General features: G+C 45.8%; 1 protein-coding gene across 3 annotated transcripts; it reads left to right on the top strand.

Annotated features, from left to right (window-relative positions):
* The first annotated feature begins 51,870 nt into the window (after positions 1-51,870).
* Positions 51,871-60,357, top strand: LOC136491168 (protein indeterminate-domain 5, chloroplastic-like). 3 transcript variants are annotated; one of them, XM_066487402.1, is made up of 4 exons: positions 51,871-52,136; positions 52,689-53,033; positions 54,769-55,168; positions 58,650-60,357. In XM_066487402.1, the coding sequence occupies exons 2-4, from the start codon at positions 52,829-52,831 to the stop codon at positions 59,827-59,829; spliced, it is 1,785 nt and encodes a 594-aa protein (XP_066343499.1). In that variant the 5' UTR covers positions 51,871-52,136; positions 52,689-52,828; the 3' UTR covers positions 59,830-60,357. The 3 variants fall into 3 exon arrangements, with proteins under 3 accessions (XP_066343499.1, XP_066343501.1, XP_066343500.1); XM_066487404.1 differs by lacking the exon at positions 51,871-52,136 and adding an exon at positions 52,225-52,562; XM_066487403.1 differs by lacking the exon at positions 51,871-52,136 and adding an exon at positions 52,225-52,585.
* Positions 60,358-63,023: the final 2,666 nt, after the last annotated feature.

Below are 63,023 nucleotides of genomic sequence, written 5' to 3'. Positions count from 1 at the left end.
GGCCTTGATTTCTATCTTGTCGAGCGCCTCTTTCCTGGTCCTTGTTGGATCTGTGCTTCCCTGGTACTCGAAGCCAGGATGTACCCTCTTCTGGCAGGGCTGGATCCTTCGGCTGATGAAGTTCCCGACCACACTTGGGCCGTCTAGCCTTCCCCATGGGATCATCCTGAGCAGTTCTGCGATCTGCTCCAAGTTCTCGAGCTTCTCCGACCAGTTGTTCTTCTTCTCCGAAATCAGCCCCACGTCGCACAGGGTGATTGTGTTCGGCTCTTCACGGATGTAGAACCACTTCTTGTACCACTCGTCTAGTGAGGTGTTCCAGGGGCAGTGCAAGTATTGGGCTTTCATACCGTTGCGCAGATTGAGGTAGACGCCTCTGGCTATCTTCGAGCCTCCGCTCCCTTTCTTCCACAGATAGAACAGGTGGCAAAAGAGGTCGAAATGGGGCTGGAAGCCACCATAGGCCTCGCAGAGATGGATGAAGGTGGAGACAAGAAGAATTGAGTTGGGATGCAGATTGCAAATCCCAATCTCGTAATACAAGCAGAGACCCTGAAGGAAAGGGTGCACTGGAACCCCAAAACCCCGCTTGAAGAAATCCTCGAAAACCACAATCTCACCTGGTTGTGGATCGGGGAAGCTTTCTCCTTCCGGCGCACGCCATCCCGCGAGTGCCTTGTTGTGGAGCACTCCCATGGCGACAAGGTCTTCGATGGTCTGCTCATTGCTCCGTGACTTCCACCACTCCTTCGCCATGACTCCGCCTTTCTTCTGGGCGTCTCTCTTCGCCATTAGTCTGTCCTTACTAAGGGGGTGGATGCGGTGGCGAGGGGATTGGTGATGATTTTCGGAGGAATATGGTTCGGCAAGAGGAAGAAGAAGGTTGCGGCGGCGAAGGACAATGGGGATCGGTAAAAGTAACTTACCAGATCTATATTATAAATAACAAAGGGCTCCGTCGTTTCATCTGCCCGAGATTCTTGGGAGACGTGCGCACGCACCGCAGATGGTTGTTCACAGAACCTTGAGATCTACGCCAATAAACGCGCCCCATCGTTACCAGTGTACGCGCCTCTTCGTTGATAGTGTAAGAGGGCCCACATTGACGCATCTCCATATAGGTGCCAAGAGACTGTTTGCCAGAAAAGAGCAAGAAGACAGAGTGACGTACTATACCCGTCTGCTTTTTTGACCAGACAAGTCAGACTGGACTTGGCAGAGGAAGGAGATAAATAAATACACCAAATAATATACGCATGGTGTTCGTATTTTCGCTGCATGTCTTGTGATCAAGGATGGATCAGGCTACTACAATGCTCGGGGACTGCCCAGACCACTGCTGTGCTCGTGGACTGCCAAGACCACTACCGTGCTCGGGGATTGCTCCGACCACTGCCGTGCTCGGGGACAGCTCCGACCACTGCCGTGCTCGGGGACTGCTTCGACAACTGATGTGCTCAGAGACTGTCCCGACCATTGCTCGTAGAATGGTTCTCCTCAGCTACATGTGATTTGTACTCACATATAGTTGAGAGACATTTATTTAGACCTTGCTACAAGGCTCATACTTCGTCTTCTAGCAAGCTCGGGGACTACATCGGTACGATGCACATGCCAGTGCATCTCGTATCGCCTGTACAACGATTGGATTCTTAACTTCGGTGGAAATTCTTTTTTTAGACCCTGGCACCACGTGCCTGCGTCACCTACTACCAGGCTCGGGGACTAAGTGGGCACACTTCACCTTGCGGTGAATGTGTTTTAATCGACCCCTGTGCTTTGAATGATTGTAAAGATTATCAATGTGCTCGGGGACTGTCCCGACCACTGCTCGGAGAATGGTTCTCCTAGGCTACATGTGGGTTGTACTCACATACAGTTGAGAGACATTTATTTAGACCTTGCTACAAGGTTCATACCTCGCCTTCCAGCAAGCTCGGGGACTACGTCGGTACGATGCACCTGCCGGTGCATCTCGTTTTTGTTTGTACGACAATTGGGTTCTCAACTAAACTGGGAATTCTTTTTAGACCCTGGCACCACGTGCCTACGTCACCTACTACCAGGCTCGGGGACTAAGTGGGCACACTTCACCTTGCGGTGAATATGTTGGTTTTTTCGACCCCTACGCCTCTGACGTTCAAGGACGCTATGCTTCAAGACCACATACATTTCTTTCCAGAAATACAAGTGGGCACACTTCTCAGGACAGAAATCTTTTTCTTTTTTCTTAAGAGCACCATACATTCTTTGGACAACTTACTTCTCCGACGATGACGGTGGTCAGAAATGTCAAGAACTCAAGCCTTACTTGTCAGAGAAGGTTAAAATGGCGTGTCGCAGCATAATACATGGTGCTCGGGGACTAGCTATGGAGATATTAACCCCTATACCCTTACGGCTAAGCTTGGGCCAGCCCGGATCGATGGGTTCGGTCCACCCGAAAGACGACGTGCGGCCCAGCCAACCTGATCGGAGTCCCGCACAAGGAGTCAAGGCAGATTTGGCGATCAAGCAGGATCCTGGTTGGTTAGAATAGGAATCCTTATCCGACCACATATGGCAATTGTAACTGACTAGGATTAGTTTCCAGATCTATAACCCTGCCCCTCGGACTATATAAGGCGGGTAGGGGATCCCTCTAAAAAACATCTCTCATTGACATACAGCAATACAAATCAGACACATGACGTAGGTATTATGCCTTCTTGGCGTCCGAACCTGGATAAAACCTCGTGTCTGTCTTGCGTCACCGTCTTGTTTGTGGCTTGCGCATCTGTCTGCCGACAATCTACTACCTTGGGCATACCCCTAGGTAGACTGCCGACCATATTTCGTCGACAGCATCCAGTTGAGACACCGTTGACCGATCATGAAGGGGTTTCTGTGCTGAGTCCATCATGTCGTAGAACGCCTGTGCAGCTACCTCCATCTCCTCCTTCTCACGTCTCTCATAGAACTGTCCTTGGTCAAAGTCATCTAACATGTCTGCTACCCCGGCATCAGCATCAAAAGCCTCCACCTGTGGTCTCACCACCTCCTCTCTCATACGATGGGCTTCACCATGGTGGACCCACTGGGTGTAGTCCAGCGTAAATCCATTCTTCACAAGATGTTTACCTATTTCCACCTTGTTTACCTTCTCCTGTTTCCACATTTGCTGCAGGGACACAAAACTAGGCAATGTCCTTTAGCAGCCTTGCCAAATGCACTATTCAAGAAAGCATCGGTCTTGTTCATCCATTCCATGGTGTAATCACTCTGACTTCTCCAGCTCGTGTACATCCACTGATGGTCATCCATCCTCTAACATATGTATCAGCGAGTAATGTAACCATCAATTGCATCTACATGGTGTTCTTACTGTCTAATAGGTGAGGATAGGTCCGAATCCCACCCGCGGATGCGTAGATGAGGTTAGTTTCCATGCTCTACTCCTATCCGAGACAGAATTTCGGCAGCACCTCCCCGCCGTTCTCTAGATACACGTCCTGCCAAAGAAGAGTGCGTATCCAGAGAACAACAGGGAGGTGATGCCGAAACTCTGTCTTGGACTAGAGCAGACCATGAAAACTAACCCATCTACGCATCCGCGGGCTGTCCAAAAAATGTGGACAATCCGAAACAGATACGGTCATAGATATGCAAAGATCTGCATACCTCCAAACGTATCTCTTTCGAACGGGAGACGCCTAACTGGGTTACGCGATCTACGACCATGATACGGAAAGAGGGGTTATACCTAGGGTGGCGGCGAAGTCAGGCTAGCGGGGCCGTGGCGGGTCGTGCAGTGGCGAGGCGACGCGGTGCAGGCAGACCGACACGGTGACAGGAAATCCGACTCGGCTCCGACGGGCTCTTCTCTACAAAAATGGAACAAAATACTGTCTTTTAAAAAAATTCGGAAGAACCTCCCGTACATGGTGAGGTTTCCAAAACCTGCAAAAAAACAACGACACGATGGCCGACAAGCATATATGTCTCAAGAGAAGCCATGTAGTTTGGATATCAATCCATGCAGAAGAATATATCCAAGTAGTACCACTACTTCTACTACTACTTCCACTATTGCTACTACTACTACCACTAGTTCTACTACTACTACTACTACTACCACTATTGCTACTACTACTACCACCACTAGTTCTACTACTACTACTACCACTAGTTCTACTACTACTACCACTACTTCTAATACTACTACCACTAGCACTACTACTACAACTATCACTACCACGACAACAACAAGAGAGAGGGCATACCTGACGGGCGTCGGGGGTAGGGGCGGGCGACGTCGGGGTCGCCGGAGTCGGGAACCGGAACGAGGTCGGGCACGGGCGGAGTCGGGGCAGGCGGTCCATGGGGTGCGGCCGGGGGTAGGGCCGGCTCCTCTTCCTTCTCCTCCTCCTCCTCTCCTCCCCCTCCTCCTCCCCTCCTCCACCCGCCGGTGTTGGCGGGCCAGCGTGGGCGAGCTGGCCACGCTCGGCCACACGCGGGCGCGGGGGCAGGCGCCGCGCGCGCGGCGCGGGGAGGAGCGGCGGCGCGCGGCATCGGCGGCCGCGGCGCACGGGGAGGAGAGGGCGACGCGTGGCGCGGGGGGTGGGGATGGCCGAGAGCGGCGGCGCGGGGCGGCGTTGGCCGGTCTGTCTGTGGCTTGGACTGCCCGGCCGAATTCGGCTAAGTGCCCCCACCCGCCCCTTTGCCGAGTGCCGGATGAGGGAGGTACTCGGCAAAGGAGGCAACTTTGCCGAATGCCCCGATCCGGCCGTCGGCATAGATTTTGTTTTGAAATACCTTTGCCGAGTGCCCCTGTGAAGGCACTCGGCAAAGTGGAAATTTCTAAAAAAAATTCAAAAAACCTCTTTGCCGAGCGCCTTATTCTTGGCACTCGGCAAAGACCCCCTTTGTCGAGTGCCATGCCCCGGCGCTCGGCAAAGTTTTTTTTTGTTTTTGGCCTCCAAATTTTTTGTGCAGCTCTTTTAAAGTACTAGAAACTTCTCGTTAGAATTTGGGGATTTTTTGTGGCTTTTTGATATATTTAGTTACTTTATTTCGTTTACTTGAATTTTTTTGAAAAATATAAATTTGAACTGCACGTGGTACGAATAATGGAATTTAATGATTCAAAAAATGATAGTCATGTTGCTGAGTGTAGTGTGAGGCTGTATCCAGGAACGGATCCAAAATTTCGGACATCTTGTTCACGAAACATGACCGCGAACTTGTGTGCGAAGTGTTTTTAAATTCTATAAAAAGCAAACGAAGTCCGAAAATCATAAAACTTGTTGAGATGTCGTGATATCGTATGTGGAGGCTATGATAAAAATTTCAGAAGATTTCGTGCACGTTGTCACGTACGATGCTTATAAACCAGGACATCTCTACATACGACCCTCGGCAAAGGTATTTAAAAAAATATAATTTTTTTAATTTCTCCCTTTGCGGAGAACCGAAGCTGTTAGGCACTCGGCAAAGACATTTAAAAAAATATTGAATCTTTGCCGAGCGCCGTGTCTGGGGCACTCGGCAAAGTATTTAAAAAAAAATCTTTGCCGAGTGCCTAACAGCAGACACTCGATAAGGAATGATGTGGCCGAACACCGTTACGCTGGGCAGCCTATGCCGAGTGCCGCGCTTTTGCCGAAAGCCTGACACTCGGCAAAAAAGTCATTTGCCGAGTGTCCTTTTTTGCCGAGTGCAATTCTTTGCCGAGTGCGGCACTCAGCAAAGAAGGTCTTTGCCGAGTGCCTGATTTTTGACATTCGGCAAAGTAGTTTGCACTCGGTAAAGACCCTGTTTCCAGTAGTGCGTGCAGTACTCTCGTCTCATCTCACAAGTCACCAGCTAGACAGCTACACGTACGTAGTACTCTCTGCCATACAGCAGCGCAATGCTTCAAAAAAGGAACAAAAGAAGGAATCATATAGTGGCCTGACCAATTTTAATATAGGAGTATTCCGGTATCATTGTCGCGTCTGGACGTCATGAGCTGAGCACGGTGACGTGCGTCCATGGAGAAGCTTTATTTGCAAGCTTTGCTACGCATCCATCTGCAGATCTGCCTGCCTGCATCTGCATGAGCTCTCTCTCTAAAAGAGGAAACAAAGGTTCCTATTCCCTGATTATTCCTTCCTTCCGTTTCCTCGTCCTGCTCATATGGTCATGGATACGAACCCTAAGGAGAATGCCCGAGAATAACTCCGGGATAAGCTGCTGGCCATGAGGCTGACATCTCACACACACGGCGAGAAATTCAAGGAGAAGACAGAGACGGGACCATGGCGTGTACAGTACTGAGGTCACAAGTCTACAAGACTACAATAGGGTCTCTCTCTCTCTCTCTCTCTCTCTCTCTCTCTCTCTCTCTCAGTGTATCATCCGGAGTGGTTAGCCAACCCGGTTCTTGTACGCAAAAAGAATAATGAATGGAGAATGTGCGTTGATTACACTGATCTCAACAAACACTGCCCTAAGGACCCCTTCGGCTTACCTCGCATAGACGAGGTCGTAGATTCAACCGCCGGTTGCGAGCTCCTTTCCTTTCTCGATTGCTACTCTGGTTATCACCAGATCGCTCTCAAAAAGGATGATCAAATCAAGACGTCTTTCATCACGCCTTTCGACGCCTACTGCTACAAGACTATGTTGTTTGGGCTCAAGAACGCCAAGGCTACATACCAACGCGCCATTCAGGCCTGCCTCACAGACGAGATAAAAGACGACCTTGTAGAGGCCTATGTGGACGATGTAGTTATCAAAACCAAGGAAGCACATACCCTTATTGACAACCTAAAACGCACCTTCGCAGCCCTCAATACATTCCAATGGAAGTTAAACCCAAAGAAGTGCATCTTTGGTGTTCCTTCTGGTATATTGCTAGGCAACGTCGTCAGTTACGACGGCATACGCCATAATCCGGAGAAAGTCAAAGCTATCTTAGACATGAAGCCCCCCAAAAAGGTGAAGGATGTCTAGAAGCTTACCGGATGCATGGCTGCTCTCAGCCGTTTCATATCAAGATTAGGAGAAAAAGGACTACCATTTTTCAAACTGCTCAAAGCATCCGAGAAGTTTGAGTGGTCGGAGGAAGCAGACGCTGCCTTCACGCAGCTAAAACAATACCTTACATCACCTCTGGTCCTCACTGCTCCCAGAGAAGACTGAAACTCTCCTACTTTACATTGCGGCAACCAATCGGGTGGTCTCCACTACCATGGTGGTCAAGCGCGACGAGCCGAGCCACGCCTATAAGGTACAGCGGCCAATTTATTTCATCAGTGAAGTACTCAACGAATCCAAGACCTAGGTACCCATAGATTCAGAAACTGCTCTACGCCATACTGATAACATCCCGAAAGTTGAGACATTACTTCGACGGATATCGTGTGGTGGTCATGACCGAGTACCCTTTGGGGGACATCATTCGCAATAAGGATGCGAACTGGGCGCATCATCAAATGGGCAATGGAGCTATGCCCCTTCTCCTTAGAATTTGCAAGCCGTACTACAATCAAGTCTCAGGCACTTGTCGATTTCATCGTCGAGTGGACAGACTTAAGCATGCCTACCTCTCCGGGATCCGACTGAATATTGGATGATGTACTTCGACGGCTCTCTCAACATTGACGGTGCGGGAGCGGGAGTTCTTTTCGTGTCACCATCCAAGGAGCAGCTTCGGTATTCCTCAGGATTTATTTCCCGGCATCTAATAACGCCAGCCGAATATGAAGCATGCCTGCATGGTTTAGGCATTGCGGTTGAGCTTGGTGTTAAACGTCTCTATGTCTATGGAGACTCGGCTCTGGTCATCAACCAACTCAACAAGGACTGGGACACAACCAGCGAGAAGATGGATGCATACTACAAATTGATCAGAAAGCTAGAAGGCAGGTTCTATGGCATCGAGTACATACACGTGGTCCAGGACAAGAATCAAGCAGCGGATGCAATGTCAAAGTTAGGATCATCCCGAAGCCAAAATCCCACATGGCGTATTCGTCCAAGACCTGCTCACGCCTTCCATCGAAGAGGAAGTTTCCACGGCAGGCAAGCCTCCAGACCAGCAATTGGTGGCTATGGTTCCAGCGTCGAGCACCATCGGGCCGCCTCCGACCACTCATGAGCCCTGACTGGAGAATACCTTTCATCAAGTACTTAACAGATGGCAGCGGTTATACTGATCGGACAGAAAACGAGCGCCTAATGCGTCGCAGTAAGCAGTATCTGCTCGTCGATGGCAAGTTATGGCGCAAAAACGCAAAGGAGGAAATCTTGATGAAGTGTATAACCCAGGAGAAAGGCGAACATCTCCTAGACCAAATCCACTCTAGCTCCTGCGGCAACCACACGACCTCAAGAACACTGGTCGGTAAGGCTTTCCGAGTAGGGTTCTATTGGCCGTCAGCAGTAGCCGACGCAGAGAAGCTAGTCCGCCACTGTGAGGGTTGTCAGTTCTTCGCCAAGAGAATCCACGTACCAGCACATGAGATCCAGATGATACCAGCCTCTTGGCCCTTCGCATGCTGGGGACTGGATATGATCGGGCCTTTCAAACCGGCTCCTAGGAAATTTACATGCGTCTTTGTACTGATTGACAAATTTTCTAAGTGGATAGAATACATGCCTTTGGTACAGGCATCCTCAGAGAAGGCTGTCACGTTCCTCGACCAGGTCATCCACCAGTTTCGGCGTACCCAACAGCATCATCACCGATCTGGGTACTCAGTTCACCGGGAACGCTTTTTGGGACTTCTGCGATGAAAGGAGCATAGTAGTAAAATACGTCTCGGTGGCGCACCCTAGAGCTAATGGACAAGTCGAGCGGGCAAATGGCATGATCTTGGATGCATTGAAGAAGAGGATGTACAGAGAAAACGACAAAGCTCCTAGAAGATGGCTCAAAGAGTTACCAGCCATGGTCTTGGGCCTCAGAACTCAGCCCAGTCGTAACACCGGCGTCTCACCATACTTTATGGTTTACGGCGCTGAGGCAGTCCTTCTAGAAGATATAGCTTTCAAATCAATACGGGTAGAGAACTTCAATGAAGGAAGGGTCAATGAAGTACAGGAACTAGAAATGAACAGCGCAGAAGAGAAGCGGCTCGATTCTTGTGTACGTACGGCCAAATACCTTACTGTTTTGCGCAGGTATTACAACAAGAACGTTAAAGAGCGGTTCTTCATGGTCGGGGACCTAGTCCTGAAGTGGAAGATGAACCAGGCTGGCGTCCATAAACTCGCAACCCCATGGGAGGGTCCTTTCATGATCAAGGAGGTCACACGACCAACGTCTTATAGGTTATCTCACCTGGATGGTACTGACGTACCAAACTCGTGGCACATCGACAAGCTTAGACGTTTCTATGCTTAACTACTGAGATATGTACTCCTCTTGTACTTTCAATTTACTTCAATAAAGCAATTATGATTTCTCCGACCACTCTAATGTGTCACTTTCGAATTTTATGGTTATTCTAACTTAGCCAGTAAAAGCCGACCACCACTCCTTCTATGGTTTTCGGAGCAGGCCCTGTCTCCGGTTCCTCCCAACACAGTGCATGGGATCCACTCTCTACGTTACGGGTGATCGGCAGGTCCCCCTTGGTTTGACTTGTCCGCGTCTACGTGTGCATAGGTCACCGTACCTCACACTCTGACCACATGGCAAACTAGGGCCGCACAAACTTTTAGGGATGATGTGTCGAGCAAAATGGTACAACTAAACAGAACATTAACATGTTCTCACTTAGTTACACCAAGATAAAGTTTCAAGCTTAAATACGTTTTATACAAAGCAAACAAGCTTATAATGATATACAGTTACGTTATTACAAGCTTGCCTGAAGAGGCTCAAGTTTACAATAACACAACTATGTCCTCCTTCTACAGCTCTAAGCCTATTACATTGGCTGGTCGGGGCACGTGGCACTTACTGCTCGCCGCTTCCGATATCCTACTCGAGTCTCGGGGACTCTTGTGCTAGTCGAGCTGAAGGGGATGGCCCCGCCGGTGCCTGGCTGGTCGAGACCGCAGGCTTCGTTGGTTGGCTTGCAACTGATGGCGTTTCCAGCTGACTTGTCGATGGCGTACCCTGTACAGGTGCTGTCCCACCTCCACACAGGTTAATGTCGCCAATTATCTTTGACGACAAGTCCAGCTAGGGCCGTCCGAAGCTCCTCCACCTTGTCTGGGTCTACCTCCTTTGGGTACCCAGCCTCCAGGCGCTTGAGATCGATCAGGGGGTAGTGGGCACGCACCATGCTTAGTACATGGGCACCCGTGTACTCACCCGCCTCCTTCACGAACTCTTGGAACCATCCCCACGCTTGTCTGCATCTCTCGACCAGTCCGAGCTGGGGCAGTCCTTGGCTCTTCCTCTGTGAGCGCCGGGTCGATAAGGTCGAGGACAGGGCACAATGCCAGTTGCCACTTCTTGGCACCGGTTCTTCCATGTGTCCCGCTCCTCGGTGGCCTCGAGGCATCGTGCTTTCCAGCCGTCACGCTCTTTGATCACGGCCTCTAGGTGCCTCTTGGCATTGACTTTTAAAACTAAACACCATACAAGACATCAAATGTAATGACACGACAAGACAAGGTGGGCAACAGAATGAGAAAGGTGGTCTGGAATACTTACTTTTCAGTTCCTCCTTCATTTTGGTGGTGTGGTCCTAGAGTTGAGACTGGTTGCAGTGCCAGTTTCTCGTTGTCCTCCTTCAGACGACCACACTCTGCGGTCACGCGGCTATTCCCCTCTTGGAGGTGGGTTACTTCAGCTTCTAAGCCTGCATTACAGCTGTCACTACCAACAACACAACAATACGTGTTACACACCTGCTGTGATAAAGTGACAACTTACTTATTTTTTCTTGCTCTTTGTTATTAAGATGGCCGACTAGGTTCTGGTTCTGTGCCTCTAGCTCTACCCTCTTCTGGTCGGTGGCTTCAAGTTGGCGGCACAAGTGTTCCACCCTCGGCCACCAGTTCTTTATTATTCGCCGTGATTCCCTCAATCTGGTCGAAGCACCTCTTTCGGTACTTCACGGTCTTCATCAAGTCCTGCATATAAACAAGCTAAGTCAGACAGATCGACTACATAACAGGGCCAAGTGGTCAAGCCAAACATACCTGGACTTCTGTCACCAGACGCTTTGCCGCCCTGTTCGACTCTTAGGGTCTCTTCGACCTCTGGGATTTCTTCGTGCATAACCCACTCGTTGTTCCGCCAGCGCGACACATATACATGTTGTCGCTTATCTTGGGGACGGCCTAGGACCTCTTCTACTTCATCCTCTATAGCCTCCTATTCAGGGGGCAGTGATGGTCTGGAATCTACAGTCTCCGCGACCACCACAGGCTTTCCCATGAGCCGTTGCATCGGCAAGAGTGCTCTGTGCCACCTCCGGCTGCTGCTCCTCGGCTTGGTCTGGTTCCCTTGGCGCCAAGGTATCCACCTCAGCAGGGTTAGTGCTCAGAACACTGGTACTTAGCTCGGCTATCTTCTCGACCAGCTGCTCGGGGACTGTCAGTCGGGCCGCTCGCCTGCTGAGGTTCCAGCGGAGTTTCTTCTATAGGTTCCTCCATGGCTGGCTGCTGGGTAGTTTTTTCCGCCATTGCTGGCGAAGGTCGTGTCCGCACCCGGCTAGCTGGTCGGGATTTTCGGTGGACGCCGACCTAATACATCAGAGAAAAGTTCAGAAGACAATAGTATTCAATACAAATTATAAGCTTACATCAAAGTTACAGATACTTACAGCTTGGACGCGTGGAATGATGTGGCGAAGGAGCGTCTCTTCGACCGCCCCTGCTCCACGTGCTCGGCAGGTTCCACCGGATCTCTTTCCACCATCGGTACAGGCGTCGGGGTTTGATGCTCGACATTTCCCCCGCTTGTCCTCTGTGCTGCAGTGGTCAGGTGATGCGATCACTGCTGGCACAGAGGAGCCACCCTGCTCCTTCGACACCATTTGCCTCCTCCTCTTTCGAGGGACGAGCCGAAAGATGTCCGCATCCTCTGCTTTGTCGTCTGAAAGAGGAGAAGATGGCTTGGCGCCATTTGTGGGCAGCCGGCCGCTTGCCAGCAGCTCTAGTCGATGCGTCCTCCGCAACCTCGAGTGCCGCCCAGTGGACGTCTTCGGTCCTAGCACTGGTCTGGGCGACTGGGCCGGCAACTTGCGGCCAATCCACACCAGGGGGCGGAGACACGTACACTACTGCCCGGTCACGACCATTATTCTGAGAAACATAAAAAAGATAACAGTCAATTTCCTATTAGAACATGATTCTATAGGTACAAGGAACTATCATTTACCTTTGGGGGAGGTCGGGCCTAGCTTGAAGGCGTGCTCGATGTCGTTTAACCCTGACATAATTGGGATCGGCCAGGTTGAATAACTCCCCAATCCTAGCCTTGATTTCTATCTTGTCGAGCGCCTCTTTCCTGGTCCTTGTTGGATCTGTGCTTCCCTGGTACTCGAAGCCAGGATGTACCCTCTTCTGGCAGGGCTGGATCCTTCGGCTGATGAAGTTCCCGACCACACTTGGGCCAGTCTAGCCTTCCCCACAGGGATCATCCCTGAGCAGTTCTGCGATCTGCTCCAAGTTCTCGGGCTTCTCCGACCAGCTGTTCTTCTTCTCCGGAATCAGCCCCACGTCGCACAGGGTGATTGTGTTCGGCTCTTCACGGATGTAGAACCACTTCTTGTACCACTCGTCCAGTGAGGTGTTCCAGGGGCAGTGCAAGTATTGGGCTTTCATACCGTCACGCAGATTGAGGTAGACGCCTCCGGCTATCTTCGAGCCTCCGCTCCCTTTCTTCCACAGACAGAACAGGTGGCGAAAGAGGTCGAAATGGGGCTGGAAGCCACCATAGGCCTCGCAGAGATGGATGAAGGTGGAGACAAGAAGAATCGAGTTGGGATGCAGATTGCAAATCCCAATCTCGTAATACAAGCAGAGACCCTGAAGGAAAGGGTGCACTGGAACCCCAAAACCCCGCTTGAAGAAATCCTCAAAAACCACAATCTCACCTGGTTGTGGATCGGGGAAGCTTTCTCCTTCCGGCGCACGCCATCCCGCGAGTGCCTTGTTGTGGAGCACTCCCATGGCGACGAGGTCTTCGATGGTCTGCTCATTGCTCCGCGACTTCCACCACTCCTTCGCCATGACTCCGCCTTTCTTCTAGGGCGTCTCTCTTCGCCATTAGTCTGTCCTTACTAAGGGGGTGGATGCGGTGGCGAGGGGATTGGTGATGATTTTCGGAGGAATAGGGTTCGGCAAGAGGAAGAAGAAGGTTGCGGCGGCGAAGGACAATGGGGATCGGTAAAAGTAACTTACCAGATCTATATTATAAATAACAAAGGGCTCCGTCGTTTCGTCTGCCCGAGATTCTTGGGAGACGTGCGCACGGCCGCAGACGGTTGTTCACACAACCTCGAGATCTACGCCAATAAACGCGCCCCATCGTTACCAGTGTACGCGCCTCTTTGTTGATAGTGTAAGAGGGCCCACACTGACACACCTCCATACAGGTGCCAAGAGACTGTTTGCTAGAAAAGAGCAAAAAGATAGAGTGACGTACTATACCCGTCTGCTTTTTTGACCAGACGAGTCAGACTGGACTTGGCAGACGAAGGAGATAAATAAATACACCAAATAATATACGCATGGCGTTTGTATTTTCGCTGCATGTCTTGTGATCAAGGATGGATCAGGCTACTACAATGCTCGGGGACTGCCTAGACCACTGCCGTGCTCGGGGACTGCCTAGACCACTGTCGTGCTCGGGGATTGCTCCGACCACTGCCGTGCTCGGGGACAGCTCCGACCACTGCCATGCTCGGGGACTGCTTCCGACAACTGATGTGCTCAGAGACTGTCCCGACCATTGCTCGAAGAATGGTTCTCCTCAGCTACATGTGATTTGTACTCACATACAGTTGAGAGACATTTATTTAGACCTTGCTACAAGGCTCATACTTCGTCTTCTAGCAAGCTCGGGGACTACGTCGGTACGATGCACCTGCCAGTGCATCTCGTATCGCCTGTACAACGATTGGATTCTTAACTTCGGTGGAAATTCTTTTTTAGACCCTGGCACCATGTGCCTGCGTCACCTACTACCAGGCTCGGGGACTAAGTGGGCACACTTCACCTTACGGTGAATGTGTTTTAATCGACCCCTGTGCTTTGAATGATTGTAAGGATTATCAATGTGCTCAGGGGACTGTCGCGACCACTGCTCGGAGAATGGTTCTCCTAGGCTACATGTGGGTTGTACTCACATACAGTTGAGAGACATTTATTTAGACCTTGCTACAAGGTTCATACCTCGCCTTCCAGCAAGCTCGGGGACTACGTCGGTACGATGCACCTGCCGGTGCATCTCGTTTTTGTTTGTACGACAATTGGGTTCTCAACTGAACTGGGAATTCTTTTTAGACCCTAGCACCACGTGCCTACGTCACCTACTACCAGGCTCTGGGACTAAGTGGGCACACTTCACCTTGCGGTGAATGTGTTGGTTTTTTCGACCCCTACGCCTCTGACGTTCAAGGACGCTATGCTTCAAGACCACTTACATTTCTTTCTAGAAATACAAGTGGGCACACTTCTCAGGACGGAAATCTTTTTCTTTTTTCTTAAGAGCACCATACATTCTTTGGACAACTTACTTCTCCGACGATGACGGTGGTCAGAAATGTCAAGAACTCAAGCCTTACTTGTCGGAGAAGGTTAAAATGGCGTGTCGCAGCATAATACATGGTGCTCGGGGACTAGCTGTGGGGGTATTAACCCCTATACCCTTACGGCTAAGCTTGGGCCTAGCCCGGATCGATGGGTTCGGTCCACCCGAAAGACGACGTGCGGCCCAGCCAACCTGATCGGAGTCCCGCACAAGGAGTCAAGGCGGATTTGGCGATCAAGCAGGATCCTGGTCGGTTAGAATAGGAATCCTTATCCGGCCACATATGGCAATTGTAACTGACTAGGATTAGTTTCCAGATCTGTAACCCTGCCCCCCGGACTATATAAGGTGGGCAAGGGATCCCTCTAAAAAACATCTCTCATTGACATACAGCAATACAAATCAGACGCATGACGTAGGTATTACGCCTTCTTGGCGGCCGAACCTGGATAAAACCTCATGTCTGTCTTGCGTCACCGTCTTGTTTGTGGCTTGCGCATCTGTCTGCCGACAATCTACTACCTTGGGCATACCCCTAGGTAGACTGCCAACCATATTTCATCGACAGCATCCAGTTGAGACACCATTGACCGATCATGAAGGGGTTTCTGTGCTGAGTCCATCATGTCATAGAACGCCTATGCGGCTACCTCCATCTCCTCCTTCTCACGTCTCTCATAGAACTGTCCTTGGTGAAAGTCATCTAACTTGTCTGCTACCCCGGCATCAGCATCAAAAGCCTCCACCTGTGGTCTCACCACCTCCTCTCTCATACGATGGGCTTCACCATGGTGGACCCACCGGGTGTAGTCCAGCGTAAATCTATTCTTCACAAGATGTTTACCTATTTCCACCTTGTTTACCCTTCTCCTATTTCCACATTTGTTGTAGGGACACAAAACTAGGCAATGTCCTTTAGCAGCCTTGCCAAATGCACTATTCAAGAAAGCATCGGTCTTGTTCATCCATTCCGTGGTGTAATCACTCTGACTTCTCCAGCCCGTGTACATCCACTGACGGTCATCCATCCTCTAACATATGTATCAGCGAGTAATGTAACCATCAATTGCATCTACATGGTGTTCCTACTGTCTAATAGGTGAGGATAGGTCCGAATCCCACCCACGGATGCGTAGATGAGGTTAGTTTCCATGCTCTACTCCTATCTGAGACAGAATTTCGGCAGCACCTCCCCGCTGTTCTCTAGATACACGTCCTGCCAAAGAAGAGTGCGTATCCGGAGAACAACAGGGAGGTGATGTCGAAACTCTATCTTGGACTAGAGCAGACCATGAAAACTAACCCATCTACGCATCTGCGGGCTGTCCAAAAAATGTGGACAATCCGAAACAGATACGGTCATAGATATGCAAAGATCTGCATACCTCCAACCGTATCTCTTTCGAACGGGAGACGCCTAACTGGGTTACGCGATCTACGACCATGATACGGAAAGAGGGGTTATACCTAGGGTGGCGGCGAAGTCAGGCTAGCGAGGCCGTGGCGGGTCATGCAGTGGCGAGGCGACGTGGTGCAGGCAGACCGACACGGCGACGGGAACTCTGACTCGGCTTCGATGGGCTCTTCTCTACAAAAATGGAACAAAATACTGTCTTTTAAAAAAAATTCAGAAGAACCTCCCGTACACGGTGAGGTTTCCAAAACCTGCAAAAAAACAACGGCACGATGGCCGACAAGCATATATGTCTCAAGAGAAGCCATGTAGTTTGGATATCAATCCATGCAGAAGAATATATCCAAGTAGTACCACTACTTCTACTACTACTTCCACTATTGCTACTACTACTACCACTAGTTCTACTACTACTACTACTACTACCACCACTAGTTCTACTACTACTACCACTACTTCTAATACTACTACTACCACTAGCACTACTACTACAACTAATACTACTACAACTATCACTACCACGACAACAACAAGAGAGAGGGCATACCTGACGGGCGTCGGGGGTAGGGGCGGGCGACGTCGGGGTCGCCGGAGTCGGGAACCGGAACGGGGTCGGGCACGGGCGGAGTCAGGGCGGGCGATCCATGCGGTGCGGCCGGGGGTAGGGCCGGCTCCTCTTCCTTCTCCTCCTCCTCCTCGCCTCCCCCTCCTCCTCCCCTCCTCCACCCGCCGGCGTTGGCGGGCCGGCGTGGGCGAGCTGGCCACGCTCGGCCACATGCGGGCGTGGGGGCGGGGGCTGGCGAGGGCAGGGGCAGGCGCCGCGCACGCGGCGCGGGGAGGAGCGGCGGCGTGCGGCGTCGGCGGCCGCGGCGCACGGGGAGGAGAGGGCGACGCGTGGCGCGGGGGGCGGGGATGGCCGAGAGCGGCGGCGTGAGGCGGTGTTGGCCGGTCTGTCTGTGGCTTGGACTGCCCGGCTGAATTCGACTAAGTGCCCCCACCTGCCCCTTTGCCGAGTGTCGGATGAGGGAGGTACTCGGCAAAGGAGGCAACTTTGCCGAATGCCCCGATCCGGCCGTCGGTATAGATTTTGTTTTGAAATACCTTTGCCGAGTGCCCGTGTGAAGGCACTCGGCAAAGTGGAAATTTCTAAAAAAAATTCAAAAAACCTCTTTGCCGAGCGCCTTATTCTTGGCACTCGGCAAAGACCCCCTTTGCCGAGTGCCATGCCCCGGCGCTCGGCAAAGTTTTTTTTGTTTTTGGCCTCCAAATTTTTTATGCAGCTCTTTTAAAGTACTAGGAACTCCTCGTTAGAATTTGGGGATTTTTTGTGGCTTTTTGATATATTTAGTTACTTTATTTCGTTTACTTGAATTTTTTTGAAAAATATAAATTTGAACTGCACGTGGTACGAATAATGGAATTTAATGATTCAAAAAATGATAGTCATGTTGCTGAGTGTAGTGTGAGGCTGTATCGAGGAACGGATCCAAAATTTCGGACATCTTGTTCACGAAACATGACCGCGAACCTGCGTGCGAAGTGTTTTTAAATTCTATAAAAAGCAAACGAAGTCCGAAAATCATAAAACTTGTTGAGATGTCGTGATATCGTATGTGGAGGCTACGATAAAAATTTCAGAAGATTTCGTGCACGTTGTCACGTACGATGCTTATAAACCAGGACATCTCTACATACGACCCTCGGCAAAGGTATTTAAAAAAATATAATTTTTTTAATTTCTCCCTTTGCCGAGAACCGAAGCTGTTAGGCACTCGGCAAAGACATTTAAAAAAATATTGAATCTTTGCCGAGCGTCGTGTCTGGGGCACTCGGCAAAGTATTTTCAAAAAAAAAATCTTTGCCGAGTGCCTAACAGCAGACACTCGATAAGGAAGGACGTGGCCGAACACCGTTACGCGGGGCAGCCTATGCCGAGTGCCGCGCTTTTGCCGAGAGCCTGACACTCGGCAAAAAAGTCATTTGCACTTATTTGCCGAGAGTCATTTGCCGAGTGTCCTTTTTTGCCGAGTGCAATTCTTTGCCGAGTGCGGCACTCAGCAAAGAAGGTTTTTGTCGAGTGCCTGATTTTTTAACACTCAGCAAAGTAGTTTGCACTCGACAAAGACCCTATTTCCAGTAGTGCGTGCAGTACTCTCATCTCATCTCACATGTCACCAGCTAGACGTACAGCTACACGTACGTAGTACTCTCTGCCATACAGCAGCGCAATGCTTCAAAAAAGGAACAAAAGAAGGAATCATATAGTGGCCTGACCAATTTTAATATAGGAGTATTCCGGTATCATTGTCGCGTCTGGACGTCATGAGCTGAGCACGGTGACGTGCGTCCATGGAGAAGCTTTATTTGCAAGCTTTGCTACGCATCCATCTGCAGATCTGCCTGCCTGCATCTGCATGAGCTCTCTCTCTAAAAGAGGAAACAAAGGTTCCTATTCCCTGATTATTCCTTCCTTCCGTTTCCCCGTCCTGCTCATATGGTCATGGATACGAACCCTAAGGAGAATGCCCGAGAATAACTCCGGGATAAGCTGCTGGCCATGAGGCTGACATCTCACACACACGGAGAGAAATTCAAGGAGAAGACAGAGACGGGACCATGGCGTGTACAGTACTGAGGTCACAAGTCTACAAGACTACAAAGGGTCTCTCTCTCTCTCTCTCTCTCTCTCTCTCTCTCTCATCTCTCTCTCTCTCTCTCTCTCTCTGAATTTTTATTCAGCCATGCGTTTCTTTTATCTCCGTATTTCTTATGCAGCCGGCCGGATAAGTTTACACAGGCTAATAGAGAATTGCAACTTGCACATTTTCCTGTTTCTTTTTTTTTTGAAGGGAATGCATTTACCTGTTTCTTGACACTGCGAGTTGTCTTTTAAGATTTGAGAAAACGGTTAAAACTTACTGTGTGACTGTATTATTACATGCAGCGAGCAAAGACAATATCTGAAACCAAGAATCGGTGTTCGACATCTTTAAACCGATATCTTGAGAAAGACATGATGTTTTGTTCCAGTAACCTTTGGCCTAGCCAAAATCTCCCAGTCATCAGGGTTCGAGTTCCATGCAATCTTTACAAGAGAAGCAAGTCTGAAACTTTCTTATAAGTCAATTCCTCCAAATTAAGTTCGCAACCAATGCAAGTTCATGACACTGTAACATATATACCACCAGAGTCTGACCTTTGCCCAGTTACCATCTGCTCCAAATGCAGGTATTTCTTCAGTTTTTACTGCTACAGAACTGATAGACACACAGTGTCTCATCTCACAAGGCTATCTAGGGCTAACCGTCTCGCGTCTCCACCCCAGGGAGGAAAGCAACCAACCGGGGAGAATCTCAGGGGTCCGGTGGTGGGCCCTCCAGGGTCAGCACACAACAGTGAACCCACATTCTTCTGCAACCACTGCCTTGCTATCCTACAAACAAAACGCCAAGCACGTAGTGCACACACACGCACATGACACATGCTACTCGGATAGCATTACAATTACCGTGCACCTCATGTTCACACATATGCATGCAGGCAAACACAGGTTAAGGCCCCCTCTCACCTCCCCCCCTTCCCGGCCTCCAAATCGAAACAAAACTATCGTAGCATGTTGGAATTTATGTCCTTGGAACAGGCCATGTGTTGCTCGCTTAAACTAATGCTCACAGAACTCGGAAGGTGTGTGTGTGATTTGATGTGCATGATTTGGTTTGGTGTGTGCGCGAGGAGCAGGCAGCAGATCGAGTACAGCGAACACAGCGGCCCCAAAACCTGATTCCCCCGAGCAGCGAATGTTTTTTTAGGTTTAGGCGAGCCGTGAGTCATGAGACTCCTGTCGGCGAACAACCGGATGCGGATGATGCCAGTCGCCACCTCGCACGGAATTCCCTCACCTAATGCGCGCAGCGCGCAGATAGTAAATTTCTCTGCACCTAGCCCTAGATAGGCTGTCTCGCTCGTTGCCGGGGTTAGGCTTAGGCATAAACTTAATTGAGCGTTCTAGTAGATTTGGTGCCCTGAGATTGAGAAGCCAACGCAGAGATGTGTTCTTTTGTATGTATATATATCTATTATATATTGTTTAGGACAGCCAAGGGCGTAGATTAAGTTGGTGTTTGGTTGCCCCTCATAAATCTTAATCATTATCCCATAGAATGTTTGGACACATACATGAAGTATTAAATATAGACTAATTAAGAAACTAATTGCATAGTTTGCGACTAATTTATGAGACGAATCTTTTAAGCCTAATTAGGCCATGATTTGACAATATGATGCTACAGTAAACATGTGCTGATGATGGATTAATTAGGCTTAAAAAATTCGTCTCGTGGAGTACTGATGGATTATGTAATTTATTTTTTTATTAGTATCCGAACACCCCATACAATATCCTCCCGACACACCTCCTAAATTTTAATCACGGGATCCAAACACCACTTAAATAGGGTTTTGTGACGGCCACAGTTTGACTTGTTTGACTAGGTTGTTAGTGCCTCCTACTAGGCTCCATATGTTTTTTCTCGATGGGGTATTGTACCCGTTTTTCCGTTAAGAGGAAATGGAGTTTGTAAGAACAACCAAGTGCTCGGCGTCAGTGGCGAGCGGCCACGAACGCGCAAGGCACTAGCGAACACAGCAAACACCTAACTATTGGATGCCAATTTAGTCTATTACATGAAGAAAAGGATCTGCGATCACGCAACGAAGGCAGCGTTCATGCTGGAGATTCCCGTGGCAATCCAGTCTTCGGTCTCCCGTAAAACAGCGAGCAGCATGGCCTGTAAACTCGCGGCAACCCTGTTGAAAGTCCTGTTGTTCCGTTCCTTCCAAACACACCACGTCGCTAGTAGCAACACTGAATCAAACACAGCCCGCGAGTCAGCGCCAAGCATCCCTCTGCAACGCAGCCACCAGTTTACGAGCTTGTCATCGCGACTAGGGGCGATGGCCTCGAGCCCCAGGGCCGACAGAAGGACAAACCACAACTGCCTGGTGACCGCGCACCCCAGTAGCAAATGGTCTGCCGTTTCCGGCTCCTGGCTACACAAGGCACAAGCGTCATCCTCCTGAAGTCCATGCCTCCTCCGACGTTCAGCAGTCCACAGCCGCCGATGCAAGGCCAAACAAAAGAACAACTTCACGCGCGGCGGCGCCTTAGCCCGCCACAACTCCTTGGTACCCGGGAGCTCCACTGAGCCGAAGAGGAAGGCCCTGTAGGCCGAGGAGGCCGAATACTTCCCGTCTGGCAACCACTTCCAAACGAACCGATCCGATAGCAGAGGATCCAGCACCACGTTCCGCAATAGCTCCCACACCCTGAGGAACTGGCAAAGCACCGGTGCAGTCAGCGCACCGACGATCTCGCGTGCCCATCGATTCTGGAACAGCCCGTCCTTGGCTGTAAAGCGCTGGCCAATAGGCTCCATATGATTGACCCGGCCGGTACATATCATCGGTGTAGCGTATTGGCCGGCTTAGCAAATACATTCCGTGTGATTTGACGCGTTTGTTTGGCAAACCTGAGGTACTGGTTTGTTTATATAACCTATATATAAACAAGCAAGCTGGCAATTAAGGGGGGGGGGGGGGGGGGGGGGGGGGGTCATGAGAAATGAAAACAGTGAGTCAATTGGGATTATCTCAGTTATTTCATTTTTGCTAATTTATTCACGGACACCCACGCGCACACTGTTGGATATCTTGCGCAAACCCATCTCAACGATCCATGCGTCTTTTTTTATAACCACGTACACATATGTTTCTTATATTAGACTTCGATTTTAGTCTCATGTAGGAGATGCTTCTTTTCTTATTATCCCCCTCTTATTAGCCATATGCAGCCGTGTGCCTTGTAATATTAATACAAACTACTACTTCTCACAAGATGTTTTGGGGGTAAAGGATAAATCCCCAAAAATCCTCATAAAAACTAAAAACACATATAACCTTTAATTTAATAGACTAATCATCCTTACTAATAATTAATAGCATTAGATTATTTTGTTTTTAAAAAATTAACCACATTTGTCATTATGTAAATATATGAAGTAAGCCCCTAAATTTACATCTAAATTGCCCACTTCGTCATTATGAAATATAATTTAAATGACCCCTAAGTTCGCATTAAAATTATTTATGTATACATTACGAAAGCTAGTTAGACCCCCTATTTGCATTACGAAAGCTTGTAAGACCACTGTTAAAAGTGCTTGATCTAGGTTTACACCTAGTGTTAGTGACGTTTACATACCTCTTACTTACTCGGTGCTTGCGCGCACTATTGTTGTAGATCAGAAAGGCTTATAGTCTTGCGAGACCACACCAACCGCATTTGTGGTGTGGCCGCAACCGTGTACCGGAGGGAACGAGGCCCGCGTGAAAGCCCTAGTTTGATTTTGGATAATTGATAAAACCTAGAACTAACATTTGATCTAAGTGTGTGAATTAGATAAGATAGTTCAATCCAAGTGGTGAAGCTAGATGATGGTCATAGTGAAGGTGATGGCCATAAAAGAGATGATCAAGTGCTTCATATTTGGAAAAGAAGAAATAGAAAAACAAAAATGGGCTCAAGGCAAAGGTATATTGATAGGAGCCATTTTTGGTTTGCACTCAAGGACACCATAGAGGGTGTGAGTGATTTAGGATCGATAGTCATACTATTAAGAGGGGAATTCTCATGGTTAATACGGATGTCAAGTGCCACTAGGTGATTGAATTCCATGCATATGCATTAGGACCTAGTGTGCTAACATTTGACCTTTGAAAATACTTGTGAAAAATGCTAATACACGTGCACAAGTGGTAAGACACTTTGGTGTTGGCACACAGAAACAAGGTTGTTGAGAAACATGTTGAAAGTGCTGGTCTCGGGGAGACCGGACGCGTCCCGACACAGGGACCGGACACGTCCGGTACTTGACTCAGCGGTAGTTTTTTAGAAGAGACCAGACATGTTCGGAATAGGGACCGGATGCGTCCAGGTATTTGACCACGGCATGAGAAGCTAAGGCAGGGATGACTGAATGCTGGGCTGCGTCCGTTCGCATTGGATCTAACATGTCAAGTCATGCCGTGGACCTCTCAGTGTATAGATTTTCATCATGACCGGACTCTGAGTGAAACAGTTGACATGACTCTGAGCAGTGTGTCTGGTCAGAGGAGATGTTTTGCGCGGTGATGTGCACCTGACGCAGGGTGCATCCGGTCAGCGGTACCAGGATGCGTCCGGTTGCAGTTGAGAGGCTTTGGGAGCTCTCTGGACTCGACCTAACGCTGCCTCGCCTGCGTCTGATCATTTTCCAGCAGCTGCATCCGATTGTTCACTAACTTTCACGCTATATATGTTTGAATGAGACATGTGGCATCCAGGCAATGATCAGATGCAGCGACACCGGACGCGTCCGGTCAGTTTGTAGATAGCCCAGGTGAAGGGGTATAACGACTAGTTGAGTTGTTGGGTCTCTATAAAAGCGTGGTGGCCAGCTCTTGCTCACCCTCTTGGCTCTCTAACTTGTTGATACACCTTGTGAGCATACTCCCACGCCTCCCACTCATCTAGCTTGTGATTTGATCATCCAAAGTGCGATTGGGAGTGATCCAAGTGCATTTGCCTTGTGTTTGAGCATCTAGTGGCACTTGGGATCAGTGTTGGTTGTGGGTCTTCTTGTTACTCTTGGAGGTTGCCACCACCTAGATGGCTTGGAGCAATGGATGAGCTTCGACACATGTTGGCGATTGTTCATGGCCGGCTTCGGTGATTGTGAGGGGTCTTGTACCTTTCCTGGCAGGAGAGCCAAAAGGTAACTCTAGTGGATTGCTCGTGTCATTGAGTTACCTCATTTGTGGGTAGGTTCTTACGGTGTCCAATTGTGTGGATGAGGTTCATGCAACACCTCTTTATCACCGAACCACCAAGTGTTGGTCGACACAACGAGGAATAGCGTGACGGCAAGCACGTGAACCTCGGGAGAAAAATCACGTGTCTCTTGTGTGATTGGATTTCTCCCGGTGATTGGATTGTCTACATCTTGTGATTGGTTCATTCCTCGATGCGGCAGTATAATCCCCTTACTCACTCCATTACTTTCCCGTAAACTAGTTGTAGCAAGCTCTTTAGTGTAACTAGAATTGAGAGCTTGCTTTGTAGCTTAGTTTCATCTAATGGAGCTCTTTAGTGTAGCCTTGTTGAGAGCTCTCAGTGAGTAGTAACTTAGCCCCTTGTATGCCTAGTGATTATACCTACAAGAATTGTTGGCATAGGTGGCTTTGCAACCCTTGTAGAGCTAGAGCAAAATTGCAGTACGCCATTTGTCATACTAATCAAATTGCTTTAGTGATCTTCTAGATTTTTAAATAGGCTATTCACCCCCCTCTAGCCATATTAGGACCTTTCAAGTGGTATCCGAGCTGTAGTCACCTGTTTGATTGAAGGCTTAACAACCTTGGTATCAAATTATGGCTCAAGTTGTGTTCAACCATGTGGGGGCAAACCATCGTTTGTTGATGGCACATGCTATGATTATTAGAAGAGAAAGATGAAGATGTATCTTGGTTCAATCAATGATCAAGTGTGGGATGTGATCAAAAGTGATTATGTGGTCCTTGATCCCACCAATCTCACCAACCAAGACAAGGTAAACAAGTAATGCAATACAATGGCTCTCAACACCATCTATAATGCCATTGATTCCAAGGTGTTTGAGCAAATCAAGGATTATGAAAAAGCTAGTAAGGTGTGGAAGATATTGGAGGAGACCTATGAGGGCACACCAGCGGTGAAGAGTGCCAAGGTGTACATTCTTAAGGATAAGTTGACAAGCTTTAAGATGAAGGATGATGACAGTATTCTGGAGATGTTCCATCGATTGCAAGTGATTGTTAATGACTTGAAGGCATTGGGAGAGAAGATCAATGATGATGATGTCTCTCACTGGTTCTTGATGTGCTTACCTCCAAGATTTGAGATGTTGAGAATGCTCATCATAAGAGGAGGATTGAAGGAGCTTACCCCTAACCAAATACTAGGTGATGTCATGATACAAGAGACATACCATGTGGAAAGGGAAGGGGTTGACAAGGATGAGAAGAAGGAAGATGAAGACAAGAAGAAGAAGAGTGTAGCATTCAAGGCTAGCTCATCATCAAAGAACAAGGGCAAGTCCAAGAAAGAATCAAGTGATGATGAAGATGCTAGTGACATTGATGATGAGGCCATGACTCTCTTTGTACGCAAGATGGGAAAATTCATGAAGAAGGGCTATGGTGCAAGAAAAAGAAGAGATCACAACAAGGAGTATGTGAGGAGATGCTACAAGTGCAAGAGCCCGGATCATGTTGTAGCGGATTGTCCCTACAATAATGATAATGATGAGGATGAAAAGAAGAAGCATAAGAAGGAGAAAGAAGGAGAAGAAGGAAAAGAAAGAGAAGAAGATGACCTTCCAAAAGAAGAAGAAGGGTGGAGGCTATGTGGTCACTTGGGATAGCGATGGCTCTTCAGATAGTGATGACTCTAGTGATGATGATAAGAAATCTCTCAAGAAAGCACTAGCAAGCATCACCATTAACAACAAGCCTTCCATCTTCGACACTCCATTGACATGCCTCATGGCAAAGCCCACCAAGGTAAAATATGATGTGAGTGATGATGATTGTGAAAGTGATGATTGTAGGAGTGATGATGATGAGGAGGAGTACACCAAGGAGGAGCTCTTGGACATGTGTGAGCAAGTACACACTTACTTTGAGATGAAGAGAAAGGAGTGCAAAGAATTGCTGCAAGAAGATCAAATCTCTTGAGCAACCCTTTGATGAGCTCAATGCTTCTCATGAGAGTCTAAGGGAAGACCATGAGAAGCTTGGCAAAGCTCACTCTAAGCTTGAAAAGGCTCACTCTTCTCTCCTCGAGCAAGTCAAGAAGGAGCAAGTGATTCCTGTCATGTGATGTGGGACTAACATGTGATATTCTTGATGAATCATTTTATAAACCCATTGTTGTTGCTCCCAATAACCCTTCTTGTAGCACTTCCACTTTTACTTCACCTTTGAGTGATGGTTTCACTTGTGATGCCTCACTAATGGTGGAAAATGAGACCCTCAAGAAGGAGGTGAATGAGCTCACTCAGTGCCTTAGGCAATGACAATGGTGGAGATGCTCGCTTGCTAAAGTGCTTGGGTAGCCAAAGGTTTTCTCTCAACAAAGAGAGATTAGGCTATACCCCCAAGAAAGGCAAGGCAACCTTTATCACTCCCAAAGCTAGCTTTGTGAAGGGCAATGGTCGGTTTTGCAATAGATGCATGCAAGTTGGGCATATAGAGCAATATTGCAAGACTAACAAGAACAAGCAACCTAATGTATCCTTAATTAGATTTGATTCTTGTTACATGCTTGTTAAGGGTGCCAATGGTGTGAAGGCTAAGTTCATTGGTACACCAATTGTGGGCTCAAAGAAGAAAGCCATTTGGGTGCCCAAGACCTTAGTAACTAATCTTGAAGGACCCAAGCATGTTTGGGTACCTAAAAAGAATTGATCTTCTTTTGTAGGTCAATTACAAAGCCAAAGGAATGCATTGGGTGCTTGATAGTGGGTGCACACAACATATGACTGGTGATTCAAGAATGTTTAATTCAATCAACACAAATGAGAGCAATGGGATTGATAGTATCACATTTGGTGACAATGGCAAAGGCAAGGTCAAAGGTCTTGGTAAGATTGTAATATCCAATGACTTGAGCATTTCCAATGTGTTACTAGTAGAGAGCTTGAACTTCAACCTATTGTCGGTAGCTTAATTGTGTGATCTTGGTTTCAAGTGCATATTTGGTGTGGATGATGTAGAGAACATAAGTGTAGATGGCTCTAACTTGATATTCAAAGGATTTAGATATGAGAATCTATACTTGGTTGATTTCAATGCTAGAGAAGCTCAATTGTTAACATGTTTGCTCACTAAGTCTAGCATAGGTTTGTTATGGCATAGAAGACTTGGTCATGTTGGAATGAAATAATTGAACAAGTTGATTAAGTATGATCTAGTTAGAGACTTGAAAGATGTCACATTTGAGAAGGATAAGCTATATAGTGCATGTCAAGCCGAAAAGCAAGTTGGCAACACACACCCTAAGAAGAGCATGATGAGTACATCTAAGGCATTTGAGTTGTTGCACATGGACTTATTTGGACTAACCACATACACTAGCATTGGTGGAAACAAATATGGATTTGTGATTATGGATGATTTCACTAGATACACATGGGTGTTCTTTCTTGTTGATAAGAGTGATGTGTTTGCAACCTTCAAGACATTCATCAAAAGAATTCACAATGAGTTTGAAAAAACCATCAAGAAAGTGAGAAGTGACAATGGAAGTGAGTTGAAGAATACAAAGTTGATGATTTGTGTGATGAGTTTGAAATTAGGCATCAATTCTCAGCCAAGTACACTCCACAATCAAATAGCCTACTTGAGAGGAAGAATAGAACTTTGATTGACATGACAAGATCAATGTTGAGTGAGTACAATATGAGTCATTCATTTTGGGCCGTAAGCAATCAACACGACTTGCTACTATAGCAACCGACTCTATTGTCACCCATTGAAGGAGAAGACACCCTATGAGCTCTTGAATGATAGAAAGTCCCAATATTGTATACTTTCAGGGTTTTTGTTGTAAATGCTACATATTGAAGAAAGGCACAAGATTGAGCAAGTTTGAGAAGAAATGTGATGAAGGTTTCTTGCTTGGTTACTCAACTACTAGCAAGGCTTATAGAGTTTAGAATTTGGCTAGCGGTACTCTTGAGGAGGTTCATGATGTGGAATTTGATAAAACCAATGATTCCCAAGAGGAAGATGAGAATTTAGATAATGTGAGAGGCACTCAATTGGTCAATGCAATGAAGAATATGGATATTGGTGATATAAGGCCTAGAGAGGTGATTGATGTTGAAGATAACAAGAATCAAGTGTTCTCTAACTCAAATATGCAAGCTAGTGGTTCTCATGATCAAAATAAAGCTAGTGCAAGGGATGACAAAGTGCAAGATCAATGACAAGTGTCTAGTTCATTATCTCAACCAAGTGATCAAATCTAATGCAAGCAATCAAGTGCAAGTGCTCCAACCTACCAATGTTGCAAGAGATCACCCATTGGACTCTATAATTGGTGATATCTCTAAAGTGTGCAAACTAGATCAAGATTGGCATTATTTTGTGAACACTTTTTATTTGTGTCATCCATTGAACCTATGAGGATAGATGAAGCTTCGAAGGATGTTGATTGAGTGAATGCTATGCATGAAAAGCTAAACAACTTTACAAGAAATCAAGTATGGGAGTTAGTTGGAAGGCCTAAGGATCATAATATGATTGAAACCAAATGGGTCTTTCAGAACAAGCAAGATCAAGATGGGATAGTTGTAAGGAACAAAACAAGATTAGTGGTTCAAGGTTACACTCAAGTTGAAGGTCTTAACTTTGGAGAAACATATGCCCTGGTTGCAAGATTGGAAGCAATTAGGATCTCGTTAGCCTATGCTTGTGCCCATAACATCAAGTTGTACCAAATAGATGTGAAAAGTGTATTTCTCAATGGGTACATCAATGAGCTTGTGTATGTTGAGCAACCTTCCGGTTTTCAAGATGAGAAGAAACCCAACCATGTCTACAAGTTGAGAAAGGCTTTGTATGAATTGAAACAAGCACCTAAGAGCATGGTATGAGAGATTGAGGGATTTCCTACTCTCTAAGGGATTCAAGATAGGCAAGGTTAACACCACTCTCTTCATCAAGAAGTTAGGCAATGACTTGTTTGTATTGCAAATCTATGTTGATGATATCATATTTGGATCAACTAATCAAGATTTTTATGAGGAGTTTGGAAAAATGATGGCAAGTGAGTTTGAGATATCTATGATTGGAGAGCTTAGTTACTTCCTTGGTCTTCAAATCAAGCAAATAAAGAATGGCACATTTGTGAGTCAAGACAAGTACATCAAAGATATGCTCAAAAAGTTTGGAACGGATGATGCTAAAGCTATTAGTACACCAATGGAGACAAATAGAAACTTTTATAGTGATGCTAGTGGCAACATGGTGGATTAAAAGATGTATGGGTTTATGATTGGAAGCCTACTCTATGTGACCGCATCAAGGTCGGATGTGATGTTTAGTGTATGCATGTGTGCAAGATTTCAAGCCTCACCAAGAGAAAGTCATTTGAAGGCAACCAAGAGACTATTGAGATACTTGAAGCATACACAAAATGTTGGATTATGGTATCTCAAAGGAGCAAGATTTGAGTTGATTGGATATTTAGACTCCGATTATGCAGGATGCAAAGTTGAGAGAAAGAGCACATCGGGCACATGTCAACTATTGGGAAGATCACGTGTGTCTTGGTCATCAAAGAAGCAAAATAGTGTAGCACTTTCAACCACCGAAGCGGAGTACATTTTGGTCAATGGTTGTTGTGCTAAATTACTTTGGATGAAGGCTACTTTGAGTGACTTTGGAATCAAATTCAAACAAGTGCCATTGCTATGTGACAATGAGAGTGCTGTGAAGCTAACCAACAAGCCCGGTTCAATATTCTAGAACAAATCACATAGATGTCCGCCATCATTTCATAAGAGACACCAACAAAAGGGGGACATTTGCATTGAGAGTGTGGGCGCTGATGATCAACTTGCTGATATATTCACCAAGCCACTTGATGAGAAGAGGTTTTACATGTTAAGGAATGAATTGAACATACTTGACTTCTCAAATATGTGTTGATGCACCCCCCATTATATGACATGCCTCTCCTTCAAGCAAAGCAAGGTAAAGTTGATCGACATGTCATTCATCCATTGCTAAGGACTTGTTTAGTGCATCTAGTCATTCCTATCATGTCTTAGGCTCATTTATGAAAGTCAAATGAATTTGATGCTTGTATGGTACCACTATTGCTTGTATGCTTGAAATGATCTAGTGGTAGCATATGACATATTTGTGAGCTTTTGAACCTAGTGTTTGATCTGGAAAATAAGCTATAAGTGTTTAACTCAACATGGTACAAGATAACCCTTACTTAGAGGTGTGAAGAAGCTTGTCCTTGGATCAAACCGAGTTAAATATCTTTTGCAGGTAATCTAGATTGAACCAAATTAGGAAAATGATCCCCACTTCACATGGTTTCACCCCAACCTGTCTAAAATTTGAGCTCACCTTTTGTGCTAATTGTTGACAAAGGGGAAGAGAAATTCACAAAGATAGTAAGATAGGGGGAGCAAACAAATGAAATATCATTGTAAGGGGACCAATTAAAATTTGAAGCACATAAGTAGGGGGAGCAAGCTCATAAACTTATATGTTGCATTTGAATGCGCATTACATATGTTTGCTTGCATGGCACAAGTTCTTAAATTCCCTATCCATGCTTGTGTGGTGTATGCTATATTGTAGAAAATGATTGATGAAATAAAAACTAGCATGCATAGGATAGCTAGATATTCCTTGATCTTTTACAAGTGGCACTAGAACCTTGCTTCTAATATTGATCTCATGAGGTATGTAGCTTGTCTTTGCTTTTCAAGTGATATCTAGCAAACCATGGTGCTAAGGATGGTGTTCAAATGGCAATTCCGATTGGTATCACACTTTAAAGGTCCATTCTTTACACCTTAGCATCATTTGGTAGCTATTACTCTCCCAAACTTCTAATCCATGCATATATGCAAGCTTTCAAATTCAAACTCTTAACATATATGTAGGAGGAGCCAAGACTACCAATTTGGGTTGATGAAACTTGTCAATAACCTTTACACATGGTAATATGCTTGGAAAAGCAACATGAATCCAAAAAGATTTCATTGAATATCTTTGTAAATAGGTTGTCATCAATTATCAAAAAGGAGGAGATTGAAAGCCCTAGTTTGGTTTTAGATAATTGATGAAATTTAGGACTAACCTTTCATCTAAGTGTATGAATTAGATAAGGTAGTCCAATCCAAGTGGTGAAGCTAGATGATGGTCATGGTGAAGGTGATGGCCACAAAAGAGATGATCAAGTGCTTCACATTTAGAAAAGAAGAAAGAGAAAAACAAAAATGGGATCAAGGCAAAGGTATATTGATAGGAGCCATTTTTGGTTTGCACTCAAGGCACCATAGAGGGTGTGAGTGATTTAGGATCGATAGCCATACTATTAAGAGGGGAATTCTCATGGTTAATACGGATGTCAAGTGCCACTAAGTGATTGCATTCCATGCATATGCACTAGGGCCTAGTGTGCTAACATTTAACCCTTGAAAATGCTTGTGAAAAATGCTAACACATGTGCACAAGTGGTAAGACACTTTGGTGTTGGCACATAGAAACAAGGGTGTTGAGAAACGTGTTGAAAGTGCTGGTCTCAGAGAGACCGGAGCGTTCGATACAGGGACCAGACGTGTCCGGTATTTGACTCAGCGGCAGTTTTTTAGAAGAGACCGGACACATCCGGAATAGGGACCGGACACGTCCGATATTTGACCCTGGCCTGAGAAGCTAAGGCAGGGATGATTGGACGTTGGGCTGCATCTATTCGTGTTGGATCTGACGCGTCAGGTCATGCCCTGGACCTCTCGGTGTAGATTTTCATTGTGATCGGACTCTAAGTGAAACGTTGACCTAAAGCTGCTTTATCCGCCTGAAGTCGTGTAAACTAGAAATGAATTAACAAATATGAAGCAAGACCTACTCCCTCCCATCCCAGGAATAATTGAAGAAAGTTATCTCCAGTCACCAACATTAGCATAAAAAAGTAAAAATGGATAAATAACACATAAATCGAGGGCTATGCGGATCCTCAGACATATATGAAATGCGTTCGGTTAGAGGAGATCCTTTGCATGGTGATGTGCACCTGACGTAGGGACGTGTTCGGTCATAGTTGAGATGCTCTAGGAGCTCTCTGGACTCGACTTGACGCTGCCTCAGCTGCGTCCTATCATTTTCCAGCAGCGCATCCGATCGTTCACTAACTTTTGCATAGAGAGAGCCGTTGGGTGCCAACGGCTATATACGTTTGAATGAGACACGTGGCATCCAGGCAGTGACCAGACGCAGTGACTGGATGCATCCGGTCGCCACACCAAACGCGTCCGGTCAGTTCGCAGATAGCCCAGTGAAGGGGTATAACGGCTAGTTGAGTTGTTGGGTCTCGATAAAAGCATGGTGGCCAGCTCTTGCTCGCTCTCTTGGCTCTCTAACTTGTTGATACACCTTGTGAGCATACTCCCATGCCTCCCACTCATCTAGCTTGTGATTTGATCATCCAAAGTGAGATTGGGAGTGATCTAAGTGCATTTGCATTATGTTTGAGCATCTAGTGGCACTTGGGATCGTGTTGGCTGCGAGTCTTCTTGTTACTCTTGGTGGTTGCCACCACCTAGATGGCTTGGAGCAGCGGAGGAGCTTTGGCACGTGTTGGTGATTGTTCATGGCTGGCTCATGTGATTGTGAGGGGTCTTGTACCTTCCTCGACGGAGAGCCGAAAGGTAACTCTAGTGGATTGCTCGTGTCATTGAGTTACCTCACTTGTGAGTAGGTTCTTGTGGTATCCAATTGTGTGGACGAGATTCATGTAACACCTCTTAGCTGCCGAACCACCAAGTGTTGGTCGACACAATAGGGACTAGCGTGCCGGCAAGCACGTGAACCTCGGGAGAAAAATCGTGTCTCTCTTGTGTGATTGGATTTCTCCCGGTGATTGGATTGTCTACATCTTATGATTGGTTCATTCCTCGACATGGTAGTATAATCACCTTACTCACTCCATTACTTTCCCGCAAACTAGTTGTAGCAAACTCTTTAGTGTAACTAGAATTGAGAGCTTGCTTTGTAGCTTAGTTTCATCTAGTGGAACTCTTTAGTGTAGCCTTGTTGAGAGCTCTTAGTGAGTAGTAACTTAGCCCCTTGTATGCCTAGTGATTATACCTACTAGAATTGTTGGGATAGGTAGCTTGCAACCCTTGTAGAGCTAGAGCAAAATTGCATTACGCTGTTTATCATACTAATCAAATTGCTCTAGTGATATTGTAGACTTTTAAATAGGATATTCACCCCCCTCTAGCCATATTAGGACCTTTTACCATGGCGATTCACCGGAAGCTCGATAGTGAAGACGACAGGGAGCAATGCGGGAGAGGCCATCTCAGAGACCCACTTGCATGTAGGGAAAGCCCGAGGGCTATCCACAGAGTTACCCAAATAGGAGCTTGGCCCTTGCGAGGGCTTCCTCATGAGGGGTTCAATGAGGAATATGGGGGAGTGAGGACAGTCTAGGTATGCACACTGGTGCGGTCGATGTGCTGATGGACGGTCCGGTAAGCACCGGACGATCCGTGAGAACAGTCCACCAGAGCAACTTTAAAAATCCTAAGTGTTGGTTATCGTGGATGGTCCGAGCTTCTGGCGGATGGTCTGAGGATCCAAACCCAAGACTAATTAGTTCTATTAGTCAAATATTTAAATTTTTTAGGACTATCCGGTGAGCGGCGGAACGGTCCACCGGTGCACAACCGAGAAGGGGTGTCCTCGAGTTGCAAAAATGATTTTTTGCTAGACTATTTGCATGTGTCATGGATGATCCTGCTAGGACAAGTCTATAGGTTCCAAGTTTGTGAAGTCTATTGCTAGTTCTCCCGGATGGTCCGCTGTGCGGACGAATGGTCTGTGAAAACATCAACGACTGGGACAAAAGTGCAAGCTCTCTGAGTGATTTGGCGGACGGTCCTGTGTGGACGTTTTTAGTGCAAAAATGAACATAACAAAATGAAGATCTTAGTCTATGTGTTATGCATGTCAAAACTATTGTTGTGGGGTGTTTCTAGGGTACTATAGAACATATCTAGCTAGTCAAACTAAGCTACATTGCATCTATCTACCATCTAGGTCATAAGGAGTGTTTTTTAGATGATGAAGATCTAGTTCATGAATGTGATGAAAATGTGCATAAAGCTCGAATCCAACCTTACCAAGGGAGTCAGGGGGCGTTGTTGGGCTTCTCAACAAAATGAAGAGGTTGGTTCTCCCCCTTCTTCCCCTGCTCCTCCCTTTTCTTGATTTCTCCTCCTCCTCATAGCTCCAAATGGTTAGGGAGAGAGGCCTCATCCCTCTTCGATCCCCAACCTCTTGTGGAAAACACCTCCTACTTGATCTCCATGGTTCCTTGCTAGTGACGGCAATCTCTAATCCCTTCTCCTTGCTCCTCTTTGCTCTGGGTGTGTGTAGAGAGAGGGAGTGGAAGAACTAGAGAGAGAGGGTGTACGGGAGTGAAGCGAATGAGTGTGGGAGAGTGGAGAATGTTGGTGATTAATTAAGCGTTTCCACGAAATGGACACCTATGTTGACATATGGGGCTAGAGAAGCTATTGTGGTGATAGCTCACTGCTGTGCATGGGATGTTCTAGCGGATGGTCCAAGTGAGCGTTGGACGGTCCGTGAGAACACAAATGGTCTGAAAAACTTGTAAGTTTGTGCTAATGTTCTAGTGGAACATTCCCGTGGTGTGGTGAACTGTTCGCGAGAACACACAGTGCCTAGTGGTAAATAGGGATGCTAGCAAGACAAGCTTTAAGCCAAGTCAAACGCCTAGCATAGGAAAGAAGCCTACCTTTCCAACCAGCAATACTTGTGATAACTTTATCCACTACAGTTTGTAGATCCTCTCTCCTTAGTTTTGAGCCTAGTATTATGCTTGACCATGTAACCTCATGGATTCGATGTGATTTGGTATGCAGAGTACCTAGAAAGCTAGTACCCTAGTACATCTCAGCTATTCATTGGGTGACTTTGGACTTGCATGAGAAAGGTTGATGTGATGAGTTACCCCATATGAACCGACATGTCACTTGGGCGACGACTTTCATTCTCATAATGGTAAAATATCCTCTATAGAGCTTTTGAATGATAAAACCATTTCAAAATATCGCACTTTCGATTATGAGCACGTTCATGATTTCAAGCTTTAGAGTTGTTGTCATGAAAGGACTTGTGGAAGATTGAGCTCCACCATGTGAAAATGTTCATGCTTCTAATTAACTTACTTGTTGTGCCTAGAAATAGATGGTAGACAAATTTTACTTAATGCACAAATGCCTTTATGCAAAACCAATTTTATCCATTACGAAAGCTTAAATGTGTATTCCTTTGTTTACTATACTGGGTAAGTCATGTGGAGTATAATTGTGTACTCATGGTGCAACGTTTAAGTTTTGCAAGTGAGATAACTCTGACCTACAGCTACATCTATGCTCTTGAGCACTACTATGATTAGGACCTGAGAGTGAGCCATAGCCCTTGTGCATGCTGTAGCCCGAGGATGTGGCATGGTCCCCAGATGTATCTTTTATTTAAAACTTTTCATATGAATAGTTTTTATGTAGTACTCTAGATGATGAACTTAATGTTTGTTGAACAACTCGTGTTGTAATTTAACTAATCTTTATGTTAAGTGGAACTTGTGTGAGCTTTGTATGTTCTTCTTTAGCAATGGATATTGAGCATGTCATGCACAGTGGTTAGCACATATGGTGTTGAAAGATTTAGTTTGGTTTTGGATAATTGATGAAACCCTAGGTACTAACCTTTTGCTCTAAGTGAATATGAGGATAGGTTGGTACAAACCAAGCATTGGAGAAAATGGATTATGATCATGATGATGGTGATGGCCATGGTGATGATCAAGTGCTCAAGCTTGGAAAAGAAGATAGAGAAAAACAAAATGGCTCAAGGCAAAGGTATATTTGATAGGAGTATTTTGTTTTGCCACTCAAGACACCAAGTGGGTGTGAGTGGGTTTAGGATAGATAGCCAGTACTATTAAGAGGGGTAAAACTCATCATGAAATGTGGTTATCAAAGTGCCACTAGATGTTCTAACTCCTTGCATATGCATTTAGATTCTAGTGAGTGCTAACACCCTTGAAAATGCTTTGTGAAAATGCTAACACACGTGCATATTGGTGATACACTTGGTGTTTAGCACATGGAAGCAAGGGTGGTGAAGTTTGAGAAGAGGAGGAGCTGTTTTGGGGGACTAGACACTGGTCTCGGGAGGACCGGACCCGGCGCTGGTGAGTCCGGTCACCAACTCAGATCAGGCGCATAGTGAAACAGTGATCGGGCGCTAATGTAATAGTGACCAGATGCTAATGAAACAGTGACAGGACGCTAATGCCACTTGTGGCCGCACGCTCCTGTACAACTGTTCACAGACAGGCAATGCGTGTGGTTGGGTGATCGGACGCTAGGTGAGTCCGGCCAAAATACCTCTCTAGAACCTCTTAGTTCATGACTGGATGCGTTGCAACATGCATCGGATGCTCCTGCAACTTCTATCGGATGTTGTTGCAACTTGCATCGCACGCTATTGCAACAATGCACCGGATGCATCCGGTCAACGCGTAGGACGAAGCCCCACCTTGTGCCTAACGGCTCTATTTCGTTTGGGTGGCTATAAAAGGTGGTTGGCCGGCTTGGGCTCTAACTCTTGGCCATTTCTATTGAGAATACACCGTAGTGAGCCTAACCATTCCTCTCTAACTCATCTTGCTTGATTGATTCATCATTTGGTGAGATTGGAGAGCATCCAAGCGTATTGCTTTGAGTCATTGCATCTAGAGGCACTTGGTGATCGTGTTTCGCTATGGGATTCGCTTGTTACTCTTGATGTTTGCCAACACCTATGAAGGGGACCATGACGCCTAAGAGGTGGGGGTGAATTAGGCAACTTAAAAAATCTAACTTTTAACTATGGCCTCTTTTTCTAACTCTAGCAAAACCTATGCAATAGATAAACTATCTAAATGTGTAACTATGGTTTTGCTAGTGTGTTGCTATCTCTACCGCAAAAGGAGTAATACAAATAATGTAAATGTGGAAGCTAAAGAGCAAGGTAGAGATATGCAAACTCCCGTCGACGACTCTGGTATTTTACTGAGGTATCGAGAAGCGCGCAAGCTTCCCCCTAGTCCTCGTTGGAGCCCCTCGCAAGGGCCAAGCTCCCGGTCGGGTAACTCCGTGGATAGCCTCAGGCCTTCCCCACGTGCAAGTGGGTCTCCGACGTGCCTTCCGGCAAGCCTCTCCTGGATGCTCTCCGTCATCTTCACTATCAAGGTTCTGGCCAAAACATCGCGGGCCTTGTTCCCTCTGGTACGTGGTGGCCACACCACAAACGCGGTTGGTGTGATCTCACAAGACTACAAGCCCCTCCGATGTACAACAATAGTGCGCGCAAGCACCAAGTGGTAAGAGGTATGCTAACCTTACTAAACACTAGGCCTAAACCTAGAGCAAGCGCATAAGCGGTGGTCTAATCAACCTAAGCACTTCGCAAAGCACCTACGCTAATCACCTAATAAAACACTAAGCACTATACAAGTGGAGATCACTAAAATGGTGTATCAACACCCTTGATATGTTTCTTCAGCTCCACACTACTCAAATGGCTGGTTGGGGGTTGTATTTATAAGCCCCACAGAGAAAGTAGCCGTTGGGGACGAAGTCCCACTTTTCTACTACCGACCGGACGCTGATCACATCCTGACCGGACGTGTTCGGTCGTCCTGACCGTTGGAGCGGCAAACAACTGATCGGACGCTACCAGCGTCCGGTCACATGCCACCGGACGTGTTTGGTCGCAAGTTCACCGCTCTAGAACCTCTTTGTACTTGATCTGACGCTGTTGTCCTACGTCCGGTCGATTTGCCGCCAGTGTCCGATCCAACGTCCGGTCTCTGCTGTTGTTGCCAAGCCTCTGATCGGAGTGTCTGGTCGCTTTTTGTCAGTGTCCGATCCAGCATCCAGTCGCTGCTGCTATTGCCGAGCCTCCTAATCAGAGCATCCGGTCGCTTTCCTCTAGTGTCCGGTTGCTTCTGTGAGCTTGCTTCTTCGTGATCTTGCATGCGGCTTGGTTCCTGTCTTCGTGCTTGGACTTTGCTTGATATCTTGGGTCTTCTCTTGTGCTCCTAAGGTCTTGCTTAGGGTGTTGATCATTGGATCATCACGTTGCCTTTGTCCAAGTCATGTCTTGCATCCTATTGAACTACAAAACAATCACTTGCAAATTCATTAGTCCAATTTGGTTGTGTTAGTCATCAAACACCAAAATCCAAAGTAAATAGGCCTAGGGTCCATTTTCCTTACAATCTCCCCTTTTTGGTGATTGATGACAACACGACCAAAGCAAGCAAATAATAAAATTTTGAATTTTAAACCTATCTACTTGCTAGGATGCAATGCAAGGGGCAAGATTATATGATGCTAAAAGATACTACTTGTAAGACTACATAAACACTTATCTTGCCCTTGCAAATGTCCCCATGTGGTATTATGGACTTAAGCCTTGCTTTCTACAAATTCTCCCCATTACATAGGCTAATCCATAATCCACTATCCTCTCTTTCTCGGACCATTACTACAAATTAATGCTTGCTTTTGGTCCTCTAAATTCCCCTCCTTTGGAATCAAACGCCAAAAAGGAAGACATTAGTAGCACAAGGGAGGGTCAAACTTTGTGATCCTTTGTGTGTAGAGTGAAATAGATCATAAAATTTGACTCTCACATTATATAGACTAAGCTCTCCCTAAATATATGCATACATATGATAGAAGTCAAAGCATATGCATAATTGGCAAAGTATTGCACAAGGGAATTTAATCTATATAATGCATGGAGAAAGCATATAAATATCAAGATGAAATCAACATGATGATATTAGTTTAGAAATACCACATGTAGAAATCAATTTGATTTCTACCACTTGCAATCGGTGGTGGATATTTGAAATATGATGCTTAACTCTGGGGACTCCATTTTCCTTGTAATGAGACTACTACACACATGATAAGCTTGAAAAGGTGTTAGTCTCAAAGTAACCAACTTGTAGAGTAACCTCCCTCTAAATTTGTGCACATAAGTATGGAATACTTGTAGGAAACATGCACATTGATTTTAGAATTAAAAAATACCACTTGAAAGATGACATCACAAGAATGTGAGAGTCATTTTCAAAGGCGATATTCGGGAGAAATTATCTACAATTTGGACTTTGGCACATATTAGATGAACAATTGAAGGACAAGCTATGTGCCGTGCTCCTAAACAATTTTAAACCATGTAGGATTGCTCCAAGGAATAAGAATAAAACCGAACAAGCCTACCATATGAAATACCTAGTGTATGCATGACAAAAGATATAAGCATGCAAAAGCAAACCTAGGCATGAAGAGTAACTAGATGCTAAAAAATACCAATTGTAGGAAAATTTAAATCTAAAACCAATTGAAGTAAATTGAATCTAGTTACCTAACATGGGAAGGGGAATTTGGGTCCATAGTATTCACTAACCCACTTGGCAATGATTTTGTCCATTATGATGCACCCCATGAAATGCATCCAAACTTTGCCAAGTCTCTAAATTTCCCGAAGTCCATTGGACTTCTCACTTCCCTTTCGGGATCCAGACCTTCTTGGTGCTCTTCATGTTGGAGATGATTTCCTTTGGCACCCAAAAGCGTTTGACCTCATTGTTGGCTTGCTTGTTCACCTTGATAGCCACCACCTTGTCATTTTTCTTCTTCTTTAGCAAGTATGGTGTGGAGGCCTTCTTGTCCACCTTGTTGGTGTAGGTGTTGGAGAGCTTGCTTGTTTGCTTTTTCTCATTCTTCTTTGCTCCTCCCCCATTCTTCACTTTGCACTCGTAGGACTTGTGGCCTTCCTTGTGGCACACGTAGCAAACCATGGTTTGTCTTTCATCAAGCTTCTTCACTCCCTTGACGGTGTTATATTGATGAAGTTGGGCTTGCTTTGTCTTGCCTTTCACTTGAGTCAAGTCCTTGGTGAGGCGAGCTACTTCTTGCTTGAGTTGCTCATTCTCCTTTGCAACCTCTTGTGTGCATGTATCTACAATAACTTTCTCAACACAAACTTGGTTGCACAAGGATGAGTCTAAACATAAATCATTACAAGAAGTAGAGGCATCCTTTTTAGACATGTTAGAACTTTTGTTTTTAGATGCCTTGGTGGGGGTTGTGCTAACGGCTTCAAGATTAGCAACATTATTAGTTAGCTCATCACAATATTTGCACATAGTTTTCATTTTAGCAAGCAAACTTTTATAAGCATCTTGTGAGCTAGCTAACTTTTCTTTTAATATTTCATTTTTCTTTACAAGTTGCTCATCATTGATTGTGCATGCATTTGTTGTTGCACTAGCCTCAAGTCGCTCAATTTTATTAGATAGTTCAACATTGAGATTAGCAACGTTCTCATATTGTTCAAGCAATGTTTTGTAGACTACTTGTGAACTATCTAGCTTTTCTTTTATCTTTTCGAGCTTCTTTGGTTGACTAGTGCAAACTTTAGCATAATTAAGATTTTGTTGCACAATTTCTTCATAAGAAGGTATTTCATCATCACTATCACTCTCACTAGAGGATGAGCTTTCGTTACCTCGTGCCATAAGGCACACACGTGAAGAGCTTGATGATGAGTGCTTGTGCCCTCGCCTCTTGTGATGGTGTTCTTCTTCACTTGAAGAATCATCCTATGACCTTATTGATGTGAGGGCTTGGTTCTTGCACGCCTTCTTCTTTGTCTTGGGTGTGGGCTTGTTTGGACAAACTTCCACAAAGTGCCCCAACTCGCCGTATCCATAACATCCTCTTTTTCTTTGCTCATTTCTTTGATTGGTGAAGATGATATATTGAATTTGGATGGGCACACCCTTGACATTGAGCCTTTGGATCATCTTCTCCACCTTATTGATAAGTTTGATTGATTCTTCATCAAGGTTGGAGGTGGAGGAGGAAGATTGATCATCATCACTTGAATCTTCATCATCATCCTCATCCTCATCCTCATCCTCATCCTCATCCTCATCATCATCTTCTTCTTCACTTGAGGAGCTTGAGCTTGAGCTTGAGCTTGTCTCAACTTGCTTGCCCTTCATCTTCTTCTTCTTGCCACCTGCAAGAGCTTTGCCTTTGCTTGATGAAGAGGCTTCTTCTTGACCCATCTTGCGTGACATTTCAAATGCCACTATCTTGCCAATGACTATGGCCGAGGTCATGGTACTCAAGTCCTCCATATTATGAAGGATGGTGATGATGCTTGCATATTTCTTTTGTGGTAGCACGGAGATGATCTTCCTCACGATGTCCGCATCATCTAGCTTTGTTAATCCTATAGAATGGAGCTCATTGATAATTAGATTCAAACGAGAATACATATCATGAACAAGCTCATCATCATTCATTTTGAAGGAATCATAATTTTGTTTGGCTAGACAATGTTTTTGCTCACGGACATTACTTGTATCGTCATGGAGCTCTTGAAGTTTTAACCAAATTTCATGTGTCGTGTTTAAAGTGAATACTTGGTTAAACACATCCATGCTAAATGATTCAAACAAGCAATTCTTTGCTCTAGCATTAAAATAAATTTCCTTTTCATCACTCTTTATGGGTTTATTGGGATTCTTAATGGGTTTCATCCCGTCACGAGTGACTCTTCAAACTCCCAAATCAACCGCCTCAAGGTAGCAAGCCATTCTAGCTCTATAGTATGAGAAGTTAGTGCCGTCAAAGTGCGGAGGCCTAGAGGTATCCATCCCAACCACTCTAAATAGCGTCGGCTCAATGGCGGTTAAGCCAAAGGTCCAAATTGAGCCAACCTAGCTCTTATACCAATTGAAGGGGACCGTGATGCCTAAGAGGGGGGTGAATTAGGTAACTTAAAAATCTAACTTTTAACTGTGGCCTCTTTTTCTAACTCTAGCAAAACCTATACAATAGATAAACTATATAAATGTGCAACTATGATTTTACTAGTGTGTTGCTATCTCTACCGCAAAATGAGTAATACAAATAATATAAATGCGGAAGCTAAAGAGCAAGGTAGAGATATGCAAACTCCCATCGACGACTCTGGTATTTTTACCAAGGTATAGAGAAGCGCGCAAGCTTCCCCCTAGTCCTCGTTGGAGCCCCTCGCAAGGGCCAGGCTCCTGGTTGGGTAACTCCGTGGATAGCCTCGGGCCTTCTCCATGAGCAAGTGGGTCTCCGATGTGCCTTTCAGCAAGCCTCTCCCAGATGCTCCCCACCATCTTCACTATCAAGCTTCCGGCTAAAACGCCGCGGGCCTTGTTCTCTCCGGTACACGGTGGCGGCCACACTACAAACGCGGTTGGTGTGATCTCGTAAGACTACAAGCCCCTCCAATGTACAACATTGGTGCGCGCAACCACCAAGTGGTAAGAGGTATGCGAACCTTACTAAACACTAGGCCTAAACCTAGAGCAAGCGTATAAGCGGTGGTCTAATCAACCTAAGCACTTCGCAAAGCACCTACGCTAATCACCTAATAAAACACTAAGCACTATGCAAGTGGAGATCACTAAAATAGTGTATCAACACCCTTGATATGTTTCCTCAGCTCCACACTACTCAAATGGCCGGTTGGGGGTTGTATTTATAAGCCCCACTAAGAAAGTAGCCATTGGGGACGAAGTCCCGCTTTTCTGCTACTGATCGGACACTGATCACGTCCTGACCGGACGCATCTGGTCGTCCCGACCGTTGGAGCCACGGACAACTGATCGAACGCTGCCAGCGTTCGGTCACATGCCACCGGACATGTTCGATCGCAAGTTCGTCGCTCTAGAACCTCTCTGTACTCGATCAGACACTGCTGTCCTACGTCTGGTCGGTTTGCTGCCAGCATCTGGTCCAGCATCCGGTCGCTGTTGCTATTGCCGAGCCTCCTGATCGGAGCGTCCGATCGCTTTCCTCCAGCGTCCGGGTGCTTCTGTGAGCTCGTTTCTTCGTGATCTTCCGTGCGGCTTGGTTCCTGTCTTCGTGCTTGGACTTTGCTTGATATCTTGGGTCTTCTCTTGTGCTCCTAAGGTCTTGCTTAAGGTGTTGATCATCGGATCATCACGTCGCCTTTGTCCAAGTCATGTCTTGCATTCTATTGAACTACAAAACAATCACTTGCAAATCCATTAGTTTAATTTGGTTGTGTTGGTCATCAAACACCAAAATCCAAAGTAAATGGGCCTAGGGTCCATTTTCCTTACAACCTAGATGGATTAGAGCAGTGAGGATCGTTGAGCGGAAGGTGGTGCTTATCTCCGGCTCTGATCATGGTGATTGTGAGGGGTTCTTGAGCCTTCCCCGTGGGAGATCACGAAAGACATCTTTAGTGGATTGTCCGTGGCTTGTGGATCCCCATCTTGTGTTGGTTGTGCGGCACCAGGTTGCGGGTTAGGCGTGTGATGCCTATTAGCGCGTGAACCTCCAAGTGGGTGAATCGCCACAACGAGGACTAGCTTACCGGCAAGCAAGTGAACGTCGGTGAAAAAAATCATTGTGTCAAATTGGTATTCATTGTGATTGATTTTTCACTTGTCGGGCTCGGTATAAAATCGTCTACCTCTCTTGTATTTATAGTTTTAGTGATATCTTGTGTAGAGTTAGCCTAGCTGGTTTAAGTAGCTCTCTAGTATAGCATAGAAATTAGTTGAATTACTCTTGCTAGGTTTCTCACTAGTAGTAAAATTAGTGACATAGCCATTGTGTGATTACTAGAGATCATAGCATACTAGAATTATGGATAGGTGGCTTGCAACACTTGTAGTGCTAGCGCAAAATTCGCTTCACCATTTAGTTGACTAACAAGTTGTCTTATTGTTGTTGTAGAAACTTTAAATAGGCTATTCACCCCCTCTAGCCATTTAGGACCTTTTAGGTGTTAAGCCATGGTCATAGGATAGGATAACATCTTGGTTTTACATGGTTAATTGAGGGGTCCCTGTGTTAGCACATAAGAAATACAATTCACATACACTGGACGTAGGACGTCCTCCTTCTGAACTAGTATAAACATCATAATATATGTGCTACTATCTAGATATGCTACTCGCACAACACCCTATAGTCATAGTTAGGTAACAAAACATCGACATGTTTACATTGTTTTACGAGCTTGTGATTGTTTAGGGAGAGTTCAACTCTTTTCCACTCATTCATCCATGATAGGTTTGAGTCTTGGTTTGCTTGTGCTCATTTTTTTAGCTTTAGTCTCCCTGGGGCTCCCATATTACTGGTTGGCATAATGAACCTTGTGTTAGAGCATGAAGCGAGATCTAGGAGGGGCCAAAAGTGCTAACCTCAAGACAATATGATCATCTAAGCCTAATAACCATAGTTTATTCTGAAGAAATCTTAAAGACATTAAGAGCATCTCCTATAACACCCCTAAATAGAGCCCCAACTCTAATTTTTAGGGATTAGGGAAAAAACTTGCTCCAACATAGTCCGTGCTCAAGCCTTCAAACTAGGGAGAACCCCAAATCCCCCCATATATATCCCCTTCTCTCTCAGATCAAGTGGGAGGCCCCTAGATGATCAGTGTTTATTTCACACACACGCGCACCATGTGTTTCCTCACCCAACCACGGCATCTTCCGCCATCGACGGCCAAATCAACAACCCTATATCCACCTACGCTATGGCCCAATGAATGGATCCACCCCTCTATGCCTCTGTACATCAGATCTCTGCCTCCTGTGTTCCTACATGCTAACCTTATTTTTTTCTATTTATATTTGCCTTTGCACAAATTATTTAGTAGGTCTGACATTTGACCATTATGTTAGATGTTGTATACGTGGCAAATAATCCAGCTCCGAATCAGGAAAACGACAACTATAAATCTAAACTATTTTTAGTAAGAATACGTTAGATGTCGGTACAAAGTTGATGCGTAACCTATTGCTATATTCATATTTGTCTTTGCATAAATTATGTAGATAGGCTGACATTAGAGTGTTATGTTAGATCTTGTATATATTATATCTATATATAGAGAGTGTCGTTGCATAAGGTGGCAAATAGTTCAGCTCCAAATTAGAAAAATGACAACTATAATTCTAAATGTTTTTTTTATTCCGAGTACGTTAGATGTTGGAAAAAAGTTGATGCCTAACCTATTGTCATCGTGATGTGTTATTTTGATATGTTTTTGTGTAGCCTATTTCTAGTTGGTCATCATGTCCTACACGATCAGGAGTCCATACCGTCTAGGTCGTCTATCCCTCTCTCCTCTCCTCGACCACCCTAAAAACATTTTGTCTCCTGACGAGCCTCGTCTCCGGTACGTACTGTAGGGTGTAGTTAGTTCACTATGGCATAATTTTCAAATCAAACACTATGTGCAGTGACCTAACTACGCCCTGCAATACCAAGGAAGTGTTGATTTTGATCTCTCTTATGCCATGTCTTCGTTCCTATCTCCATGTAAGGAGAATGGCATTTCAAAACCGAACCTCGAAGCCTAGCGGCAGTGAGCCTGTGAAAGGCGATTGGCGAATGGTGTCAAGCACTACAATTCATGAAACTGTAAGGAGGAGATGACGGGAAGTAAGGTACTCCCTTAATTCCAAATTATAAGTTGTTCTGACTTTTCTATATACATAATTTTTACAGTATACCTAGACATAATATATATCTAGGTACATAATAGAAGTTATGTTCTAAATTGTAAGTTATTCTGGCTTTTCTAGATACATAATTTTTCATGTGTACCTAGATATAGGTATATAGTAGAAGTTATTGTATCTAAAAAAAGCCAAAACAACTTACAATTTGGAACGAAGGGACTTTACATCAAAGCCCAAACCAACGGTTGTTTGAGATACACTATGGGAAAAAGAAAATCGTACGCCACCAGTCTTTTTTATAGGGTACGCCACCATAGTCTATAATGTGTATGGGTCGGACATGTGTCAACTGTGCACACAACACGTGCGCATCTTCTCATCAAGGCTAGCTACCACATCAGTGACACGTCGAACACTGCCACGCCCACTGAGAGCGATTTTTTTAATTTTAATATTTTTTGAAAACTAATTTTAAATCTAACATGGTCGGGTTGTTTTTATACTAACACTTTTGGCCACGCCTATTGCCCTGGCGCGGCCAAATGCCTGTGTCGCGCCATGCATGTTGGCGCGGTAGAGGGCTGACGTGGCGGCGATCGGAATCGCTGACCACTGACGGGGCAGGGCCTGCCGCGCCACCGAGCTTGGCGCGGCACTGCCGCGCCCTGATCCGTGGCGCGGCAGAGCCGAATAAATATCGCGAGCGAGCCCCCTGCCAGCACGCACCCCTGTCCGCCCACCCGCCGCCAGCCGCACGCGCCCCGCCGCCGCGCAGCGCCCGCACGCGGCTGCGCCCCGCTCGAGCCCGCGCCGGCCGCACCACGAATGCCGACGCGTTAAGGCCGCCCGCTCCTAAGGTACCTCCCTCTCGATTTCATGTTATTTTGATTATTATTGTTTTAGAATAATTAGTGATTTAGGATAATTAGTAATATAGGATAGTTAGGGTTTTATGATTGTTTTTGATTTATGATAGTTAGTGATTTAGGATAGTTAGGTTAGTGAATTTATTTGTGATTTACGTAGGTAGTTTTTAGGTTTGAGGTTAGGATTTTGGGTTTAGGGATTGATTATGTATTTATTATTTAGTTTATAGTTAGTTATTTAGTTAGGGATTTTGGGTATAGATACTAGTTTACAAATGTCGGTACTTACTAGTGCGTGATACGTCGATTTTGATGACTTTATGAAGTTTCATCAAATGCTTATATTCCTAGAGAAGTTGTTTATGTTACTAGTGCGTGATATGTCTGTTAATTTTACTTTGAATATATACATGTGCTTTCATATTGCATAACAAGTAGTTCAAATTTTGCAATGCTACATAATATTAATTTGAATTTTGTTAATTTAAATACTTTAACGCTTTGTTTATCAATTTGTAACAGGATGGCCCCTCCCACGCAACACCCGTTGTACCCCATTCTTGAGGTGGAGTACGACGACCAGCACCGAGCACACATCTTGAGTGACAACGACGCAGAGGTGGCCTTGCCTACTTTGAGGCCCCGCACGCACACCAGGGCGCACAAGTGGGACGAGCGTTATATGCCGTACATATGGCGTGTCGGCTTCCTCGAGCTTGTCCGTGTTGTCAACCACGGTCTTCCGCCCCTTGACCCAGCACTACTTACTATAGCTGTAGACAGGTGCGAGTGTATTCTTTGTACGTAAACTTTCTTGTAACAAATTTGAGGCAACTAACAGTCGTTCTATTCTTATAACAGGTGGAGGCCTGAGACCCACACGTTCCACCTACCTTGTGGCCAGATGACCTTGACCATGCAGGACGTGAAGGCTATTTTTGGTCTTCGGTTGGGGGACTTCCAGTGACAGGGATAGTTGACAACGATCACTGGAGGGAGCTGGTGGCTCAGTTTACTGGCTTTCTTCCACCGGACGACGAGGCTTTCAAGAAAAATAAGTGAGAAATTAAAGCCTATTTAATACTTGCATTGCTTTTCTGCAGCCATCGGGTCTCATGTTCTTTGGTAAATTTCAGAAAAACTTCCGGTGTTTCGTCGTCCTGGATCACGGAACGCTTTGATTACTTGGACCCACAGGCTGAGGAGGCTTAGATCGACAAGTTCACTCGAGTGTGGTTCTGGCACTTTCTTGGTGCATTCCTCTTCCCAAGTTCGTTCGAGTGTGGCTCTAGCACTTTCTTGGTGCTTTCCTCTTCCCAGACGCCTCGGGCAACACCATCAGCTGGATCTTTCTTGACATACTACGCCAGCCGTGGGAGAACATAGCGGCGTACAGCTAGGGCAGCGTAGTCCTGGCATGGACGTATTAACAGCTATGCGTTGCCTGCCGTCGCACCTCAGGGTATGCGAACCTTGGAGGTTGCTCGTACCTACTCCAGGTTTGGTGTTGGGAACGATGGCCCGTTGGAAGGCCACTTAGTACTGGTTTACCGGTAAGTACTTCAGTTTATTATATTCTTCGATATGGTTACATATGATGAGTTTATTAATGGCTAATGCATTATCATGTTCAATGTAGCAATAGAACGGGCATGATACACTCACTACAGCTCTGTTTATTTGGACGGAATCAGAGTTAGTTAGAGGGAATGCGAGGCGCAAGTACAGGGAGTACACAGACGATCTCGACGTCCTGACATAGCACCAGGTTACGCTCTCTTTACTATCATACATGTGTCTTGTTCGATCTACACTATATTACAACCTAACTCAATTACAAAATTTCAGGTGCATTGGTGTCCTTGGGATGCTCCGGAGCTCTAGTACTATCTCAGTCCTGTCACTAGGGACAAGTCAAAACGAGTATCGCTGCGATGTCCCTCTTATTTTCTTCCATGTGGTCGAGATTCACTTGCCCATCAGGGTCTGCAGACAGTTTAGAAGAATGACAGACTGCCCACCACCGCTTTACTCCACCAACCAAGGATTGCATGGGTGTGTTATCGATTAATAACAAAGCTACAATTCAGAGGTGTGTGTGGTACAACTAATATCGTTTTGTTGCAGGTATGACCGAAGGAAGAGGTACAAGACCAAGGATTGGTGCGTGACACACAACGCGCACATCCATTTGTGGCAGAACAGGGTACGACAGTCGGTCCATGCGGGTCCTCCACACGACCAGCACACCTTCGAAGAGTACCTACGGTGGCTTCACAGGTCTACAAGGACACATATCAAGCCTCCGTACACTGAGGAGGCGATTGACGAGGACTCGGAGGAAGATGTCATCGAAGATATGTACGACGTTACTACTAGGAAGAACACACAGCTACAGAGAGCCCCGCTTTAAAGATACGTGGTAAGATACTTGAATGATACAATTTGTTATCCTTTTGGTATTAAGTATGTGTACTAAAACTGTCTAACCGCGTTTTTGTACCCAGGTGACACAATTGTCAAGGATGTCCAATGAAGCAGCGTTTCGGCTTTACGAGTCTAGATGGCAGGGGTCAGGCGTTCTCGTGGCTTTTGTGGAGGTAACCAAATAACCCCGCAAGTTTCGAACGAATATTGGCGTCCGAAACTTGCAGGGTTATTTGGTTATGTTATGTCAAACCAATGAAAATGTTATGTGGTTAACTTGCGCACGGACTTTATTTATTTGCTTTATATTCGTTTCTATGCGTCGCGGCAGCACTGCCGGTGAGATTAAGTAGCAACTAGTTTGGGAACCGGCAGTCCCGCCGTATCTCGACGCCGGTGGCCGGCGTCTTGCGCGAGGGGTCGAGGAAGCCAGGGTCTATGGTCGCGTCGCTGCCGATCCTACAATATGGGGCCAAAAAGCCCAAGAAATAAGTCCCCTTAAAAATATTTGTTTCAATCAGATCCAATTTTTCGTCAAGCACTGCTTAGAATAACTCCCACTATCGGCGCGACGCGTTCCGATTAAACCGTCCAGGTACCGCCGGGCGGGCGTCGGGCGCAGCGGCCAGGCGGGCTTGCTGCTCGGGCAGGCGGGACTGGCCGCTGGGTTTTATTCGGCTCTGCCGCGCCACGGATCAAAGCGCGGCACTGCCGCGCCAAACTCGGTGGCGCGGCAGGCCCTGCCCCGTCAGCGGTCAGCGATTCCGGTCACCGCAACGTCAGCCCTCTGCCGCGCCACCATGCATGGCGCGGCGCAGGCATTTGGCTGCGCCAGAGCAATAGGCGCGGCCAAAAGTGTTAGTTAAAAAAAAAACCGACCATGTTAAATTTAAAATTAGTTTTCAAAAAGTATTAAAATTAAAAAAAATCCTGAGAGCAAAGTTGATTTCCATTTCTCCCTTTCCTTTCCGGTTGTTGAACTTTTTTTTGCACATGCACCCACAAAAGAAAATATATTTTGCATATATATATATATATATATATATATATATATATATATATATATATATATATATATATATTGTATGCCCATGTGTCAATAACCTAGGACGTTTACGTGCACGACGCTTAGTATCTTGACGTACGTCGTCGCTACCGGCGAAACTTTTTCAAAGCGTGTTGAAGGCCATGACGAAACTATAGCTAGACCCGAGCGAGAGACGTGCGCGCCAACAACGACAAGCGCCGAGCTTACGTCCGCTTTCTGGGACGTTTTCCCAGTAGTAGCAGTAGTGTGCCACGGCTGCTCTGCACTGCACTGTATGCCTCGCGAACGTTATTTGGCCTCGATCGATGGCTTTCTTGGACATTTTCGAAGAGGCTTTCTCCATGTTCTACTGGAACTGTTGCGTAGCCTGTACATTGATTGTTCCAGCTCTTACACGTACGTCATGGTTGTCTGCCGTTCAAATTTGCCAGTCTTTCCTACTAATTAATATAATACTACGTGAGAGATGGGTAGTTGATGAGTTTGGGTTAAATTAAGGGAAGGGGAAAAAAACTTTCTAGGCTGAAAATTCAACGTCCTAACTGGGTTCGTTGTTCAAAATAGCCGCTTATATTACATCGAATCACCTACTTGTTGATAGATAAAATAGAAATAAAGAGAGAAAAAAAAAGGTCAGCAAAATTCTTGGAAGGATATAAGTGTACATGCAATGTACTACTATGTACTGCTGTGGAATGCGCGTGGTTGGTCGTCGTCATGCACCATGAATGCATGTCAAATGCATCAAACTAGCTAGCATAATACAAGTTACAACTCTCATCTAATTTATTGATCAATGTATAAGATAGAATAAGGACACTAAGTTTACTTGTTAAGGGGCAGAATGTAATGTGCTGATGATCCTACATCTCGTTTTGCATCTATTGCTTGTATCCTTGCATTGTTGTGGATGATCATATCTGAATACACACGGTTCCCGTATCTTTTGGTAGCACACCTAGCCCAAGCAACAGCTAACAGGGCCGGGCATCCTATGTGCACAAGAGGACAGACAGAGCTTGAGTGTCAGCTAGTGATAGCGTCATATTATTTATTCCTACACACGGATGTGGTTTTGATAAAAAAAAGTGTAAAAAATAATTAGCTGGATCATCAAGAAATAATTAATAGTGTGCATACTGCTAACAATCAATATTACAAAACGAAATTTTGCCACTCCATTTAATCCACTTGTGCAACTAGGTAGATATCCTATACATAATTGTTAGTAGAATATATAATTTTAAATAGGAAATTAGCGCGTATAAGTTTTATATATGATTACAAAAGAAGTTGCATCACTCTGGTTGGATATACCAACTGTGTAGGTATATGCTAATCATAGCCACACAAGCAAGCGAACTTTTTACGTGTACATGAAACGGACAACAATAGACCGTTAGAACGTATTTTGTACTATATAGGGAGTAAGTCAGTGTCTACGCTACACTAGCTGGTTCCTTAGTATGTTTATTGTTGCGACTAAAACAACTCTTGTCGGTAGTCTTTCGTATAGAACAGGATACATGGTAATATCTTAGAAGTAATCATGATGTGAGTCATTATAGATATAAAATATATAAGTGTGCAAACAAATACTAACAAAAAGTTCGGTTAGATCTAACACAAATTAGGTGGTATTTGTTTGATATATTAATAAGGCTATACGAAACCCTGTCACACGCATGTAAATGCATGCTTGCAACCCACAAACATCTAAAAAGCCAAAACAACCCGGGGGGGAAAAAATTTTGCGGGTGTGCGCGCGTGTGTGATGGCGAGAGGTAAGTCCCACACGCAGTCGGTGGACCCAATCCTCAGACGCTTCACGACACCGCTTTGCCTGCGTGAGCTTGCCCCCCGCTCCCATCCTCTGTACCCCTTTCTCTCTCCTCTCTCTCTCTCTCTTGCTCCGAGTTGTATATAAAAATACTCCCTCTCCTGTATATTTTCCGGGTGTGCATAGGCTTTGGAAGGGGGCGCAGGAGAAATTCCAGAAATTCGATTTCTAGTGGGGCATATAAGAGTGTGGGATAGGAAAGCAGCAGGAGAGAAGAGAGAGAAGGAAAAGTATGACAAGGAAATGAGAGAAATGGGAGAATAGCCTTCTTAGCCTCTCCTCCATCCTCTCTACACCACCACTGCTCTCTCTCCTCAGTACCAAGAGCAAGCAAGAGGAGAGGAGCAGGCTAGCAGCGGTTACCAGGGAGAGTGAGGTACAGAGAAGAAACAAACTCGCTCGATTTTTTTTCCCTGTTAAATGAATATATATCTGTCTCACTGTATGTTTGTGTCATATACGAGTCTGCGGGTGTGGGTGTTTGCGAGCTTTTGTTGTTTTGCTTTTTTACTTGTTTTGAGTGCAACTGTTTGTTTGGATTTCCCTGTCCACTTTGTTCTTTTGTTAATCTCGGAAGAGTCCTAAGCGGCCGATGCCTTGGAGTTTTTCTCGGCTGCCTGTCGATTTGTTTCTTGTTTCAGATCAATTCCAATCCAAGCACATACATATGAGAAGGTCTAGCCATCAGGAATTTTGGGGCCTCCTCTCCTTTCGGTCTTTATCTCCTTGGTTCTGTCGGGCTCCTCCTCGATTTGTATCCGGATCGGAGGAAAAGCAAAATCTTTCTCGTCTCGCTCCCATGGTCGTCGCCGCCGCTCGCATGCTGTGTGTGTCATGTGTTTAATTTCTTGGAGATATATACTCGCGCCTGTTGTTGCCGTTGCTGATTGCCATGCCTGTCTCACTTGGAAAGTCTTGCTTGTTTCAGCGAAGAAGGGGAAGGACGAAGAGCACTGCCAATCCTATTCCTAGCAACGGGCCAAAGCGACCGGCAGGAAGGAGAAGCTGTGTCGTCGTTGGCGTGTTCGAGCCGGTGGTGCCAGGATAAATCGGGAGGCGGCGGTAGTGATGGCATCGAATTCATCGGCGGCGGCGTTCTTTGGCGTTAGGGATGGGGACCAGCAAGACCAGATTAAGCCGCTGATATCACCGCAGCAGCAGCTGGCAGCGGCGCTGCCCGGCGTGGCAGGCGCTGTGCCTGCGTCGTCCGGCCAAGCAGGCGCGCCGACCGCGGCGGCGCAGCCACCGCCCAAGAAGAAGAGGACTACGCCCGGTAATTCACGCAACCCAAGTACCCCTTTCTGATTCCGGTCGTGCATGCACACTGCATATACAGGTCTGGTCTCTGCAGCCTGCGAGAGATCTCGCTCGTCTGGGATCGATTGGAGTTTTATGAGTTGGATGCTGGCAGCAGGAGCATCTTCTTCTCTCACATGCACTCGATCGGTTTCTCTTTCCATTTCTTCGTGGTTTCTTCACTTCTTGTTTGTGTGTTCTTGATTCGTGATCACTGCTCCCTGCACTGGGTAATTAATAGTCCAGAGAATTGTTGCCTGGTTTTCCACCGCAGATCGATGTGTGCAAACTACAGCCTGTTTTTCTTTTGGTTGGAAACTGGATTTTATGAAAAAAGTATAGTAATTATCTTATTCTCAAGTTCTTGTTGGTTTTCTCTCTCTTCCTTCCCTACCTAGTTCGAGGTGGATCCCCTCCCTACCTTGGCTGCAAAGCAAGTTGTAGACTTGACGAGACGAGCTTGGCCTTCAGTTTGCACCTTTCAATCAATATACTTCATTTAAGGCCTCGTTTAGATTGCGAAAAAATTTCAACCTGATGAATAGTATCACTTTCGTCTTATTTGACAAATATTATCCAATCGTGGACCAACTAGGCTCAAAAGATTCATCTCGTGATTTCCAACTAAACTGTGTAATTAGTTATTTTTTTTACCTACATTTAATACTCTATGCAAGCGGCTAAAAATTGATGTGATGGAGAGAGAGTGAAAAAACTTGGAATTTGGGATGCATCTAAACAAGGCCTAAAGCTCTCTGTCTGTCCTCACAGTCACACCTGAGCTGAGAGTGAGAATTAATTCAGGTGAAGAATATGGAAGCCTGGAGTCAGTAGACTTCATTCAATTCATGGCGCTAGTACCAGTTTTTTTTTCCCTGGCCTCTTGTTTGTGTTCTTTGCAGCAAGGCTCACGTTTTTGTTTTAACCGGTTGAAGAATTCAAACTCCTACCAACTTATTTTGTTTGGTAAACAATAAAAAAAACTAACGAAGTTCCATATATTTTTCAAGAAGAAAACAAAATCAGTTTACATCCCAAGATTCCATGTGTGCATGCATGAGCTGTTACTCAGTTCTTCTTCTTCCCCCAATTATGAGAAGCAAATAGGAGCCATGACACAATCCATGTCGATTCCTTTGCTCTCTATATCTCTTCCTGCAAACTCTCCTCTCCTTCCCAAAAAATCTCTATGGTGCCACAGCTCACACCCACCGAGAGAAAAGCGGAAACAAAAACAAATATCTTCCGTCCCCAAATTACTATATCATCAGTACTACTAGCTCCCACCATCGTTTCTTAATCATGCATGGCTAACTTATAAGCAAAATATTAATTAATTACTCCCACATAGAACAATAATTAATAAAAACCCAATCATCAATACATAAAAACCCAATCGTCTTCCTTCCCAATCCACAAGACAAGTGCTGACGATCATCTATCCTTATGCATCCATGCATACTTTTACTGTTCGCTGAATTCAAAGTAAATTTTCCGTCCTGTCCATCATCATGCATGCATCAGTTAGCCTGTTCGCTTGCTCGTATACGATCGTGAATTATAAACTGGAACGATATTTTTCTCTCACCAAACCGGCGAGCGGTAAATTTCTTCTCTTTTATTCTTTTTTGCAAAGCTATAGTATATATTAGTAGCTAACTAGACTTGTGTTTGATTTCTCCTCTCTATCAATCGATGGGACGACGAAGCAGACCCCGACGCTGAGGTGATCGCGCTGTCGCCCAAGACGCTGCTGGCGACGAACCGGTTCGTGTGCGAGGTGTGCAACAAGGGGTTCCAGCGGGAGCAGAACCTGCAGCTGCACCGGCGCGGGCACAACCTGCCGTGGAAGCTGAAGCAGAAGAACCCGCTGCAGGCGCAGCGCCGGCGCGTGTACCTGTGCCCGGAGCCGACGTGCGTGCACCACGACCCGTCCCGCGCCCTCGGCGACCTGACGGGGATCAAGAAGCACTTCTGCCGCAAGCACGGCGAGAAGAAGTGGAAGTGCGACAAGTGCTCCAAGCGCTACGCCGTGCAGTCGGACTGGAAGGCGCACTCCAAGATCTGCGGCACCCGCGAGTACCGATGCGACTGCGGCACACTCTTCTCCCGGTAAGCCGCCTACGCCTCGCTCTCGCTCCCGTGTCCGGCCGGTTTCTCCCATGCATTCACCTCTCCTCGTTCGTGTGCACTGTATATATCAGCAGTACGTGCACAGATGGCAAGGTAGTAGCTGCATTGCATTTGTATGTATGTGTGTATGTACATATAGAGTATGTTCATGATTGCTGCATCATGATATGGCAAGTGTATAAAGCTAGGCATGGCATCGTCATGGGGTTTTGCACTGCATGAGCCTGTTGTAGCGCTGTCCGCTTATGGCTACCTCTTGGATTCGGTGAGCGAGTAAAGTATTAGGAACGTTCCATGGTTTGGCTCGGCTGGCCTTCTTTAGGGTTAGGGTTTTGTTTGGGCTTGCGGCGACACGGCGCCTGTAGGTATAGTTTTGGTGCTCGCTGCTCAGCTCAGCTGGCCTGCCTGATGATGAGCTAGAAAGACGAACGAAGATAGATCGGCCGTGAGTGAGAGAGAGAGAGAGAGAGAGGAAAAGCTAGCCAGGCCGGGCGTGCTGGAGGACTGCTTGCACGTGAAATGCAGAAATGGCTTCTGTTTTGAGCCTTTTGGCCTTGGTGATGATGCTTCCCTTTCCGACTTCCCTCCCTAGGGAAGCAGGAACCAGCAAACTCTCTCCTTCTGTGTCGCCAGACACTCGTCACAGTCACTAGTATTTATCTATCTTTTTCTCTCTTTTTTTTCCCCTGGATGGACGGCTGAACTGATTCGTCAGTGTTACCCATCATGCATGTTTACACAGATATGGATGCGTATGTTGTTACTGACCCTGTAGACCCACATTTTTACTGGTCCATCCTGTCAGGAGCAGTCAAGTTGCAAGGACTAGCAGGCTCTCGTTCCGTCAACTTGTAAGGAGCGGCAGCCCTATCACTTGGCTTGGCTGCCATGTAAGCCTAGCTTGTTCTCATGTGAGTTGGCCGCTGTCTAGATGTGGCAGGCAGGGCCGTTCGTTGGCCGTGCCAGTGAGCCAGGCGCCCAGACGACCTAGCCAGGCCAGGTCCACCCCTTTTCATGGATACGTTTGCCATGACCTGGCCTCTCACAGTATGCCCTAGTAGGTGTAACTTTGAGCCACTGTTCACATTTCTTGGCGCTGGCGGTGTTAAACATGTCCCAAAGTGGTGTGCTCATTCTCACTACTCTCTTTCATGGATATGGCAAAAATTCTCCAATAGGGAGTAGGAGTAAGCATATATAGTACTACTTAGTTGCATCAACAGGAGTTGCATTAATGGCCGCTTGAGTTGCATCAACAGAAGAGGTACTTCTCTTCCACTGTTTGCTCACACTAAATCCATAGAGTCCACACGTTTTGTTGTCAAACAGTAATCTTGATTAGGGCCAGCTATTAGATTCATTTACTGCGTGGTTCAAGGCTTGCAAAAAAAAAAAGATTACTGTGTCTTGGTCCCTTGGGAAGTGAGCTTACCAGCCCCACAAAGTTTTCTGATCTCCTTGGGGTGTGTGTGTGTGTGTGTGTTCGTGTAGATGCATGACAGTTCTGATGCCTATATGTCTTGCTGCCTTTCCTCGTCTCAAGCTTCCTACTAGTGGGAACCTGGCAATGCTATCCAGCACATCTCACCTTTTCTTTCTCCATTATTGATTGACATGGGTTTATGGGATCTTGAGCTAGCTTTGTGGTGAGGCTAGCCTGCTCCTTTTGATGTCTGCATGCGTCAATGCATGGTTACCAAACACCTTTGACCAATGCTATCAGACAAGACAAACCATGTAATGTTTCAGGTAATACTAGTCTCTAGCACCATTAGGGCTTGTTTGGATGCATGTGGCACATGCATCCAAATAAGACATTGGGGAGGTGAAATAAACTCCTGATGGCACACATCACATACTGCAGACTCTTTTATCCACAAAAAGGAAATTTGCATAGCCTTCAGGGAAAAGAGAAAAAAAAGGCAGAATAGCCGTTTTGGTCCCTGAACTATTACTCGAGGCTCACTTTCATCCCTGAAGTTTTAAAATAGCTATTTTCGTCCTCAAACTCTACTTTTGGGCTCACTTTCATCCTAGAACTATGAAGATGATCATTTCAGTCTTCAAACTTTGCATTTTGGACTCAATTTCATCCATAAACTATCAAAGTGCATTTTGGTCTAAACTTTATCTTCAACTCAACTTTGTCTATAAATAAAACTTTATATTTTAGGCATAATTTTATCCATGAATTACAAAATGCATTTTGGCTCAACTATAATAATATAGGGTTATGGTCCAGCACCACCCACGTTTTGAGATGGATGGTTATTGTTAGGTACTATTGTCCCTAGTGTCGTCCCAGCTAGCGAATCGGATAGCAGACTTTCAACATTTATATTCATATTCTAAGATGCATATAGATATAAATATTCTTAAATATGAACTATTTTTAGCCTATGGATAAAAAATATTATTTTATACACTAATTATCTAGGTGAGCCTAACTCTAGAAGTAGCTAAGGAAAAAAATTATAGATTTGCTATTATTTCAGTATATATCCATGTATTCTTAGGGAATAAATAACATTCCAAGCAACTGTAATTGCTCCCACAAAAATTATTTAATCGGATATATATATATATATATATATATATATATATATATATATATATATATATATATATATATATATATATATATATATATATATATATATATATATATATATATATATAAACGGTACCATTATAAGGTAACATAATAGCTTGGGATTATTAATGGCCACTAAAGAGTTTTTTTTATGAATATTATATGTTTTATCTCCAGTCGCTGGTGGTGTTGGAGATGAACGGGTGCAATAGTGCAACGTTCCACATAGGACGATAGACAAAGTTCAGTTGAAAAATAAAAGTTTAAAGTCTGAAATACATTTTGATAATTTACGGATCAAGTTGAGCCCAAAATGCAAAGTTTGAGGACTGAAACGATCATCTTCATAGTTTTGGGATGAAATTAAACCTAAAAGTAGAGTTTGAGGACTAATACGGCTTTTTGAAAGTTTGAGGATGAAAATGGGCTTTGAGTATTAGTTGAGGGACCAATACGGCTATTCGGCCAAAAAAAAAAAAGATCACTACCGTTCAGATCCATGAATTCTAGCTACAAACACAACATTAGCATGCATATGCATCCAGTTGCAGCTGCCTTCACATGTCCATCAGAAACAGTATCTTAACCCGAGATGCCGCTGTTCCTCGGTGCCTGCGCCGTCTGCAACGTGACATGGGCCATGCATGCATGCGTCTGCCTGCAGTTTTCCTACGAAACCTGCATGCTTACTTGTCGCATCAACTTTTACTGTACATTTTCACTGCGCCGTCTTGGGCTCATGCGATTGTCTGCTTCCCTTCTGAGTTCTGACCTAGCTACACAACACAACACAGCAATGCAAGCTGAAAGCTCAAGCATGCGTGATATGATATCCTATCTTATTCGTCGATGCGTTGGTCCATGCAGGAGGGACAGCTTCATCACCCACCGGGCGTTCTGCGATGCGCTCGCGCAGGAAAGCGCGCGGCTGCCGCCGACCAGCCTCAGCAGCCTCACCAGCCATCTCTACGGCGCCACCAACGCGGGCAACATGGCGCTCAGCCTCTCGCAGGTGGGCTCCCACCTCACCTCCACTCTCCAGGACGCCCACCACCACCACCACCCGTCCCCGGAGCTCCTCCGACTCGGCGCCACGGCCGGCGGCGGCAGCAGCATCGCCGCGCGCCTCGACCACCTCCTGTCGCCCAACGGTGCGTCCGCCTTCCGCCCGCCGCAGGCTCCGCCGTCGTCGGCGTCCTTCTTCCTCAACGCGGGGGCATCGGTCGGGCAGGACTTTGGGGACGACGCGGGAAATGGCCCGCACTCGTACCTGCAGGCCAACAAGCCTTTCCATGGACTCATGCAGATGCCCGACCTCCAAGGCAACGGTGCTGGGGGCCCCGGCGCCTCAGGCCCCAGCCTCTTCAACCTGGGTTTCTTTGCTAACAATGGCATCAGCTCGGGGTCCAGTCACGAGCATGCAAGCCAGGGGCTCGTGAACAATGACCAGTTCAGTGGCGGAGCAGGTGGAGGCGGTGGCTCGGAGGTATCGGCGGCGGGGATTTTTGGCGGCAACTTCGTTGGTGGTGGAGATCAAGTTCCACCCCCGGGGCTCTACAGAGATCAAGCCTCCATGCTGCCGCAGATGTCGGCGACCGCTCTGCTCCAGAAGGCGGCGCAGATGGGCGCGACCTCGAGCGCGAACGGCGGCGTGGCATCCATGTTCCGAGGCTTCGTGGGTTCTTCCCCTCACATGCGGCCGGCGACGCCGCACATGGAACAGAGCGACGCGAACCTGAACGACCTGATGAACTCGCTTGCTGGAGGTGGCGTCGGTGCCGGAGGAATGTTCGGCGGCGGCAACGGCGCCGTCAGCGCGGGGATGTTTGATCCCAGGCAGCTGTGCGACATGGCGGAGCACGAGGTGAAGTTCGGCCAGGGTGGCGGGGACATGACGCGGGACTTCCTTGGCGTCGGCGGAGGCGGCATGGTGCGCGGGATATCGACGCCGAGAGGAGGAGGAGACCACCAGAGCAGCAGCGATATGAGCTCCCTGGAGGCCGAGATGAAGTCGGCCTCGTCCTTCAACGGAGGCAGGATGCCATGACCGACCCATCGATCGAGCTTATACAAGACATAAGCTCGAGCACAGTAAGCCAGAGACTTGATCAAGCAGATGCAATGAGAGGAGTAAGGTCGTCGTTATATAGCGTAGTGGCAAACAATGCAAGTTAGCAACTGAGTCGCATGAGTGAGTTCATGCATGGGATCAAGCTAGCTCTCATCATCCGAAGGGACCTTGGGTGAGAGAGAGGCGTCTTCTCTGACTAATGGAGTAAGCTAGTGCGAGTTGGACGCATGTGATGACCCCTTTGCCCGTGGTGGGGGTTGGTGTTCATGCTGGTCTTGTTTTCTTGTTGGTTTTCCCTTCCTTGTAGTTGGATAATCTTTGTTGGATTAAGTATAGTTTCTGGTCATAGAACCAATAAGGATGTTTGTAGCTAGCATAATGGGGGCGTGTTTTGCAGCTTAATTTGCTCCGTTCTCCTCCTGCTATTTTTTATTACCTTTTCTCTTGTAGCAAAACAATATTCCCCTTACAATGTCATTAATCATGCTAGCTCAAATTCATGTTGTTTTCTTGTGTCAGGATGCATATGCATATATAGTCAAGTGTTGTGTCCGCATTGACTAGGTCAACAATATGTTGACATCTTTTCCTATTTAATAGTCTTATAAGTCCATTTACCAGGAAAAAGTTTCTATATATATATAGTTTCTGCTTGAAGCGTAAATCCTACACTAGCTAGTATTTCATATATTTTCTGCCAGAAGGCTTGGTATCATGATAGTGATTAGGGTCTGAACAAAAATCAATTTCTTTTTTAACAAAGTCAAGTCTTTTGGACCTTATAAATAATACTAAATCCATATAAAAAAAATAAGTGTTCTTCTGACTATGCACTTGCGGTTATTTTAGGATGCAGGCAGTTTTTTTTCAGTTTTGATATATTATACACGCCCGAATTCTGTGAGCATATTATAAGAAAATATTATGGTGTTTAGAGGAGTTCTACACTCATATTTAAGGTGTTGCAAGAATCAAGAGAAATATTTTCTTTCACACAACCGAATTCTAAGTAACACCAATTATACTTAGAAATTATACCAAAATGTAAATCCAGCATAAGTTGACGGTAACTGAAATTGGAGGTGTGGACAGAAGATTTTCACGCTGAATCGGGGGGTGGGGTGGGGGGGGGGGGGGGGGGGGGGGGGGGGGGGGGGGACAGGGGTGTGGGGTGTGGGGGAGAGACAAGGATAAAAAAAATTGTTATCCAACTAACTTAGCAGGGTGAGTGGCGTACCTAAGGTTCATTTCATACTCCTATAGGTTTTATACTTAACGCTACATTGTGTTGTTACACGGCAAGTGGAACTCCTATTAAATTTACTGCACATATGATACTTGTGCACTACTACAGATATCATTTGTAGGGGCGGCTAAAGACCATTTGTAGGGGCGGTTTGGCCAGTCACCCCTACCAAACCGTCTCTACAAATCATACATTTGTAGGGGCGGTTCCCAGGCCACCCCTATAAATCGATTTGTAGAGACGGCTGGTATTATCAGCCGCCCCTACAAATCGATTTGTAGGGGCGGCTGTAGTACCAGCCGCCCCTATAATACCTATTTGTAGGGGCGGTCCAGTCTATAACTGCCCCTACAGTACATTTTTCCACAAAAAAAATTCAAATTTACAATTCAATTTCGACCAAAACACTGTTTGTTTCCGCATATTCCATCAGCGTTCGCGCTGCCGAACGCCCCGCGACCAATGTTCCAAACCGCGTTTGCTCAAGAGTATTATATAAACTACAAGCACAAGAGTATTATATAAACTATAATTACAAGTCCAATTCACAAGAATATATACAATCCATCATTAAATAGACATAATTCACAAGGTAAAACCAATGTCAAATTCCATACACATTGTTATCAACGTCCCAGAGCTAGCCTTTCAGTCTCACGAATGTGTTGGTACTAAGGATTTCTACCTAAGTCAGACTCTTGGTCATGGTAGGTGCCTTTGACGTGTACAATCTGGTCCAATATAAAGTTGCAAAGGTCGCCGACGAGCTCTAAGAGTTGGTCATCCTTGTATGGGTCTCTTTTCATTTCTTTCTCTTCTTTCCACTACAAGAGAACAAGTTTCGGTTTAGTATTTCATACCATGTACGAAGTTTTTATACTATGGGTGAAGAGGTTCAAAATTACCCTTAAGGGGTGTCTCCTGTAGGCACTGGTGTTACTCATCATAGAACATATATAGTATCCACAATATACACTTCTAGGCTTCTGCTTGGGGCACTATGTGTTTTGCATATGAAAATGTTAAGTAATGCTTTTGACAGTCATGTAATGGAGTACTGAAGAAGTAAGTTACACTTACCGCACATAGTGTTTTTATAGTCAGCTTTTCCTTCCTTGCTGGATCATGCCTTCCGTGATGTTTAGTGACATAAAACCTAAATACCCTGTTCGAATTATTTTAGCAAATACAACTTGTTAGTATCCAAAAGTGAATGTTACAAGTATGTATACAAACATATAAGCTAATGAGGATTGTTGATATGTATACGTCATGAGAATTGATATGAAGTCGTTGTATGTCACCGGGTCCCTATCTATTGAATCAAAGACCCATGCCATGCTCCTCCCAACATCGACGCCTATATAAATCCAGTGGTTGTTGCATGGATTTAATCATAGAACTAGATAAACTCTTTTGCATCGAATAAAATATATCGAACAAAGCTTTAAGTATAGAGTTGAACTTACTCGAAGTTGTATGGTAGCCATATAGTAGAGTGCTGTTGGAGAATTTTGAAAACCAGGGCAATGTATGCCGCAACCTTAAGGGACTCTTCCCTTAGTTTCGCCGTACGGATGTGCTCTTTCTCCTGAAGAGTTTTTCTAGCAGCCAGCACTTTGGCATCCAGTAGCCACTATTTAGGGTAATTAAAACTTGTTTGTGCTATAGCTTGAGGGTCTATATACCTGGCTTTCACACTTGGCATTTGTTTGACAATGTGCACTTTCATTCTACAAATCATGGCGTGGGTTAGTTACAACAAAATTCAAAGATTACATTCATATCATATCAGGAGGATAAGGGCTTACAGGCACCACGTGTGAATTAGATTCATCTCCATTGCTCCGAGGTGAAAGCATGTCTGCATGTCATTGAAGTCAAAGACAATTTTCCCGGCTAGGCTTCCAAATGTGCCGGTGGG

Source organism: Miscanthus floridulus, chromosome 11 (assembly GCF_019320115.1).
Source record: "Miscanthus floridulus cultivar M001 chromosome 11, ASM1932011v1, whole genome shotgun sequence".
NCBI classification, from domain to species: domain Eukaryota; kingdom Viridiplantae; phylum Streptophyta; class Magnoliopsida; order Poales; family Poaceae; genus Miscanthus; species Miscanthus floridulus.
Note: the sequence above shows the minus strand (reverse complement) of the source record. Positions and strands in the feature narration are given on the sequence as shown.

What these genes read in the sequence shown, in the direction of transcription:
- LOC136491168 (XM_066487402.1), top strand. Translation starts at nt 52,829, where the DNA reads ATGGCATCGAATTCATCGGCGGCGGCGTTCTTTGGCGTTAGGGATGGG. An exon ending in GAAGAAGAGGACTACGCCCG is followed by an intron (nt 53,034 to 54,768) that starts GTAATTCACGCA and finishes ACGACGAAGCAG; the next exon opens with ACCCCGACGCTGAGGTGATC. An exon ending in TGCGGCACACTCTTCTCCCG is followed by an intron (nt 55,169 to 58,649) that starts GTAAGCCGCCTA and finishes TGGTCCATGCAG; the next exon opens with GAGGGACAGCTTCATCACCC.